The 72,089-nt window shown below is 45.8% G+C and overlaps 1 protein-coding gene across 1 annotated transcript; it reads left to right on the top strand.

The window, feature by feature from the left end:
- The first annotated feature begins 43,492 nt into the window (after window positions 1-43,492).
- LOC119277210 (protein ULTRAPETALA 1-like) lies at window positions 43,493-47,828 on the top strand. The gene is made up of 3 exons (XM_037558460.1): window positions 43,493-44,469; window positions 45,936-46,260; window positions 47,309-47,828. Exons 1-3 carry the CDS (start codon window positions 44,265-44,267, stop codon window positions 47,481-47,483), a joined length of 705 nt encoding a protein of 234 aa, XP_037414357.1. The 5' UTR covers window positions 43,493-44,264; the 3' UTR covers window positions 47,484-47,828.
- Window positions 47,829-72,089: the final 24,261 nt, after the last annotated feature.

Genomic DNA, 72,089 nt, shown 5'->3' with positions numbered 1-72,089 from the left:
ATACAAGATTGGATACAAGAGATGAACTAGGGTTTTGAGAGGAGATGGTGCTGGTGAAGATGTTGATGGAGATTGACCCCCTCCTGATGAGAGGATCGTTGGTGATGACGATGGTGATGATTTCCCCCTCCCGGAGGGAAGTTTCCCCGGCAGAACAGCTCCGCCGGAGCCCTAGATTGGTTCCGCCAAGGTTCCGCCTCGTGGCAGCGGAGTTTCGTCCCGTAAGCTGGCTTATGATTTTTTTTCCAGGGTAAAAGCCTTCATATAGCAGAAGATGGGCACCGGAGGGCCACCAGGGGGCCCAGGAGACAGGGGGCACGCCCAATAGGGGGGCGCCCCCGCCCTCCTGGCCAGGGTGTGGGCCCCCTCTGGTAATTTCTTTGCTCAATAATTATTAGTAATTCCAAAAATGACTTTCGTGGAGTTTCAGAACTTTTGGAGCTGTGTAGAATAGGTTTCCAATATTTGCTCCTTTTCCAGCCCAGAATCCCGGCTGCCGGCATTCTCCCTCTTCATGATAAACCTTGTAAAATAAGAGAGAATAGCCATAAGTATTGTGACATAACGTGTAATAACAGGCCATAATACAATAAATATCGATATAAAAGCATGATGCAAAATGGACGTATCACTTAGCAAGCATTTTACGAAAAGCACCATGAATAAAATGTGAACCACCATCAGTCATTAGGTATCTAGGGACTCCAAACCTCGGAAAAACTTCTTTAAGCATCTTAATAGAGGTGCTATGATCAGAACTACTAGTTGGAATAGCTTCTACCCACTTAGTAACGTAATCAACAGCAACTAAAATATGTGTATACCCATTAGAGGAAGGAAACGGTCCCATATAATCAAAGCCCCAAACATCAAATGGTTCAATAACAAGTGAATAGTTCATAGGCATTTCTTGACGTCTACTAATATTACCAATTCTTTGGCATTCATCGCAAGACAAGACAAACTTACGGACATCCTTGAAGAGAGTAGGCCAATAAAAACCAGATTGCAATACCTTATGCGTAGTTCTATCTCGAGCGTGGTGTCCTCCATAAGCCTCGGAGTGACACTTGCGTAGGATCTGTTCCTGTTCATGCTCAGGTACACAACGTCTAATAACACCATCTACTCCTTTATAAAGGTGTGGGTCATCCCAGAAGTAATGTCTTAAATCATAGAAAAACTTTTTCTTTTGCTGGTACGTGAAACTAGGTGGTATAAATTTAGTAACAATGTAATTAGCATAATCAGCATACCATGGAGCAGTGCGAGCAGCATTTATGACATCCAATTGTTCGTCAGGAAAGCTATCATCAATAGGTACTGGGTCATCAAGAACATTCTCTAACATGGACAAGTTGTCTGCAACGGGGTTCTCAACTCCCTTTCTATCAATACTATGCAAATCAAATTCTTGTAGTAGGATTACCCATCTAATACGTATAGGTTTAGCATCTTTCTTTTCCATAAGATATTTAATAGCAGCATGATCAGTGTGAACAATCACTTTAGAGTCAACGATATAAGGTTTAAACTTATCACAAGGAAATACAACTGCTAAAAATTCTTTTTCACTAGTAGCATAATTTCTCTGGGCACTGTCTAGAGTTTTACTAGCATATTGAATAACATTTAGTTTCTTATCAACTCTTTGTCCTAGAACAGGACCTACGGCATAATCACTAGCATCGCACATAATTTCAAAGGGTAAATTCCAATCAGGGGGCTGAACAATAGGTGCAGAAATCAAAGCTTTCTTAAGTATTTCAAATGCTTCCACACAATCATCATCGAAGGCAAAAGGAATATCTTTTTGTAAGAGATTAGTCAGAGGCCTAGAAATTTTAGAGAAGTCCTTGATAAACCTCCTATAAAAACCGGCATGACCAAGGAAACTTCTTATACCTTTAATGTCTTTAGGACACGACATCTTTTCAATAGCATCAACTTTGGCTTTATCAACTTCAATACCTCTTTCAGAAATTTTATGCCCCAAGACAATGCCTTCATTAACCATAAAGTGGCATTTTTCCCAATTCAAGACAAGATTAGTTTCTTCACATCTTTGCAAAACTCGATCAAGGTTGCTCAAGCAATCATCAAAAGAAGATCCATAAACGGAGAAATCATCCATGAAAACCTCAACTATCTTTTCACAAAAGTCAGAGAATATAGCCATCATGCATCTTTGAAAGGTAGCGGGTGCATTACATAAACCAAAAGGCATACGTCTGTAAGCAAAGGTACCGAAAGGGCAAGTAAAAGTGGTCTTTTCTTGATCCACTTTTGACACAGGTATTTGAGAGAAACCAGAGTAACCATCTAGAAAGCAGAAATGTGTATGTTTGGACAATCTTTCTAGCATTTGATCTATAAAAGGCAAAGGGTAATGATCTTTTTTCGTAGGTTTATTTAATTTGCGGAAATCAATTACCATCATATAACCTTTAACAATTGTTTGCAAGATCAATTCGTATTTATCATTAGGAACGACAGTAATACCTCCCTTCTTAGGGACACAATGGACATGACTTACCCACTGACTATCAGCAACGGGATAAATTATACCTACCTCCAGGAGCTTTAGTATTTCTTTTCTTACCACTTCTTTCATCTTAGGATTTAACCGTCGTTGGTGATCAACAACTGGTTTGGCATCTTTCTCCAATTTTATTTTGTGTTGGCATAGAGTGGGACTAATGCCCTTAAGATCATCAAGAGTATATCCAATAGCAGCACGGTGCTTCTTCAGAGTTTTCAATAATTTCTTCTCTTCCTGCTCTGAAAGGTTAGCACTAATAATAACAAGATATATCTTATTTTCATCAAGATAAGCATATTTAAGAGTATCAGGTAGTGGTTTAAGCTCAAACACGGGATCAACCTTGGGTGGTGGAGGATCCCCTAGAATTTCAACAGGCAAGTTGTGTTTCAAAATAGGTCCCTGTTTAAAGAATACTTCATCTATCTCCCTTCTTTCATTCATAAACATATCATTTTCATGGTCTGGCAAATATTGTTCTAAAGGATCATTAGGAGGCATGGCAAATAGAAGCAAGACCAATAATTTCATCCTTACTAGGCAATTCTTTATCATGGGTTGTCTACGAAATTTAGCAAAATTAAAGTCATGAGACATATCCCCTAAACCAATCGTAACAATATCCTTTTCGCAATCTATCCTAGCATTAACAGTATTCAAGAAGGGTCTACCAAATATAATGGAACAAAAGTCATCTTGTGGGGAACCAAGAACAATAAAATCAGAAGGATATTTAACTTTCCCACACAAGACTTCAACATCTCTAACAATCCCAACTGGTGATATAGTATCTCTATTGGCAAGCTTAATTGTAACATCAATTTCTTCTATCTCAGCAGGTGCAATATCATGCATAATTTCTTTGTATAAGGAATGAGGTATTGCACTTGCACTAGCACCCGTATCACATAAGACATGATAACAATGATCTCCTATTTTAATAGAAATAACAGGCATGCCTACAACAGGTCTATGTATATTCTTAGTATCTGGTCTAGCAATTCTAGCAGCTTCATCACATAAGTAAATAACATGCCCATCAATATTATCAGCCAAGAGATCTTTAACCATAGCAATACTAGGTTCAACTTTAATTTTCTCAGGTGGTGTAGGTGTTCTAGTATTACTCTTACGAACCACAGTTGAAGCTTTAGCATGATCCTTTATCCTAACAGGGAAAGGTGGTTTCTCAATATAGGTAGTAGGAAGAATAGGATCATTATAAGTGATAGTCTTTTCTTCAACTTTAGTAGGTGCAACTACTTTTACTTCAATGGGAGGATTATATTTAAAACACTTCTCCTTAGGGAGGTCAACATGAGTAGCAAAAGATTCACAGAAAGAAGCTACTATCTCTGAGTCAAGTCCATATTTAGTGCTAAATTCATGAAAAGCATTGGTATCCATAAAAGATTTAACACAATCAAACTTAGGTGTTATACCTGACTCCTTACCTTCGTCGAGATCCCAATCTTTAGAGTTGCATTTAATTCTTTCCAATAAATCTCATCTGAATTCAATAGTCTTCATCATAAAAGAACCAGTACAAGAAGTATCGAGCATGGAGCGATTGTTGAGAGAAAGCCAAGCATAAATTTTTTGAATAATAATTTCTCTTGAGAGCTCATGATTGGGGCATGAATATAACATTGACTTAAGCTTCCACCAAACTTGAGCGATGCTTTCTCCTTCGCGAGGCCAAAAATTATATATATAATTACGATCCCGATGAACCAGATGCATAGGATAAATGAAATTCCAATTTCAACCGGTTGTAGTTCCATGATCCCGTATCATCACATATCCTAAACCATGTCAATGCGTTTCCCTTCAAAGATAAAGGGAAGACCTTCTTCTTGATAACATCCTCAGGCATACCTGCAAGCTTAAATAATCCACAAACTTCATCCACATAGATTAGGTGCAAATCGGGATGCAATGTTCCATCGCCTATAAAAGGATTAGCTAGCAGTTTCTCTATCATACTCGAAGGAATTTCAAAGTAAACATTTTCAGTAGGTTCAGTAGGTTGAGGAGCAACTCTTTGCTCTACTGGTCGGGGTGAAGATACCCCACACAAACCCCTCAAAGGGTTACTTTCCATAGTAACAAGTGACAGTAAATTTCAGCACACTATACAAAATTTTCCTTACCAAAGGCGCTTCACTCCCTAGCAACGGCGCTAGGAAAGAGTCTTGATGACCCACAAGTGTAGGGGATCTATCTTAGTCCTTTCTATAAGTAAGAGTGTCGAACCCAGGGAGGAGCAGAAAGAAATGACAAGCGGTTTTCAGTAAGGTATTCTCTGCAAGCACTGAAATTATCGGTAACAGATAGTTTTGTGATAAGGTAATTCGTAACGGGTAACAAGTAACAAAAGTAAATAAGGTGCATCAAGGTGGCCCAATCCTTTTTATAGCAAAGGACAAGCCTGGATAAATTCTTATATGAAGGAAAACGCTCCCGAGGACACATGGGAATTATCGTCAAGCTAGTTTTCATCACACTCATATGATTCGCGTTCGTTACTTTGATAATTTGATATGTGGGTGGACCAGTGCTTGGGTACTGCCCTTTCTTAGACAAGCATCCCACTTATGATTAACCCCTATTGCAAGCATCCGCAACTACAAAAAAAGTATTAAGGTAAACCTAACCATAGCATGAAACATGTGGATCCAAATCAGCCCCTTACGAAGCAACTCATAAACTAGGGTTTAAGATTTTGTCACTCTAGCAACCCATCATCTACTTATTACTTTCCAATGCCTTCCTCTAGGCCCAAACTATGGTCAAGTGTCATGTAGTCGATGTTCACATAACACCATTAGAGGAAAAACAACATACATCTCATCAAAATATCGAACGAATACCAAATTCACATGACTACTTATAGAAAGACTTCTCCCATGTCCTTAGGAACAAACGTAACTACTCACAAATCATATTCATGTTCATAATCAGAGGGGTATTAATATGCATAAAGGACCTGAACATATGATCTTCCACTAAATAAACCAACTAGCATCAACTACAAGGAGTAATCAACACTACTAGCAACCCACAGGTACCAATCTGAGGTTTTGGGACAAAGATTGGATACAAGAGATGAACTAGGGTTTTAGGGGAGATGGTGCTGGTGAATATGTTGATGGAGATTGAGCCCCTCCTGATGAGAGGATCGTTGGTGATGACGATGGTGATGATTTCCCCCTCCCGGAGGGGTGTTTCCCCGGCAGAACAGCTCCGCCGGAGCCCTAGATTGGTTCCGCCAAGGTTCCCGCCTCGTGGCGGCGGTGTTCCATCCCGAAAGCTTGCTTGTGATTTTTTCCAGGGTAAAAGACTTCATATAGCAGAAGATGGGCACCGGAGGCCTGCCAGGGGGCCCACGAGGCACGGGGGTGCGCCCCCACCCTCGTGGATGGTGGGTGGTTCCCCTCTGGTATTTTCTTCGCTCAATATTTTTTATTAATTCCAAAAATAACTTCCGTGGAGTTTCTGGACTTTTGGAGTTGTGCAGAATAGGTCTCTAATATTTGCTCCTTTTCCAGCCCAGAATTCTTTTGGGGAACGTTGCAGAAAATAAAAAAAAATCGACGATTCACCAAGATCAATCTATGGAGTCATCTAGCAACGAGAGAGGGGAGTGCATCTACATACCCTTGTAGATCGCGCACGAAAACATTCAAGAGAACGCGGTTGAGGGAGTCGTACTCGTCGTGATCCAAATCACCAGAGATCCTAGCACCGAACGGACGGCACCTCCGCGTTCAACACACGTACGGTTGGGAATACGTCTCCTCCTTCTTGATCCAGCAAGGGGGAAGGAGAGGTTGATGGAGATCTAGCAGCACGACGGCGTGGTGGTGGATGCAGCAGCGATCTCGGCAGGGCTTCGACAAGCTTCAGCGAGAGGGAGAGGTGGTGAGTGGGGAGAGGGAGGCGCCAGGGACTTGGATGCGGCTGCCCTCCCTCCCCCCTCTTTATATAGGGCCCCCAGGGGGGGCACCGGCCCTAGGAGATCCAATCTCCAAGGGGGGCGGCGGCCAAGGGGGGTGGCTTGCCCCCCCCCCCCCAAGCCATGTGGGGGCACCCCCACCCCTAGGGTTTCCAACCCTAGGCGCAGGGGGGCCAAGGGGGGAGCACCAGCCCACCAGGGGCTGGTTCCCCTCCCACTTCAGCCCATGGGGCCCTCCGGGATAGGTGGCCCCACCCGGTGGACCCCCGGGACCCTTCCGGTGGTCCCAGTACAATACCGGTGACCCCCGAAACTTTCCCGATAGCCGAAACTGGACTTCCTATATATAATTCTTCACCTCCAGACCATTCCGGAACTCCTCGTGACGTCTGGGATCTCATCCGGGACTCCGAACAACTTTCGGGTTACTGCATGCTTATATCTCTACAACCCTAGCATCACCGAACCTTAAGCGTGTAGACCCTACGGGTTCGGGAGACATGCAGACATGACCGAGATGCCTCTCCAGTCAATAACCAATAGTGGGATCTGGATACTCATGTTGGCTCCCACATGCTCCTCGATGATCTCATCGGATGATCCATGATGTAGAGGATTCAATCAATCCCGTATTCAATTCCCTTTGTCAATCGGTACGTTACTTGCCCGAGATTCGATCGTCGGTATCCCAATACCTCGTTTAATCTCGTTACCGGCAAGTCACTTTACTTGTACCGTAATGCATGATCCCGTGACCAGACACTTGGTCACATTGAGCTCATTATGATGATGCATTACCGAGTGGGCCCAGAGATACCTCTCCGTCATACGGAGTGACAAATCCCAGTCTCGATTCGTGCCAACCCAACAGACACTTTCGGAGATACCTGTAGTGCACCTTTATAGTCACCCAGTTATGTTGTGACGCTTGGCACACCCAAAGCACTCCTACGGTATCCGGGAGTTGCACAATCTCATGGTCTAAGGAAATGATACTTGACATTTGGAAAAGCTCTAGCAAAACGAACTACACGATCTTTGTGCTATGCTTAGGATTGGGTCTTGTCCATCACATCATTCTCCTAATGATGTGATCCTGTTATCAATGACATCCAATGTCCATAGTCAGGAAACCATGACTATCTGTTGATCAACGAGCTAGTCAACTAGAGGCTCACTAGGGACGTGTTGTGGTCTATATATTCACACATGTATTACGATTTCCGGATAACACAATTATAGCATGAACAATAGACAATTATCATGAACAAGGAAATATAATAATAACCATTTTATTATTGCCTCTAGGGCATATTTCCAACAGTCTCCCACTTGCACTAGAGTCAATAATCTAGTTACATTGTGATGAATCGAACACCCATAGAGTTCTGGTGTTGATCATGTTTTGCTCTAGGGAGAGGTTTAGTCAACGGATCTGCTACATTCAGGTCCGTATGTACTTTACAAATATCTATGTCTCCATCTTGAACATTTTCACGAATGGAGTTGAAGCGACGCTTGATGTGCCTGGTTTTCTTGTGAAACCTGGGCTCCTTGGCAAGTGCAATAGCTCCAGTGTTGTCAGAGAAGAGTGTGATCGGCCCCGACGCATTGGGTATGACTCCTAGGTCGGTGATGAACTCCTTCACCCAGATAGCTTCATGCGCTGCCTCCGAGGCTGCCATGTACTCTGCTTCACATGTAGATCCCGCCACGACGCTTTGCTTGCAACTACACCAGCTTACTGCCCCACCATTCAAAATATACACGTATCCGGTTTGTGACTTAGAGTCATCCAGATCTGTGTCGAAGCTAGTGTCGACGTAACCCTTTACGACGAGCTCTTCATCACCTCCATAAACAAGAAACATATCCTTAATCCTTTCAGGTACTTTAGGATGTTCTTGACCGCTGTCCAGTGTTCCATGCCGGGATTACTTTGGTACCTTCCTACCAAACTTACGGCAAGGTTTACATCAGGTCTGGTACACAGCATGGCATACATAATAGACCCTATAGCTGACGCATAGGGGATGACACTCATCTTTTCTCTATCTTCTGTCGTGGTCGGGCATTGAGCTGAGCTCAATTTCACACCTTGCAACACAGGCAAGAACCCCTTCTTGGACTGATCCATAGTGAACTTCTTCAATATCTTATCAAGGTATGTGCTTTGTGAAAGACCTATGAGGCGTCTCGATCTATCCCTATAGATCTTGATGCCTAATATGTAAGCATCTTCTCCAAGGTCCTTCATTGAAAAACACTTATTCAAGTAGGCCTTAATGCTGTCCAAAAGTTCTATATCATTTCCCATCAAAAGTATGTCATCTACATATAATATGAGAAATGCTACAGAGCTCCCACTCACTTTCTTGTAAACGCAGGCTTCTCCATAATTCTGCATAAACCCAAACACTTTGATCATCTCATCAAAGCGAATGTTCCAACTCCGAGATGCTTGCACCAGCCCATAAATGGATCGCTGGAGTTTGCATACCTTGTTAGCATTCTTAGGGTCGACAAAACCTTCTGGCTGCATCATATACAGTTCTTCCTTAAGATAGCCGTTAAGGAATGCCGTTTTGACGTCCATTTGCCATATCTCATAATCATAGTATGCGGCAATTGCTAACGTGATTCGGACGGACTTCAGCTTCGCTACGGGAGAGAAAGTCTCATCGTAGTCAACCCCTTGAACTTGTCGATAACCCTTAGCGACAAGTCGAGCTTTATAGATGGTAACATTACCATCCGCGTCCGTCTTCTTCTTAAAGATCCATTTGTTTTCTATCGCTCGCCGATCATCGGGCAAGTCTGTCAAAGTCCATACTTCATTTTCATACATGGATCCAATCTCGGATTGCATGGCTTCAAGCCATTTGTTGGAATCTGGGCCCGCCATCGCTTCTTCATAGTTTGAAGGTTCACCGTTGTCTAACAACATGATTTCCAGGACAGGGTTGCCATACCACTCTGGTGTGGAACGTGTCCTTGTGGACCTACGAAGTTCAGTAGTAACTTGATCCGAAGTACCTTGATCATCATCATTAACTTCCTCTCTAGTCGGTGCAGGCACCACAGGAACATCTTCCTGAGCTGCGCTACTTTCCGGCTCAAGAGGTAGTACTTCATCAAGTTCCACCTTCCTCCCACTTACTTCTTTCGAGAGAAACTCTTTCTCCAGAAAGGACCCGTTCTTGGCAACAAAGATCTTGCCTTCGGATCTTAGATAGAAGGTATACCCAATGGTTTCCTTAGGGTATCCTATGAAGACGCATTTTTCCGACTTGGGTTCGAGCTTTTCAGGTTGAAGTTTCTTGACATAAGCATCGCATCCCCAAACTTTTAGAAACGACAGCTTAGGTTTCTACCCAAACCATAATTCATACGGTGTCGTCTCAACGGATTTAGACGGTGCCCTATTTAAAGTGAATGCAGCTGTCTCTAGAGCGTATCCCCAAAATGATAGTGGTAAAACGGTAAGAGACATCATAGATCGCACCATATCTAATAAAGTGAGATTACGACGTTCGGACACACCATTATGCTGAGGTGTTCCAGGCGGCGTGAGTTGTGAAACGATTCCACATTTCCTTAAGTGCGTACCAAATTCGTGACTTAAATATTCTCCTCCACGATCTGATCGTAAGAACTTTATCTTTCGGTCACGTTGATTCTCTACCTCATTCTGAAATTCCTTGAACTTTTCAAAGGTCTCTGACTTGTGTTTCATCAAGTAGACATACCCATATCTACTCAAGTCGTCAGTGAGAGTGAGAACATAACGATATCCTCCGCGAGCCTCAACAGTCATTGGACCGCACACATCAGTATGTATGATTTCCAATAAGTTGGTTGCTCGCTCCATTGTTCTGGAGAACGGAGTCTTGGTCATTTTACCCATGAGGCATGGTTCACATGTGTCAAATGATTCATAAGGAGAGACTCTAAAAGTCCATCGGCATGGAGCTTCTTCATGCGCTTGACACCAATGTGACCAAGGCGGCAGTGCGACAAGTATGTGGGACTATCGTTATCAACTTTACATCTTTTGGTATTCCCACTATGAATATGTGTAACATCACGTTCGAGATTCATTAAGAATAAACCATTGACCATTGGGGCATGACCATAAAACATATCTCTCATATAAATAGAACAACCATTATTCTCGGATTTAAATGAGTAGCCATCTCGTATTAAACGAGATACAGATACAATGTTCATGCTCAAAGCTGGCACTAAATAACAATTATTGAGGTTTAAAACTAATCCCGTAGGTAAATGTAGAGGTAGCGTGCCGATGGCGATCACATCGACCTTGGAACCATTCCCGACGCGCATCATCACCTCGTCCTTCACCAGTCTCCGCTTATTCTGCAGCTCCTGCTTTGAGTTACAAATATGAGCAACCGCACCGGTATCAAATACCTAGGAGCTACTACGAGTGCTGGTAAGGTACACATCAATAACATGTATATCACATATACCTTTGGTGTTGCCGGCCTTCTTGTCCGCTAAGTACTTGGGGAAGTTCCGCTTCCAGTGACCACTTCCCTTGCAATAAAAGCACTCAGTCTCAGGCTTGGGTCCATTCCTTGGCTTCTTCCCGGCAACTGGCTTACCGGGCGCGGCAACTCCCTTGCCGTCCTTCTTGAAGTTCTTCTTACCCTTGCCTTTCTTAAACTTAGTGGTTTTATTCACCATCAACACTTGATGTTCCTTTTTGATCTCTACCTCCGCTGATTTCAGCATTGAATATACCTCACGAATGGTCTTTTCCATCCCCTGCATATTGAAGTTCATCACAAAGCTCTTGTAGCTCGGTGGAAGCGACTGATGGATTCTGTCAATAACCGCGTCATCCGGGAGATTAACTCCCAGCTGAGTCAAGCGGTTGTGCAACCCAGACATTTTGAGTATGTGCTCACTAACAGAACTATTTTCCTCCATCTTACAACTGAAGAACTTGTCGGAGACTTCATATCTCTCGACCCGGGCATGAGCTTGGAAAACTATTTTCAGCTCTTCGAACATCTCATATGCTCCGTGTTGCTCAAAACGCTTTTGGAGCCCCGGTTCTAAGATGTAAAGCATGCCGCACTCAACGAGGGAGTAATCATCAGCACGAGACTGCCAAGCGTTCATAACGTCTTGGTTCTCTAGGATGGGTGCTTCACCTAGCGTTGCTTCTAAGACATAATCTTTCTTTGCAGCTATGAGGATGATCTTCAGGTTTCGGACCCAGTCCGTATAGTTGCTGCCATCATCTTTCAGCTTGGTTTTCTCTAGGAACGCGTTGAAGTTGAGGGCAACATTAGCGTGGGCCATTTGATCTACAAGACATATTGTAAAGATTTTAGACTAAGTTCATGATAATTGAGTTCATCTAATCAAATTATTTAATGAACTCCGACTCAGATTAGACATCCCTCTAGTCATCTAAGTGATACATGATCCGACTCAACTAGACCGTGTCCGATCATCACGTGAGACGGACTAGTCATCATCGGTGAACATATCTATGTTGATCGTATCTTCCATACGACTCATGTTCGACCTTTCGGTCTCTTGTGTTCCGAGGCCATATCTGTACATGCTAGGCTCGTCAAGTCAACCTAAGTGTTTTTGTGTGTGTAAATCTGTCTTACACCCGTTGTATGTGAATGTTAGAATCTATCACATCCGATCATCACGTGGTGCTTCCAAACAATGAACTTTTGCTATGGCGCACAGTTAGGGGGAACACTTTCTTGAAATTATTATGAGGGATCATTTTATTTACTACCGTCGTTCTAAGCAAATAAGATGCAAAAACATGATAAACATCACATGCAATCAAATAGTGACATGATATGGCCATTATCATATTGCTCCTTTGATCTCCATTTCGGGGCGCCATGATCATCTTCGTCACCGGCAAGACACCATGATCTCCATCATCGTGTCTCCATGAAGTTGTTCGCCAACTATTACTTCTACTACTATGGCTAACGGTTTAGCAAAAAAGTAAAGTAATTACAAGCGTTTATTCATTGACACGCAGGTCATACAATAATTAAGACAACTCCAATGGCTCCTGCCGGTTGTCATACTCATCAACATGCAAGTCGTGATTCCTATTACAAGAACATGATCTCATACATCACATATATATCATTCATCACAACTTTTGGCCATATCACGTCACAAAGCACATGCTGCAAAAACAAGTTAGACGTCCTCTAATTGTTGTTGCATGTTTTTACGTGGCTGCAATAGGGTTCTAGCAAGAACGTTTCTTACCTACGTAAAAGCCACAACATGATATGCCAATTTCTATTTACCCTTCATAAGGACCCTTTTCATCGAATCCGCTCCAACTAAAGTGGGAGAGACAGACACCCGCTAGCCACCTTATGCAACTAGTGCATGTCAGTCGGTGGAACCTGTCTCACGTAAGCGCACGTGTAAGGTTGGTCTGGGCCGCTTCATCCCACGATACCACCAAAGCAAGATAAGACTAGTAGTGGCAAGAAAATTGACAACATCTACGCCCACAACAAATTTGTGTTCTACTCGTGCATAGAAACTACGCATAGACCTAGCTCATGATGCCACTGTTGGGGAACGTTACAGAAAATAAAAAAATTCTACGCTTCACCAAGATCTATCTATGTAGTCATCTAGCAACGAGAGAGAGGAGTGCATCTACATACCCTTGTAGATCGCGCGCGGAAACATTTAAGAGAATGGGGTTGAGGGAGTCGTACTCGTCGTGATCCAAGTCACCGGAGATCCTAGCACCGAACGGACGGCACCTCCGCGTTCAACACACGTACAGTTGGGAAGACGTCTCCTCCTTCTTGATCCAGCAAGGGGGAAGGAGAGGTTGATGGAGATCCAGCAGCACGACGGCGTGGTGGTGGATGCAGCAGCGATCTCGGCAGGGCTTCGCCAAGCTTCTGCGAGAGGGAGAGGTGGTGCGTGGGGAGAGGAAGGCGCCAGGGAGTTGGGTGTGGCTGCCCTCCCTTCCCCCTCTTTATATAGGGCCCCCAGGGGCGGCCCTAGGAGATCCAATCTCTAAGGGGGGCGGCGGTCAAGGGGGGTGGCTTGCCCCCCAAGCCATGTGGGGCGCCCCCACCCCTAGGGTTTCCAACCCTAGTCGCAGGGGGGGGGCAAGGGGGGCGCACCAGCCCACCAGGGGCTGGTTCCCCTCCCACTTCAGCCCATGGGGCCCTCCGGGATAGGTGGCCCCACCCGGTGGACCCCCGGGACCCTTCCGGTGGTCCCGGTACAATACCGGTGACCCCCGAAACTTTCCCGATAGCCGAAACTGGACTTCCTATATATAATTCTTCACCTCCAGACCATTCCAGAACTCCTCGTGACGTCCGGGACTCCGAACAACTTTCGTGTTACTGCATACTTATATCTCTACAACCCTAGCGTCACCGAACCTTAAGCGTGTAGACCCTACGGGTTCGGGAGACATGCATACATGACCGAGACGCCTCTCCGGTCAATAACCTACAGCGGGATCTGGATATCCATGTTGTCTCCCACATGCTCCTCGATGATCTCATCCGATGAACCACGATGTCGAGGATTCAATCAATCCCGTATTCGATTCCCTTTCTCAATCGGTACGTTACTTGCCCGAGATTCGATCGTTGGTATCCCAATACCTCGTTTAATCTCGTTACTGGCAAGTCACTTTACTCGTACCATAATGCATGATCCCGTGACCAGACACTTGGTCACATTGAGCTTATTATGATGATGCAATACCGAGTGGGTCCAGAGATACCTCTCTGTCATACGGAGTGACAAATCCCAGTCTCGATTCGTGCCAACCCAACAGACACTTTTGGAGATACCCGTAGTGCACCTTTATAGTCACCCAGTTACGTTCTGACGTTTGGCACACCCAAAGCACTCCTACGGTATCCAGGAGTTGCACAATCTCATGGTCTAAGGAAATGATACTTGACATTTGGAAAAGCTCTAGCAAAACGAACTACACGATCTTTGTGCTATGCTTAGGATTGGGTCTTGTCCATCACATCATTCTCCTAATGATGTGATCCCGTTATCAATGACATCCAATGTCCATAGTCAGGAAACCATGACTATTTGTTGATCAACGAGCTAGTCAACTAGAGGCTCACTAGGGACGTGTTGTTGTCTATATATTCACACATGTATTATGATTTCCGGATAACACAATTATAACATGAATAATAGACAATTATCATTAACAAGGAAATATAATAATAACCATTTTATTATTGCCTCTAGGGCATATTTCCAACAAATTCCAGCTGCCGGCATTCTCCCTCTTCGTGTAAACATTGTAAAATAAGAGAGAATAGATATAAGTATTGTAACATAACGTGTAATAACAGCCCATAATGCAATAAATATCGATATATAAGCATGATGCAAAATGGACGTATCATCGTAGTACGCATTAACTTCTCTTCCGTTGCATTTGGGGCGTGCCTACTTGTATGGAAGTGATCTTATTCTCCGGATTACCTCATGTGTGGCTTGATTTTCCACCTAAAGACATTTATTTTTGCAAGGAACAAAAAACCCACAAGGATATTTGCAAGCTTTTGCATTTATTAGTTCTCTAGTGGGCAAATCAAAGTGATATGAGAATATCCGATTAAAACACCGGTACAACATGACTATAAAATCTACTCATCATGCCATCTTCAAGACACCCAACTTAAATTCCTTGCTAAGGAGTTGGAAAACTAGCCACCCAAATTATTCCAGTCAGTTCCAGTTTTAAACCCGACCATTCACGTGTTGTGTGCACTTTGGTCACCAACGGTCATTTCAGTGCATGTGTGTATGTGCCGGCTATAAATAGCAACCGAGCTCCAACCATTTTGCGGTTAGCTTCTTCAAGTGAATCGAGACAAGTGTTGTCCAAGTAACCATCCTTACACCGATTTGAAACAAATCCTTAGTGAGGAAAAACAACGAGAACCAAAAGTGAACTGTGATTGAGCATCACCACAAAATCTGATCGAACCTATTCTGGACTTGATATTCTTGAGGACTTGGCATCCTATAGAGTTATTCAGAGTATCCTAAGTGTAGATTCGTCGAAAAATAAGTATGTATCGGTGTAGAGATCACCGCAAGATCTACTACGAGTGTTAGGCGGGCTATAGCGAACTTAGCTCAAGGAAAATAAAACAAAGACTTGTGTGTCTTCAGAGCTTTGGCTGAGCCTCTCCAACCAAGACGTGGAACTGTTGGCTACTGTTTGAACTTGGGTAAACAACCATCTATGTCTTCGTCAAGTAACGAGTTCTAATTCCTCACTCCTCCTTACTGCATTCTGCTGAGTTTAGGAGAATTTTTCTTTTCTCTTTCTATGTGTTTTTCTTAAATCCTTCCGATATATTCACCATTGATTGTTTGCGAAGACATTTCTAAGTACTTTCATTTTGTTTTGATGCTTAGATTTTGCCAAGTGTTGTACTCAGCTTAGTTTTAGAAGAAGACTTTGTTTCTGCTTAAAATGTTTTCTATTTCTGAATAATTAGTTAAAAACGTCCCCCACCCCCGCGCGTGAATACTTTGATCGTACAATACACAATAACCCGATGTGGTCTCCACACGATATATGTACAAGACAAAAACACGAAAATACACAATTTTTGGTTTATAGGCAGAACACAAATATCCAAAGTTTATCCTAACCAAACATCCCCATAGTAAGATCTGACATCAAGTTTGTTACGGAAATGTTGAAAATCTAACATCAAATTTTAACCGATTTTTTATACCAATGTTAGTGAACTTTACTTAATTTGCCATGCTAAAAAAATATGTCATTTGATTTGTAACGAAATTCCTTTTGTTAAATGTTGGCGTGCAGGATTTTTGAAAGCATGCTACATTGGGACATGGAGTATTTGATCCCGAGCTCATATGCTCCCGCATGAACAGTAAAATCAAAAAATAGTAAAAATTTCAGAAAAATCTGAATTTTTTTTATGATGAACATTGACAAAATTTCAAGCTGAAATGATATTCATGGAGGTCTGGGCAAAAAGAATAAAATCGATGCTCCAAAAAGACTATTGTTGGAAGCATTTTGGAGCATCAATTTTGTTATTTTTGCCTAGACCTCCACAAATGTCATTTCGATCTGAAATTTTATACGTAGTTAGAACATTCAACAATGTTTGTCATAAAAAAAACAGATTTTTTTAATTCTTTTTACTATTTTTTGATTTTACTATTCATGCAAGAGCATACGAGCTCGGGATCAAAAGAGCACTTTCGGCTACATTGTCGAATCTTTGGACACTGTTCAGCGCAACTACGTACGGGGGTCTTCTTTTCTCCCCGTTTTTGTCCGTGCAATGCTAGGAATACTGCTCAATCGTACACTGACAGCAGTCACGACTCACGAGTCAAGAGCTTTCACTGCTTTGTTCTTCTCCGTAGCAGCACGAGTTTCGACAGCTAACTAGGCAGAAAGCCATTCAGGCCCAGAAAAGCCTATTTGCATAGTGTACAGGCCTATAGAGGGATGGGTATAGTTGGACCGCTTTCACGCTTTGCCACCACAAGCCCATCCCTCACCAACAACAACCTGAAATGTCTAAAAACAAAAAACAACCTGAAAACCGTCAAACGTGTGTGGTTTTCAAGACATGCAGGGAACCTCGAACCTGAACGAGCTTCATCGCTAGTAGTGCAGCCGGTTTGATTCTCGCAGTCGGCAACTGACAGACTTCTCCTTTTCGTTTTTAGAGGAAAAGACTACGTTACAAGAAAAAATGATGTGCTTAGCAGGCTCTTGAAAAAAAAACGTTACAAACTCTTTTGGGCCTTTGGTCTGCTCATTAACTTCTTGTATGGTTGTTCGCTCAGGCAATATAAACATTTTTCAATTCAGTTAACCATTCGGTTTTTTATATATACTGAAAAAAAATCAAAAAACAAAATGTTAACAAAATTTCATACCGTGCCGAAACCAGAGACCATAAAAATCCTTCGTTGTCGTCCTCCTTCTCCAAGCGACGAGCGAGGAGGGCGATCTGTTGTCGCTCCTCAGTATCGGTGGTTGCGGGGCCAAAGCGCTCGCAGAGGCCATCTCTTCACGGCTACGGCCTTCGCTTTGACGGTGAAAAGTTTGAGCCCAGCCCATCCTGGGTCATCGGGCTTGGGCCCAGGCTAGGCCAAAACAGGGCAAGGGGGCAACATGGGTGACGGTGTCAATGGGGACAACGTGAGTGACATGGACGATGATACCTTGAGGCGCTAAATCCACCGCGACCGCCTTGACGGAGCTGTCTGATCCTCTGTGCTCGCCGTCTGCAAGGCGTGAGCCGTGACGGGAGGAGGATGTGACATATTTCGCGAGTAGTGCGCTCTGGGAGAGGTCGCACCGTTAGTGCACAAGGCCTACGATGGCAGATTGACGTTCACCGGGATGTTCAACAAGTATTGGGCATCCTGGCGCGACACCATTGTCAAGGCGAGGCGGCAGCTAGAGGGGGGAGGGGCTAAAGGCGATGGCTACTAGGGTAGGAAGAGGCAACTAGTTTAGTTTATGGGGACACCTCGCCGCCGAGTTCTACAGCTGTGAACGACAAGCGGCTTGGCGGCAGATGATACCCCGTGACGGCCATCCGACTGTTAGAGTTATATTTATGATGGCCTTTGGCCTTTTGCATTCTGGCCTTTGGCCTCCCTGTACATGTATATATGATGGCTTTTGCCTCGTGATAATACTAAGTTGCATATTCCTAACATGGTAGCAGAGCCTTAAGTTTTTTTTACGCACTCCGCAACTCGTGCTCGATCCTTTCTTCGTGTCGATGTTGTCTCTTTACCAGCCGCTGCTGCCCTCCCTACCCCGCCACGTTCATCGCTGCTCTGCTTATTGCTGTCCATGCGACGTCCCACCGCCGCGTCTCTGTCCTGTCGCGCGGCTCCCAATCCAATTTCCCACCCCAATCCGATCCCTCAGGGTCATGCCCTGTCAATCCTTCGTAGCTCCCGGCCGTGTTCCATGCTGTTTCTCCCGCTGGTCAACCTTCGTTGGCTAATCTGCTAGGAAATTCTGCACTCTACACACATCTGTCCCTATAGGTTCAGTTTCATGGGCTCCTGATTACATATCCTACGGGCTCAAGTCAAGACTCCCATGTGCTCATCGATCATGCCGTGAAGACTGCTGCTATTGCTCGCATCGTCGGCTACCTGTCTTTGCCGCATCTCGCCCAATACCACCGGATTCAGCCACTCCCGCTGGTCAAAGCCCGCTGCTTGATCCGCCAGTTGCTTCTTCCCGCTCGCTACTCCACCTGGTTGGCTGTTGTTGTCTCTGTTTCGATTGGATTGAGCGCTCACCTGGGTTCGCCCCTCTGGGTCGATCTGGTCCTCGTTTGGCTGGTCTCCTGTCAGGATTGATCTGCTGCTCCTCCTAACCGCCTAACTTTCCAGCACCAGCCGCTGTTCCACCGCTGCCGTCTGCTGCTCTTCCAAGCCGGCTACCCTTCTCAGGCTTGCGTGTGTTGACTGCGTGGTCAATCGATCCACTTGCTTGTGTGCGTGCGTGTTTCCTGCAAGGAATTGTTTGGGCTACTGGTGGGCGGCCCGGCTTTGTTTGGCTGTCTGGCTTGACGGCTTGAAGTTATATCATATTCCTAAAACAAAGAGAGAGAAAAAAAGAATAGGTACAATGCTTTCGTCGGTTATGCCTCCCCCTTGTTGCCCGGTGTTTTTCGACGGTGCTCGGTATATTGATCATGTCTCGCACATGCACCTTTCCTCGGTGCTTGGTGCCCACCCGCTTGGAGGTGGTGGTTGTCGCTCTACATCGACACCTTTTGCGACATCCACCGGTGCTGCTGGCCGCTCTGCATCGGCTTCTTCAGCAGCCGCACTGCCTCCTCTAGCCGCTTATCTGCATGGTGTTGGTCGTTCTTCATCGACTCTTCCCATGACTTCCGCACCTGGTGATTATTGCTCTATGCTGATGATAACCCACAAGTGTAGGGGATCGCAACAGCTTTCAAGGATAAAGTATTCAACCCAAATTTATTGATTCGACACAAGGAAGGCCAAAGAATATTCTTGAGTATTAGCAGTTGAGTTGTCAATTCAACCACACCTGGATAACTTAGTATCTGCAACAAAGTATTTAGTAGCAAAGTAGTATGATAATAAAAGTAACGATAGCAAAAGTAATGTTTTTGTGTTTTGTAATAGTTGTAACAGTAACAACGGAAAAGTAAATAAGCGAAGAACAATATGTGAAAAGCTCGTAGGCAATGGATCAGTGATGGATAATTATGTCGGATGCGATTCCTCATGTAATAGCTATAACATAGGGTGACACAGAACTAGCTCCAGTTCATCAATGTAATGTAGGCATGTATTCCGTAAATAGTCCTACGTGCTTATGGAAAAGAACTTGCCTGACATTTTTTGTCCTACCCTCCCATGGCAGCGAGGTCCTAGCAGAAACTAAGGGATATTAAGGCCTCCTTTTAATAGAGAACCGGAACAAAGCATTAGCACATAGTGAATACATGAACTCCTCAAACTACGGTCATCACCGAGAAGTATCCCGATTATTGTCACTTCGGGGTTGTCGGATCATAACACGTAACAGGTGACTATAAACTTACACGATAGGATCAAGAACACACATATATTCATGAAAACATAATAGGTTCAGATCTGAAATCATGGCACTCGAGCCCTAGTGACAAGCACTAAGCATAGCAAAGTCATAGCAACATCAATCTCAGAACATATTGGATACTAGGGATCAAACCCTAACAAAACTAACTTGATTACATGGTAAATCTCATCCAACCCATCACCGTCCACCAAGCCTACAATGGAATTACTCACGCATGGTGGTGAGCATCATGAAATTGGTGATGGAGGATGGTTGATGATGACGACGGCGACGAATCCCCCTCTCCGGAGCCCCGAACGGACTCCAGATCAGCCCTCCCGAGAGAGATTAGGGCTTGGCGGCGGCTTTGTATCATAAAACGTGATGAAACTTTCTCTCTGAATTTTTTCTCCGCGAGACGGAATATATGGAGTTGGAGTTGAGGTCGGCGGAGCCTCAGGGGGCCCACGAGACAGGGGGGCGCATCCAGGGGGAGGGCGCGCCCCCACCCTCATGGACAGGGTGTGGGCCCCCTGGTCTTGATTCTTTTTCTAGTATTTTTTATATTCTCCAAAAAGTGCCTCCGTGAATTTTCAGGACATTCCGAGAACTTTTGTTTTCTACACATGAAACAACATCATGGCAATTCTACTGAAAACAGCGTCAGTCCAGGTTAGTTTCGTTCAAATCATGCAAGTTAGAGTCCAAAACAAGGGCAAAAGGGTCTGGAAAAGTAGATACGTTGGAGATGTATCAGCTGACTCCTCTCGCGGCTTCCATGCGCGGCGGTGATCGCTCTATGTCGACCCTCCCAGTTCCTTCGACATGCGGCTCTACGGGTGGTGGCGACTGCTCATCGTCGGCAAGTGTTTCTACCTCGACCTCTTCGGCCATGTCGTTGTCTGCGTATGAGATTGCACAAATGTGATGCCTGCTTGATGCTTGGGATTCTTCATCGACAGTTTCTGCAGGTTCCGTGACTGACTCTTCTGGCAATGAGAAATCACCTTCATGTACATCCCCATGCATGGATTCTTATACTGGAGAATCTTTTCATATGACTTATGATTCTTCCACTTTGACATCCGTTCGACCTGTCGAGTCTCCTATTCGTGTTCTTACAACTGATGGCACTCCCCTCCCTGTAGCTAGTCGAGGCACTCTTAGCTCTTCTTCATTTCATGTTCCCTCTGTAGCTCATGTTCCTCCACTTACCATGCAACTCATATATGGTGGTCAGATTGTTGACTCTTGTTGTAGGGTCATTCTCGATTTGATTCATGTTCTGTTCAGGACCATCGCACAGGCGCTCTGCTTGGTGCTGGCCCTCGATGCTCTGATGGTCTCTGGGAGCTTGACTGGCTTCGTCTTCCCTCTGCTGCCACCGCCGCCAGTCTCACAACCCATGTTGATGCATCTACCAGCTCTTTCCAGCAGTGGCATCATCGTCTTGTTCATTTATGTGGTTCTCGTCTCTTGTCTTTGGTTCATTGCGGTGTTCTGGGGTCTGTCTCCGGTAACGCTTCGTTGGATTGTCTAGGTTGTAGGCTTGGCAAACAGATTCAGCTACCCTATCCTCATAGTGAGTCAGTGTCCGAGCGTCCTTTTGATCTCATTCACTCTGATGTTTGGGGTCCGGCTCCCTTCGCTTCTAAAGGAGGTCATCGCTACTATATTATCTTTATAGACGATTTTTCTCGGTACACTTGGATCTATTTCATGTCTTCTCGTAGTGAGTCTTATCAATATACAAAAATTTTGCTGGCATGGTTCATACCTAGTTTTCCACTCCTGTTCGTTTTTTTCGTGCAGATTCAGCTGGTGAGTATATCTCCCATGCACTGCGAGGATTCCTTGCTGAGTAGGGTACTCTTGCTCAATTCTCTTGTCCTGGTGCTCATGCTCAGAATGGTGTGGCTGAGCACAAGCATCGTCACCTTGAGACGCGCGTGTGATGATGATTGCCGCCTCCCTTCTGCCTCACTTTTGGGCTAAGGCTATTACCACTTCCACCTATCTCATCAACATTCAACCATCTGCTGCTCTACAGGATGATATTCCTCTTGAGCCTCTTTCTCGTCATTCTCCTGATTATTCGGCGTTTCATTTGTTTGGTTGTGTTTGCTATGTTTTTCTTGCCCCTCATGAACGCATCAAACTGACCGCTTAATCTGTTGAGTGTGTCTTTCTTGGATATAGTGATGAGCATAAGGGCTATTGGTGTTGAGATCCTGTCGGTCGCCGGATGCGTATTTCTCGAGATGTCACCTTTGATGAGTCTCGTCACTACTACCCGCGTCCTTCCTCTTCGACCTTTTCCACAGAGGACATCTCTCTTCTTACGTTTCCGGATACACCTCCCTTTGTGCCCAATATTCCTACTCCTCGTCCTGTTGTTGCAGATGTGATGTCGTCCTCTCCTATGGTTTCTTCTCCCCCCTCATCGCATGACTCTCCACCTTCATCATCGATACCTTCCTCTTCTCCACCTTCATCACCGACACATTCCCCATCTCCACCCCGAGTGATTTCACCTCTCCCCTCCTTTCCTTTCCATTATACTCGTCGTCGACGTGTTGTGGATGAGTCTACTGATGTGCCTTCTACTTCTGATGTGTCGTCTTCATCCTCTCAGCCAACTTGTGGTCTTTGTTCTCGGCATTGTCCACCCCCTGATCGATATTCTCTTTCTCACTATGGTCTTTCTACCATTGTTGAGCCGACTTCATATCCAGATGTTGTTATTCATCCTGAATGGCAGTTTTCCCTGGCAGAGGAGATTGCTTACCTTGAGCACACCGGCACGTGGGATCTAATTTCTCCTCGTCCTCATGTTCATCCCATCACTTGTAAGTGGGTCTATAAAATTAAGACTCGCTCTGATGGTTCTCTTGAGCGTTATAAAGCTCGTCTTGTGGCTCGTGGCTTTCAGCAGGAGCATGGTCGTGATTACGATGAGACATTTGCTCTTGTGGCCCATATGACCACTGTTCGCACACTTCTCGTCGTGGTCTTTGTTCGCCACTGGTCTGTGTCTCAGCTTGATGTTAAAAATGCCTTTCTTAACGGTGAGTTGTGTGAGGAAGTTTATATGCAGCCACCACGTGGGTATTCAGTTCCTGATGGCATGGTTTGCCGTCTTCGTCGCTCTCTCTATGGACTTAAGCAAGACCCCCGCGCTTGGTTTGAGCGTTTTGCCTCGGTGATCACTGCAGCTAGTTTTTCACCTAGTGTTCATGATCCAGCGTTGTTTGTCGACCTTTCTGCTCGTGGTCGCACTCTCCTTCTTCTATATGTTGATGTCATGATCATCACCGACGATGATCTTGAGTACATTGCCTTTGTCAAGGCCCGGCTTAGTGAGCAGTTTTCTATGTCTTGTCTTGGTCCACTTCGTCACTTTCTTGGGATTGAGATTTCCTCCACCACTGATGCTTTTTTTATTTCTCAAGAAAAGTATATCCAGGATCTTCTTGCTCGTGTAGCTCTTAGTGATGAGTGCACTATTGAGACTCCTATGGAGCTTAATGTTCACCTTCGTGCTTCTGATGGTGAGCCCTTGTCTGATCCGACTCGTTATCGTCATCTTGTTGGGAGTCTTGTCTATCTCGCTGTCACTCGTGCGGATATCTCCTATCCTGTCCATATCCCGAGTCGGTTTGTTTCTTCTCCCACTTCGATTCACTATAGTCACCTTCTTCGCGTTCTAAGATATCTTCGCGGCACTATCTCTCGAGGTCTATCCGTTCCTCGTTCCAGCTCGTTACAGCTCCAAGCCTATTCGGATGCTACCTGGGCTAGTGAACCTTCGGATCGTCGTTCACTTTCTGCTTACTTTGTCTTTCTTGGTGGTTCTCTCATTGCCTGGAAGACGAAGAAACAGATTGCAGTTTCCCGTTCGAGTGCAGAGGCTGAGTTGAGAGGTATGGCTCTTCTCACGGCAGAGGTGACCTGGTTACGCTGGTTACTTGAGGATTTTGGTGTCACTGTTACTACACCTACTACACTCTTGTCAGACAGTATAGGTGCTATCAGTATTGCGCGAGACCCAGCGAAGCATGAGCTTACCAAGTATATTGGTGTTGATGCTTTCTTTGTGCGCGCTGGTGTGCAGGACCATGTTATTGCTCTTCAGTATGTGCCTTCCGAGTTACGCCTGGCGGACTTCTTCACGAAGGCCCATACTAGAGCACAATATGAATTTTATCTCTCCAAACTCGGTGTTGTGGATCCACCATGAGTTAGGGGAGGGGGGGGGGGTGTTAGAGTTATATTTATGGTGGCCTTTGGCCTTTTGCATTTTTGCCTTTGGCCTTCCTGGACATGTATATATGATGGCTTTTGCCTCCTGATAATACTAAGTTGCATATTCCTAACACCGACGAGCCGCTTTGGGTATCCGAGGAAGCGGGCACACGATTAATGGAGTAGGCGTTTGGTGGTCATGTCGCCCCTTTCTGATGATTCTTGATGCATGCATGGTGGCGCATGTTCGGGTGGTAGGAAGCTTCAGAACCCGACCGCGATGTGAGCACAAAGAAGATGAAAACCCCGTGCATGCGGTTAGAAAGGAGCGCGCTGCCTCAACAATCTTCATATTTGAAGGTTACAAACCGGATTTTGAAGCGAGCTTCATAAATTATGACGATCGCGAGGCATATGATAGACTCTACTAGAGGGACTTTTTATGTGCTACACTAGCGGTTGCTAGGACTGATTATTACGACGATCGACAATATACGCGGCGAGCGGGATATGTCCGACGGACACGAGACATCGCAATCAGGAAATGTTGGGATGGCAGGAGGGATTTGGCAATGATGATGCGATTAATAAACGTCACTAGGCTGCCACGGCACTGAAGTCTGAATGGAGAGAGCGTAGATTAACAAATTGACATAGACGGTACGCACTAGCTCCTGGGAAGCTTGAAGACTTGTTTATCATTCAGACGATAGGGCATGGATAGGCCGTTTTTTGTTTAAGCATGATACCAAAAGGGCTCCGAGCCATTAATAACTTGTTTATGGAGAATATGTCTTGGCGAAAGGTCAATTCATCGTGTCATCTACATACCGACTGAAATTGAGTGAATATAAAACGTGTCTATGTACATCCGGTTCGAAAAAACTGAGAACATCTTGTATTTGTGACAGAGTGAGTAGCAAAGAAAGAGTTAATCAGCTATCTTTCATTTAAGGGCAAAAAAAATATGTTCCATCATCTGGTAGTTTTGGTGTATCTCCCCACATCCAGTCGGAATAGTTATTGCTTGGGTGTGACAAGGTCCCTAAAATATATTTTTACCAGTAATTTATGTTAGAGTCTACCTATGAAAATCCTATAAAAGTTATATATTTTAAAGGGAAAAGCTACGCGTCGGCCGGGATCCGCCGCATCGCGAGCCATTGGATTCAATGTAAGATGGCCGTCAGATTCAATTTTCAGCTTTGCAACAAGGATGATGTTGCGCTCGGACGTTTGCAATAAAATTTATGTGTTAGAACTTATGCGACAGAGTTAATGTTGCAGTTTTTTTTTGCAACAAAGCTATTGTTGCAGGGGTTTTTTTGTCTTCACTTTACCTTTTATATAGGTGTTTACGGAAGAAAGTTTTGCAGCATTAGTGATGTTGCAGAATCTTTCTTGCATCAGAGGATGTTGCAAGAAAAAAAATCACCGCCGGTCGTTTGCCGCGAGCTCCCATTGAATGGTGGTGAGGGAGGAGCGGCGCCGCTCGTGATGAAGTCATGTACCTAGGGTAGGGTCATGAACCTGTCCAAAGTACCCTCCTCAAGGATATCTTCAGAAGAAGCGGCCTTCCAGTCGACCAAGAGGGATTCCACTCGACGAACTCGAAGGCACTCGACCACGAAGACTCACTCGACCACCAGAAGATTGAGAGTCACTCCGTATCCAAACGGTCTGTAATTAAGTAGTCTTTATGGTCATAATGGCACTTTATAGGGCGTTATCAGTAACGCCCATCCTTTATGTACTTTAAACCCTGCATAACTGAGGGCGGAGGGGTCTGGCAGACACTATATAAGCCACCCCCCCTCCTCAGTGTAAAGGGTTCGCACTCATGTAACTCATACGCATATAATCAAGTCGACCGCCTCCGGGCTCCGAAACGTAGGGCTGTTACTTCTTCCGAGAAGGGCCTGAACTCGTAAATCTCTTGCGTGTACAACTACTCCATAGCTAGGATCTTGCCTCTCCATACCTACCCCCCATTCTACTGTCAGACTTAGAACCACGACAGTTGGCGCCCACCTTGGGGCTGGCGTCTTAGCGACTTTTTGGAGAAGTTGCAGTTTTTCCGATTGCCTTCATCATGGTTTTCGGCGGAGTTCTGGTCGAGGGCCGCGAGATACGTCTCGGTGCGCTCACTTTCATTGCCGACGACTCCGCTTGGCTCCAGGAGGCTCCACTCGACGTCGATGCGGTCCCCGTCCGCGGTGCGACGCATTTTCAGGCGTGTGTCCGCGGCGTCCTACTGCGGCAACTGTCGACTCCATATCGGTCGACTCCCGTGCCGTCCTCCCTCCCTGTCTCCCGCCAGCGCAAGCGCTCTGGTCGGTCGAGGCTTCAGCGGTGGGTGAGACACGCGGTAGCTCGCCAATCAGCCCGCGGCAATTGAGCCCGACGAATCTCTCTACGGCCTGTTCGACCCGTCGACTGGCTCCGTAGAGACTGCATCCGAGTGCGACAGCAGTGATCCAGCGGTGGAGGTCCTGATGGTCAATGGGCCTCGTAGCCCTCCCGGCTTCCCCCGCGGCGACGGGATGGACGGTGGAGGCGACCCCGCTCAGGCCCATGAGGAATATCAACCCGAGCCACTCACTTCTCTGCAAAGGGAAGAACTTCGCCGCCGGAACATGGATGCCCTGCATACTCCCATCGCAGGAGAAACTCCTGAGGCTCGTGCCTTGGAAGAGGCGCATTTGGCCAACTTGGCTGAATGCACTCGACTGGAGAACCTCAAGCGGGCACTCGACGAGCGTGCGCGGCAACGAGTGCCCGACTCCAGTCGACGTCAGCTCTTTCCGCAACCAACTCTGGTATATCGAACCCCGATTCAAAATTTAGCAGCTGCAACCCGTATAGCAGAGTCAATTCAGCCCTCTCAGTCGGAGGCTGGCAGAGGCTTGATGCAGATCAGGGATTTGCTCTGAGCCGCAGGAGATCAGAATTCAGCTGTGTCACAGTCGCGCAACAGGATTCACAGTCGATCCGTCCCTGCGAATACAGTTCAGTCGGCTCATAGCCCAAGATCGCCTCCGCGGCGCGAAGGACGTGAAGGTCGGCGTGACCAGTATGATGACTGATTCGATCGGGACGATAGGCGTCGAGTGCCCACTCCTCCCCCAAGGAGTGGGTCTTACGCCCGTCGGCAGCAAGATGACAGGCGCCAGCTCAGTGTCGGGCGAAGAGCTCCGGTCGACCCCAGGGAACCAGGCTTTGACGCGAGATCCATCATCGTGCAAGGTTTGGTCGATCGGAACAGAGCTCATCGAGGTGGCCATGACAGAGATGCGCCCACCAGCAGCCGACTCCATGTTTCAGGTCCAGAATGTTTTAGCAGAGCCATCCGAGCCGCAGTGATACCCCCCAACTTCAGGTTGGCGACTGGGGTAAGTAAGTTCACTGGTGAGTCCAAGCCTGAAACTTGGCTTGAGGACTACCGAGTGGCGGTACAGATTGGCGGCGGTAATGACGAGGTGGCCATGAAGCACTTACCACTCATGTTGGAGGGTTCGGCCAGGGTGTGGTTGAATCAGTTAGCTCCGAGCAGCATTTACACTTGGGAAGATCTTTCCCGAGTGTTCGTCAGGACGTTCGAGGGAACTTGCAAGCTACCAGCCGGATTGACAGAACTGCAAGTCTGCGTGCAAAAGTCGAATGAAACCCTGAGGGATTACATCCAGAGATGGATCACTTTGCATCATACCGTGGAGAATGTGTCTGATCATCAAGCGGTCTGTGCCTTCAAGGATGGTGTCAAGAACAGAGAGTTAAGTCTGAAGTTTGGTCGAACTGGGGATATGACCCTGAGTCGAATGATGGAGATAGCCACCAAATACGCTAACGGTGAAGAAGAGGACAGACTCCGGAGTGGCAGGTATAAGCCGAGTCAGTCGGAAAAGGGAAACTCCAATCGGAAGCAGAAGTGGAAAGCCGAGCCAGCTGCTTCTGGAGAGGCTTTGGCCGTGACTCGGGGCAAATTCAAAGGGAAGCCCAAAGGATCTTGGAACCCCAAGAAGGTTAAGGATAAAGAAGGAAATGACGTGATGGATCTGTCGTGTCACGTCCACACGAAGAAAGACAAAGAGGGTAACTTCATCTACCCGAAACATACCACTCGCCAGTGTCGGCTCTTAATCCAGCAGTTTCAAGGAAAACAGCCCAAGGACAAGGAAAAGGAGTCGGACAAGGCTGAGGACAAGGAGGACAGTGATGGAGGGTATCCTCATGTCAATTCCACTCTGATGATTTTTGCCGATGTGGAGAGCAAAAGTCGATTGAAAGTTATCAACCGTGAGGTTAATATGGTCGCCCCGGCGACACCAAGCTATCTAAGATGGTCTCAAACTCCCATTATATTCGACCAGTCCGATCACCCGACTCACATAGCCACCCCTGGGAGGCAAGCTTTGGTGGTCGACCCAGTCGTCGGAGGCACTCGACTGACGAAGGTGCTAATGGATGGTGGAAGTGGATTGAATATATTGTATGCGGAGACGCTAAAGGGAATGGGCATTCTGATGTCCAGACTCAGTTCCAGCAACATGAGTTTTCACGGAGTCATTCCTGGAAAGAAAGCCAAGTCACTCAGCCAAATAGCTCTAGATGTGGTGTTCGGCGACTCGAAGCATTTCCGTAAAGAGAGGCTGACATTTGAAGTCATGGATTTCCAGAGTGCTTACCACACTATTTTGGGGAGACCAGCTTATGCACGGTTCATGGCTCGACCATGTTATGTGTACCTCAAATTAAACATGCCTGGCCCCAAAGGTGTGATCGCTATCACTGGCAACCGGAAGAAGGCAGAAGAGTGTTTTCAGAAAGGCTCGAAGATTGCGGATGCCCAGATAACAATGGTAGAGTTGGAGGGATACAAGAAAAATGCAGATCCGAGTGATTTGTTGCGGGCCAAGAAGCTCGCCACGGAGTCATCGTTCCAGTCGTCTGGTGAGACGAAGCCCGTTCATATTCACCCGACTGACCCCAGCGCAGCTCCGACCCATATTTCCACAATACTCGACTCCAAATAGGAAGAAGCGCTCATCCAGTTCCTCCGTGAGAACTGGGACATCTTTGCATGGAAGCCTGCTAACATGCCGGGTGTTCCCAGGGGGCTGGCTGAGCATCGTCTTAGAGTCGACTCAAAAGCAAAACCTGTCAAAGAACATCTTCGACGGTCCGCCGTTCAGAAGAGAAAAGCCATTGGCGAGGAGGTGGCTTGGCTCCTTGCAGCAGAGTTTGTCCGAGAGGTATACCACTCCGAGTGGCTCGCCAATGTCGTCATGGTCCCCAAGAAGGATAAGTCACTTCGCATGTGCATCGATTTCAAACATATCAATCGGGCCTGCCCGAAGGATCATTTTCCTCTCCCTCGCATCGACCAAATTGTCGACTCGACTGCGGGATGTGAGAGATTGTCTTTTTTAGACGCATATTCCGGGTACCATCAGATCCGTCTGTATGGACCCGACGAGATCAAAACAGTTTTCATCACTCCATTTGGGTGCTTCTGCTATGTCACCATGTCGTTCGGTCTCAAGAATGCCGGAGCCACGTTCATGAGGATGATTCAAAAGTGTTTACTCACTCAAATCAGTCGGAATGTGGAAGCGTACATGGATGATATCGTGGTCAAGTCATGAAAGGGTTCCGACCTGTTGACTGACCTCGCTGAAACATTTGCCAATCTCAGGAGGTATGATATCAAGCTGAATCCATCAAAGTGCACATTCGGAGTTCCTGGTGGAAAATTACTCGGTTTTCTCATTTCAGAACGAGGAATCGACGCTAACCCAGAAAAAGTTGGCACCATACTCCGAATGAAACGCCCTGTGCGTGTGCACGATGTCCAGAAGCTTACTGGATGCTTGGCCGCATTAAGTCGATTCATCTCTCGCCTCGGTGAAAAGGCATTGCCTCTTTACCGACTGATGAAGAAGGCAAACAAGTTCGAGTGGACTCCAGAAGCTGATGCAGCGTTTGCTGAGCTAAAAGCTCTGCTCTCCACCCAGCCGGTGCTTGCTGCTCCAATCAGCAAAGAGCCTCTGTTGCTTTACATTGCAGCCACAGGACAAGTCGTCAGTATAGTACTTACGGTCGAGCGGGAAGAAGAAGGGAAAGCCTTCAAAGTTCAGCGCCCAGTGTATTATCTCTCTGAAGTTTTGACTCCATCGAAGCAAAGATATCCTCATTATCAGAAGCTTGTGTATGGGATCTACATGACCACGAAGAAGGTTGCTCATTATTTCTCTGATCATTCCATTACAGTCGTCAGCGACGCCCCACTATCAGAGATTTTGCACAATAGAGATGCAACTGGTCGAGTGGCTAAATGGGCGATTGAACTCCTTCCCCTTGATATCAAGTTTGAGGCAAAGAAAGCCATTAAGTCCCAGGTGATAGCAGATTTCCTTGCTGAGTGGATTGAGCAACAGCAGCCGACTCAAGTTCACTCGGAGCATTGGACCATGTTCTTTGATGGCTCTAAGATGTTAAATGGATCCGGTGCTGGGGTAGTTCTGGTTTCCCCCGAGGAGATAAGCTCAGATATTTGCTCCAGATTCACTTTGATTCCTCCAATAATGAAGCAGAATATGAAGCCCTTTTGTATGGGTTGCGCATGGCCATTTCACTCGGCGTCCGTCGCCTTATGGTTTATGGCGACTCAGATCTGGTGGTCAATCAGGTGATGAAGGAGTGGGACGTTAGAAGCCCAGCCATGACTAGATACTGCAATGCAGTGAGGAAGCTTGAAAAGAAATTCGAAGGGTTAGAGCTCCACCATATACCCCGACTGAAGAATCAAGCGGCTGATGATTTGGCGAAGATAGGTTCCAAGAGGGAAGCCATTCCCAGTGATGTGTTCTTGGAGCATATCCATACTCCGTCAGTCAAAGAAGATCCTTTTACCGAAGAAGCTCCGCAGCCTAAGAGTATCACAGATCCGACTGAAGTTGAGGTTCCAGCAGTGGTCGACCTGATCATGGAAGCATTGGTGATCACTCCCGATTGGACAGTACCGTATATCACATATATCTTAAGGAAAGAGCTCCCGGAGGACGAAGAAGAGGCTCGACAAATCGTCCGTCGATCTAAAGCCTTTACCGTGATAAAGGGGCAGCTGTACAGAGAAAGCGTGACTGGAGTTGGTCAGAAATGCATAACGCCAGAAGAAGGTCGAATAATCCTTGACGACATCCACTCGGGGACCTGTGGCCATCATGCGTCCTCTCGGACCATCGTGGCCAAAGCATACTGAGCCAGATTTTACTGGCCAAGAGCGAATGAAATGGCAAAGGAGATAGTCGACAAGTGTGAAGGATGTCAATTTTACTCCAATATGTCACACAAGCCCGCCTCAACTTTAAAGACCATACCACTCGTCTGGCCCTTCGCAGTATGGGGGTTGGATATGGTTGGCCCCTTGAGAACAGGCAGAAGCGGTTTCACCCATGTGCTGGTAGCAGTCGACAAGTTCACCAAGTGGATTGAGGCTAAACCCATCAAGAACCTTGATGCTGGTACTGCTGTCAGCTTCATCAGAGAATTGATATTCAGATATGGAGTACCGCACAACATCATCACTGACAACGGGTCAAACTTCGATTCCGAAGAATTCAGAGCTTTCTGCACATCTCAAGGCACACGAGTCGACTATGCTTCAGTCGCTCATCCTCAGTCGAATGGACAGGAAGAACGAGCAAATGGCTTGATCCTCAAAGGGTTGAAACCCCGATTGATGCGTGATCTCAAGCATGCAGCTGGTGCATGGGTCGACGAGCTTCCGTCAATACTTTGGGGGTTAAGGACCACGCCTAACCGGTCGACTGGGAGGACTCCATTCTTCTTAGTCTATGGAGCTGAAGCGGTTTTGCCGAGTGACCTGCTTCACAACGCTCCCCGAGTCGAGCTCTACACTGAATCTGAAGCAGAACAAGCCCGGCAGGATGCAGTCGACCTTCTAGAGGAAGAAAGGGAGATGGCCTTGATCCGATCGACCATTTACCAACAGGACTTGCGTCGCTTCCATGCCAAAAACATGAGGAGTCGAGCCTTCCAGGAAGGAGATTTGGTCCTCCGAGTGGATCAGCAGAAACCACACAAGCTCACTCCTTGGGAAGGCCCCTTCATCGTCACCAAGGTTCTCCACAATGGAGCATACCATCTCTACAATGTCGAGCATCAGATCGACGAGCCCCGAGCTTGGAACGCGGAGTTGCTCCGCCCTTTTTATACTTAAGTATTCACTCGGATGAGTTGTAATAAGAGTACTTCTATAGTTTATTTATCAAAGACAAGAGCTTTATAATTTTCCCAGTGATTGTTCTTATTTTTGTCCGCATAAAGCAGTCCCCCAGTGGGTGGCTTAGCTGCGAATCCGTTTCGCCTAAGTCTGTAAAAAAAATCTTTACCGAGTGGTGAGCCAGCCTCCCACTCGGGGGTTTAGCTGCGAATCCGTTTCGCCTAAGTTAAACAAAATCCTACCAAGTGGTAAGCCAGCCTTCCACTTGGAGGCTTAGCTGCAGTCCAAGTACACGCCTAAGTTAAACAAAATCCTACCGAGTGGTAAGCCAGCCTTCCACTCGGAGGCTTAGCTGCAGTCCAAGCACTCGCCTAAGTTTAACAAAATCCTACCGAGTGGTAAGCCAGCCTTCCACTCGGAGGCTTAGCTGCAGTCCAAGCACTCGCCTAAGTTCAAATACAACGTGCGCTCCGCAAGGAGGACGAGGTGCAGGTCGACTGCTACCCTCTCCTTCCGAGCTACGCCACAAATACAGCATGCGCTCTGCAAGGAGGACGAGGTGCAGGTCGACTACTATCCTCTCCTTCCGAGCTACGCCACAAATACAACGTGCGCTTCGCAAGGAGGACGAGGCGCAGGTCGACTGCTACCCTCTCCTTCCGAGCTACGCCACAAATACAACGTGCGCTCCGCAAGAAGGACGAGGTGCAGGTCGACTGCTACCCTCTCCTTCCGAGCTACGCCACAAATACAACGTGCGCTCCGCAAGGAGGACAAGGCGCAGGTCGACTGCTACCATCTCCTTCCGAGCTTCGCCACAAATACAACGTGCGCTCCGCAAGGAGGACAAGGTGCAGGTCGACTGTTACCTTTTTCTTCAGAGGTACGCCACGGAAATCCTACCGAGTGGAGAGCAGACCTCCCACTCGGGAGCTTAGCTGCAGCCCAGTGCTCGCCTAAGTTTTGAAAATCCTACCGAGTGGAGAGCGGACCTCCCACTCGGGGGTTTAGATGCGGCCCAGTGCTCGCCTAAGTTTTTTGAAAATCCTACTGAGTGGAGAGCAGACCTCCCACTCGGGGGCTTAGCTACAGCCCAGTGCTCGCCTAAGTTTTGAAAATCCTACCGAGTGGAGAGTGGACCTCCCACTCGGGGGCTTAGCCGCGGCCCAGTGCTCGCCTAAGTTTTTTGAAAATCCTACCGAGTGGAGAGCAGACCTCCCACTCGGGGGCTTAGCTGCAGCCCAGTGCTCGCCTAAGTTTTTGAAAATCCTACCGAGTGGAGAGCAGACCTCCCACTCGGGGGCTTAGCTGCAGCCCAGTGCTCGCCTAAGTATGTTGAGGAACAAGTCGATTGCAACAAGCGCTTCGCCCTAGCCTGCAAAAGACACCTCAAACCAAATGCAAACATATTTGACGTCGAATCCAAGTTCAGGTAACATCCAACGGAACCGAAAGTGCTCGGGCGCTAAGCCCGTTAAGGTTTATCGGTTACAAAAACCACTCGGCATACCGAGGAAAATTTAAAGTATCAAGCACAGAAGTTTTTTACCCCTCCTGCGGAGGGCTGAAAGGTGCAACAAACTCATCCAGGTTGATTCCATCTGCAATCCGAGTGGCAGCGGCGATGAAGGTCTCCATGAAAAATCGGAAATCATGCTTCTTGGTATTAGCCACCTTAAGGGCCGCCAGCTTGTCCTCTCGCGCCTCCTTGCAGTGAACGCGGGCCAGAGACAGAGCAACATCCGCGCCGGACCTGGCAGAAGACTTCTTCCACTCTTGCACTCGACTTGGGACCTCGTTCAGTCGAGTCATCAGAGACTCGAGGTCGTTCTGAAGCGTCTCTCTTGGCCAGAGTGTTGTGTCGATGCGGGAAGTCGCGACCTTCAGCCTTGCGAGATAGTCGACAACAGCAGCAACACGAGATTCGAGTCGGAGCACATTCATGGCGACTTCATCTTTCACAGGAGAGTTAATGGGATCCAGGTTTGTTTCCAGTCGACCAGTCTCCTCATCAAAGTTCTGGCAGAACTCTGCAAGCACAACCCCAGAGTCAAGACAACAGTCGGATGGAGAGATCATAGTTAAAATGTTTATCTGACACAAAATATTACCTTCAAGCATGAGGAATAGCTTCTTTGCGAGTCCTCCCAGATAAGCCTCCAGATCATTCTTCTTTCCCACCAACTCACTGGCCTTGTCACTCAAGGCAATCTTGTCACTCTTCAGTCGACTGACTTCCTTGTTGGCCACATCAAGAGCAGCTTTCAGATTGGTATTTTCCTCTTCAAGCTTGGTGATCGAAGCCAGCTTCTCATCTGTGAGCTTGGTCTTCTCTAAAGCCGCTTTCTGCATCTCAGCCAAGTCAAGGTCTTTCTTCTTCAGAGCATCCCTCAGTTTGTCTGCAAAAGTCACAGTGAGATCAGACTCTGAAACGGACGAGAGGCAAAGGCAGTCGTCGAGGTTCACACCAAACATACCTTTTGCTTCCTCCTTCGACTTCGTGAAGTTCTCCTGGACCAGCTTCAGATCGAGCTCGACCTGGATTTGCTTTTTCTCCAATTCAATGTAACGAGCCGCAAGCTCACAAGATTTCTGCAAAGAACCAATTGACAGATGTCAAAGACAGTTCACTTCCGAGTGGTTAAGAAAAAATCATAGCATCTCTAAGACTACAGCCGAATATAAACATTCGACCATAGTCTCGGGGACTACACCCAGTGGGTGCACTCAGCGTGCCCCCACTAGTTCTATCAGTTAGAGTCGATCAGTCGACCAACAAATAGCCCAAAAAAAAGAGAGGTTATCTTCAGACTGTAGTCGACTGCCAGCAGTCAACCACAGTCTCGGGGACTACACCCAGTGGGTGCACTCAGCATGCCCCCACCGATCCATCAATTCATTTGACCTGATCGAGTAAAGGAAAAAGCTTAAGACATAAAGACTATGGTCGACTGCCAGCAGTCGACCATAGCCTTGGAGACTACACTCAGTGGGTGCACTCAGCGTGCCCCCACTATCCCGGAATTTTAATCAACACACCCAGTGGGTGTACGACAGATACTACAATGTTCAGAAAGAAGGATTTTAAGGTATCATATCCTAACAGAACAGGCGGTGGTCGACTGACCTGAACATTGCTCTGAAGAGCTGAACTGGCGTCATAAGCCGCCTGACTGGCGTCTCGGATTGCCTTCACTTGCTCCATCATGATCCCTGCCTGGCGTATTGCTTCTTTAGCAGCACTGGCTCGGTCTTTTGGGACGTGGTGCGTCGAGAAAAGTGAAAGCTGAGCAGCACTCGACGATGAAGGGTGAGCACTCGTCAGCGGCACCGCAAAAGATACGGTAGGCCGAGTGACGTTGTCCCCCTCTACGACCAACGTCTCGGGTGCTGGCACGTCCTGAGTCTCCTTACCAGCAGACGCTTTCCTGTTCCTTCTTTGCCTTAGTGGTTCCTCGTCATCATCGTCGGGAAGGTCTATAACGACGTTAGATGGAGCTGCAGAGAAGAGTCGAAATTAATGAAAAAGAGCCAACCGACTGAAGACGGAATTACAAAAGTCATACCGGGTTTTGAAGTGACAGCATCTTCCATCTCATGATCTTCAGCCCTGGTCGAGGTATCAGAAGTAGCAGCTCTACAGCTCCAGAAGTCAGTCGGTCAGTTCACGAATCGGTCAAGAATAAATTCATGTGAAACGAGGAAACTCAAGTTACATTCTTACCCTGAGATAGTGGGGATCACCATCTTCATCTTCGGCAAAACCTTCGTCGGCTTCGACGGCGCCACTCGAGATTGCTTCAGAGCTTTCTCAGTCGGTACCGGAGAGGTCGCTCGAGGACGCTTGGTCGACTGAACAACAGGTGCAGTCCCCTTGCCGCGTTCGACTGCAGGGTCATGGGCAAGCTTGGATCTTCTTTCAGAACGGGGAGGCACGACTTCCTCCTCCTCATCCTCCTCCTCTTCCTCGTCAGAATCACCACCTTCATCACCTTCATCACCGTCCGATTCCCACTCCTCTTGACTTTCACCTCCGCTCCCTTCCTCCTCCTCAGTCGTCGCTTGTGCCCCATTGGGCATCGAGTACAACTCAGTGGTGGCCTGACAGAAAACAAAACAAGACAAAGGTCAATCGACCAACTTACAATGAAGCAGAATGAATAAAGCAAGATCACAATCGGGGATAAGTGGTCATACCGTGTCCGGTGTGTAGGTATGGTCGAGTGGTGGGATCCTCCTAGCCCCTCGAGGGTTATCCTTATTCCCTGTGATGGCAGCCATCCACCTCTCCAGTGTGGCGTCACTGACCGCCTTTGGATGGACCCGAGTGGTATCTTCGGTGCCGCAGTACACCCACATCGTGTGGCCTCGGTATTGGAGCGGTTGGATACACCGTCGAAGGAAAACCTCCAGGAGGTCCATACCAGTCACTCCGTCTCGAATGAGCTGGACTACACGCTCCATCAACATTTTTACCCGAGCCTTCTCCTCCGGGAGCACCTTCAGAGAAGACGGCTTGTTCACTCGGTCCATGGAGAACGGAGGGAGACCAGTCGACTGCCCCGGCATCGACTCATCTTGGCAGTAGAACCAGGTCGACTGCCACCCTCTAACCGACTCGGGAAGGGTCATGGCTGGAAAAGCGCTCTTACTCCTCACTTGGATTCCGAGTCCCCCGCACATCTGGATTACTTTAGTCCTATCATCATCCGGACTCGCCTTTTTCACTGTCTGGGAGCGACAAGTGAATATGTGCTTAAAGAGACCCCAATGCGGTCGGCAACCCAGGAAGTTTTCGCACAGAGACACAAAGGCAGCGAGGTAGGCAATGGAATTGGGAGTGAAATGGTGGAGTTGCGCCCCAAAGAAATTCAGAAACCCTCGGAAGAAAAGACTCGGTGGCAGGGACAATCCACGATCTACGTGAGTGGCTAGGAGAACGCACTCACCCTCCAGTGGCTGCGGTTGCCACTCGGTTCCCGGAAGCCTTGCTGACCCATGAGAGATCAGTCCCTCGATGGCCAGGTCGTCGAGATCCGCCTGGGTGATGGTCGAGCGGATCCAATCCCCTTGGACCCAACCTTGCGGCAAGCGGGACCTCGACGAAGATCCACCTCGACTGGTCGCTCTCCCCTTCGCTTTCGCCGTCGCCGTCGCCTTCTTCGCTCGCTCCAAGGCCGCCGTCTTCTCCTTCACCATCGTCACCGGTGAAGCGCGTGAAGAGTGGGTGGGCGGAGGCAGAAGCGGGCGCAGTAGGCGGGGGTGAAGGAGGCAGAAAGGGGAATAGAGAGGCACTGTTCAAAAACCCTCGCCCGACGCCTTATATAAGGACGCTTTCGAGTGGCTGACAAGTAGGCCCGGGCGGACCTGTCAAATCCCGAAACAGTCGCGCGCGCACGATACGTGGCAAAAAAGGCGGCGCGGAAATCGAGGCGTCTACGCCTTATCCCATCCGAGTACCGCGGTCCTCCCCGCTTCACGCGCTTCCCAAAATTCGGATCCCACAAAATCCGCTAACAGCAGATCAACTTATCAGACGGTAGATTTCCTGCGATCCGTCGTTCGGAAGTTCACCAAGTTCAAAAGTTCACTCGACAGAAGAAAAGAATGGATCAAGGCGACTGAAAGAAAAGTTGATGCCATCATAAAAAAGAAAAGTCATTGATCCAGGATGAGACATGCTCAGAACACAAAAACAGGTCGGAAAGATTATCAACTCCTTCCTCACTCAAAGCTCGATCCATTCGGGGGCTAATGATGAAGTCATGTACCTAGGGTAGGGTCATGAACCTGTCCAAAGTACCCTCCCCAAGGATATCTTCAGAAGAAGCGGCCTTCCAGTCGACCAAGAGGGATTCCACTCGACGAACTCGAAGGCACTCGACCACGAAGACTCACTCGACCACCAGAAGATTGAGAGTCACTCCGTATCCAAATGGTCTATAATTAAGTAGTCTTTATGGTCATGATGGCACTTTATGTAGGGCGTTATCAGTAACGCCCATCCTTTATGTACTTTAAACCCTGCATAACTGAGGGCCGGAGGGGTCTGGCAGACACTATATAAGCCACCCCCCTCCTCAGTGTAAAGGGTTCGCACTCCTGTAACTCATATGCATATAATCCAGTCGACCGCCTCCGGGCTTCGAGACGTAGGGCTGTTACTTCTTCCGAGAAGGGCCTGAACTCGCAAATCTCTTGCGTGTACAACTACTCCATAGCTAGGATCTTGCCTCTCCATACCTATCCCCCATTCTACTGTCAGACTTAGAACCACGACAGCCCGTCCTCGCAGCCGGCGAGCGCTGGATCTCCGACCAGGTCGCTCGCTGCATCCTCCTCTCTGGCAAGGTGGGCACACCGCCCTCTGCCGAGAGTCTTGGTGGAGGCGGGCGGCAACGACGACCAGTGCGCCCGACCCCGGCTTCAACCTCGCCACCCCATTATCCTCTACGACGAGGTGGGCGGTTGTCCGCGTCGGCGCCGAAGCGTCAGGCAACGCACGTCTTTCATTAGGCTCTGTAGGATCTGCATGTCGCTGACTCGCCTTCATCAGTCTGCAACTGACCATTTGTTGCGATTGTAAGCTTGCAACAACAGACCAGTTGCAAATCTAATGGTGGTGGTCCGTGGGGCACATGGCGTGCAAGGAAGGTGGCAAACGTGGGAGCTGCAATCCGTCAGGTGATTAGAAGTTTTTCCCTATTTCAAAAGTACTTGAATTTTTTGTATTGAACCTATGTTATATTCGAAAATGTTTATGGTTGCAAGTATATTTGTCTTAACATCCGGAGAAAAACTATTCCTACAACACAAAGAACAGGAGTGTAGACACAACAAGCGAGTGACGGCGAGTGGGGGAGAAGGGCTTCCGCGTACGCAGCCCGATCAGGTTAACGCCAGTTCAACGGATCTCCGCGACGGTCGTTTCATGCGGGTGTGAAATGAGGGCGACATGCGCGTATCCATTGTGTAGAATAGTGGTTTAGGAATTCTCAAAAAAAAAAAATGGTTTAGGATGATTGTTGGACTGCACGGTGCCTCAGTTGTGTATTCACAAATACATATACGCCGAGCAATGTACAGAGAGACGTGGCTGATTTACAGGGAGAAGGTGGCCACGATAAAGAACGTCTAGACTCTAGAGGAGCAGCTGGCAGGCACGGTTAGAGCATGGGCTAGCTGCCTAGATGGGCATGTGCATGTACAACTTGACACGTTGAGCGTCGTGCAACACCGCGTGCGCGGCGGCTGCTCGCCGGTGCCCGAACGTACGCTACTACTACCCGTCAACACGAACACGGGGATTCACTTCGACGTCTCTATACATTTATTCTTTACCACATTGGCACATTGCCCCTCTTGTCAACCCTTTCCGTCCCGTGCTTGCCTTGTACTACTAGTATAGAAGATGCGATAGCGTGTACAGTGTGTTCCTTGTGAAACATTTGGCACATTATCGTCTCGCCGGAATCAAGAGTACGGGCGCTTGCTTTGTTAAGACTAGCCACGGTGGGAGTAACTTCAGTAGTAAAATCGAGTCCAACTCAGCAAATTTGCTTATGTGACAATGAGTTAATGATGAGAGATGTAGTACTAGTAACTTAGCTACTCCCTCCTTCCATCTATATAGGGCCTAATGCGTTTTTCGAGGCTAACTTTGACCAAATATTAGAGCAATAATATATGACATGCAACTTACACAAAACACACCGTTAAATTCGTGTGTGAAAGGAGCTTTCAATGATATAATTTTCACATTGTGCATGTCATGTACTATTAATCTTGTCAATAGTCAAAGGCGGTCTTAAAAAATGCATTAGGCTCTATATAGATGGAAGGAGGGAGTAGTTACTGTAACATCACATGTCCCAATGCAATATGAGTCTATAACCTAATAAATAAAGTTTTGCATGTTACCACATTTATGTTACTATCCATTGTTGAAGTAGTAACATAGTCTAGGATACGTGTATGTTACTAGAATATGTTACTCTTTATTGTGACTAGTCTAAACATTGCAGTACGCTCGGCAACGATAGTCTCGATTTGTCTTGCGCCCTCTTTATATTAGCCTGATGATAACAGTGATACTCGCCGTACGAAGGCACTCTTTTGGTATCCTGCCCACGAAGGTGTCTTTCTTTCTCGTCTTGTTAAAAAAAAGCCTACTACGTACTCGCCAGAGCACTAACCAAGGACTGCTCACACATCGATGCGATTATTTCATCATGGATGCATCTAGATTTGGCACTCCATGTCGCCTCGTGAGACCACACAATCTTTCCTTTTTGTGTCGGCCCTGTCTCCAAACGCGCGCCCAGTGCGCAGCGGGTAGACTCTTGCGCCAGCCAGGGATACAAGACCGCGACAGCGCCACCAACATGGCCTCGCACGCAAAGCACGCGCGCCAAACCCACCGTCGTAGCGAAGCGGCGATGCTCTACCGTTCTACGCGGCCACGCCCCGTGCGCGGTGCACGTCGGCCCGCATGGGTATGGCCAGGATCCACCGACGCGCACGTCCGCGAGAACGCGGCGAGGAACCAAAGAAGAGTACTCGTACGTAGCCCGGCGACCGAGGAGGAGCGGAGCGGAGGAAGACCAGCACGGGACGCAACGGGGACGGGCAGCCAGTGGCAGCACTCCAGGAGCAGGAGCCCTGCCTGGGCCGTGATGTCATGCGCGCCGTGCATCATAAAAAAATAAATGAATTCGTAATCTCCACGCCGGGCGCCAGCCAGCCAGCTGACCGCCTCCGCGTCACCGTTTCCCGCCTCGGGAGTCGGGGAGTGCGGGTCCCGCGTCTGCCCTTTCCCGCAGCCGAGCCTCGTCCCCCAGTCCCCGCCGTATCAGCGTTCAGCGCAGTGGCTTTCCCTGCCCAGGGGCCCCGCCGCCGCCTACTCGCTACGCTACGGCCGCTGCCTCGTGGGGCCGCGCCCGCCGGGGCGGGGCCCTTTTGGGTTTTGCGATGCGAGTGGAGGATCCGGCGATCGGATTTCGCAATGGCCACGCGCCCCGTCCCTCCTCTTTGTTTTCTGGACAATCCGCCACGCCCTCCTCTCTCCTCCATACGATGATGATGCCTGCGTATCAAGTGACACGTCCACTTGATTTTTCAAAATTGTCACAAGTAGAGTATATAACACATTAGCCTTTTTCCCCTTCAAACAGAATGTAAAAACGCTCTTATCTTCCTTTTTTTCAAACAGAATGTGTACGAAAAACAAAAGGATCTATATGTTAATAGATATACAATTGATGAATCAGAAAAGGATTTATGCTTTTATATACATGCCACATCGATCAACTTGTGTTTTTGTGAATTCCCGAACAATGATGAATAAAACAAATCAAGGTTTTATGTTGCTATTTGGTTAGACTTCGACGGAAGTACTCACATAACTACTCACGTTATGTTTCTATATTGAATATTCCTACAAAGCAACGGGTTGCAACTTTCACCGGAGTTAGCCCAAGTCGTGTCACAACACAAGATCTGAGTGCCACACTGAGGATGCAAGTCAAAATTATGACCGAAAGTGCATTTCACTATGAACCTCACCATCGAACATGCAGCTTCTAACTTTTCCACTCTACATAGTAGTTTCACATAGTAGGTTTAGAGCAGTCGGCCTCAAGATGGAGTGCATACAACGCAACCGAGCTAGGCGTCATATGCGATCCAACAAACTTGAGAGGACCGACGTTGCCCTAGGTCATGTGGGGTGCCTCACCATCGAACATGTGGCTTTTACCTTTTCTATTCTACATATAGTTCTGAATAGTCAACTTAGAGTAGTGAGCCTCCTAATGACCGCATACAATACAACCAAGCTAGGTCCCATATGCGAGCCCAGCAAACCCGAGAGGACCCACGTTGCCCTAGGTCATGCGGGGCGCCTCACTGCCGAACATGCGACTTTTACCTTTTCTATTCTACATTGTAGTTTTGAATAATCAGTTTAGAGTAGTGAGTTTCCTAATGGACCGCATACAACACAACCAAGCTGGGGCCCATATGCGAGCCCAACAAACCCGAGAGGACCGACGTTGCCCTAGGTCATGCAGGGTGCCTCACCGCTGAACATGCAACTTTTACCTTTTCTATTCTACATTGTAGTTTTGAATAGTCAACTTAGAGTAGTGAAACTCCTAATGGACCGCATACAACACAACCAAGCTATGTCTCATATGCGAGGCTGGCAAATCCAAGAGGACCGATGTTTCCCTAGGTCATGCAGGGTGCCTCACCGCTGAACATGCAACTTTTACCTTTTCTATTCTACATTGTAGTTTTGAATAGTCAACTTAGAGTAGTGAGCCTCCTAATGGACCGCATACAACACAAACAAGCTAGGTCTCATATGCGAGGCCGGCAAATCCGAGAGGACCGATGTTTCCCTAGGTCATGTGGGGCGCCTCATCGCTGAACATGCGGCTTTACCTTTTATATTGTACATTGTAGTTTTGAATATCAGCTCAAAGTAGTGAGCCTCCTAATGGACCGCATACAACACGACCAAGCTATGTCGTACATGCGGGCCCAGCAAAACCGAGAGGACCGACCTTTGCCCTAGGTCATGCTGGATAACCCTAGATTCCGTATGCAGGCCTAGTGAGTTGTGGGCCTACAGGACGGTCCCATACGTGGGCCCAGAGAGTAATGTGCCTCCTCATGGACCGCATACAACATAACCGAGCTAGCCCAATATGCGGGCCCAGCAAAGCCGAGAGGGCCGACCTTTGCCCTAGGTCATCTTGGTAACTCTAGGGTTCCGCCGACCCGCCGCCGCCGCAGCCCCCCTCCTCTCGCAGTTACTAGTTAACCATGTCGTCCCTAAATTGTTCTAGCACACAGTGAATTTCTTCTGGCTATTCTGGAATCCAAATTAGTAGAATAAACAGCTCTAACTAGCAATAATGGAAACAGTGGAAGCACACTTGATCTAACATGGGAGTGCCTGTGGAGAAGAGAGGAACGCAGATATCCTCCCATCCGTCCATAGGTTAAAAGCCCGGCACCCGCACAACACCGAGCTCCATCTCCTATCCTCCTCCACCTCGCCCTCTCTCCACCTCTTCCCTCGCCCTCCCCTCCCTCTCCAAACCCCCGGCAGCCATAGCTACCGGGAGGGCTGGAGCTGGGGAAGGAGGCATTCCTTGGAGCCTGCGCGCCCCCTACCCAGATCCGCTTTTTCGGGTAGTCTTGGGCGATCTGGACTCTCCCCCAAATCGTTCGTTGCAGAGACAAGAAGTTGCCCTCGCCTCTGCTCGTTGTTCTTCGTAGCCTCGGATCAAAAGCAGCCGCCTTTGCATTCATTCTTCGTCGGCCCCTTCGGAGACCGCCCTCGTCAAGATTTGGTGGGAACCCAATTCGCAGGGGTTCCTCGTGGAAAGGCGCCGCTTCGATTCTTGTTTCTCCACCGTTTTCCACCCCCCTATATATCTCCACCTCCTGTCCACCTACTCGCCTAACTTCCTTTTACTTTGATCCGCCCCGTCTCGGTATTCGATCGCTGTCCGTCCGGCAGTTTCTTGATTTGACGCAGGCCAGATCGCTTTCTGGTGTTTTCTTTTCCCCGGAGTGGTTGAGGCGGTCCCCGTCCTCGGTCGGAGCCATGGCGGCGGCGAACGGAGGCGGCGCGGCGCTGTTCAGCGACGAGGAACTCCGGGATGTGAGCGGGCTGCGCCTGCGCGAGGGCTTCGTGGAGATGATGTGCGGATGCACCAGCCGCCGCTACGGCGACGCCGTAGGCCGCCTCCTAATCTACCCGTCCGGCGAGCTGGAGATTAGCTGCGACTGCACGCCCGGCTGCCGCGAAGGTCAGTGGCCCACCACCATACACCCACGTCCGGTCACTTTTTTTTCCTTTTCTTTTCTTGATTTCATGTCCGTGCATCGATGCTATGCACGGACGGTGTTTGGTCTTTTGGTCAAGCTGCTTCTTAATTCGATCTGCATGCAATGCCGGTACATGCGCCCCGGAGCCGCTCGCGCCCGGCGTCGCCTTCCTGCCAGTACTACTACTACCACTAGGTGTACCCATGCTGCCGCCGCCGCCCATGCATTGTCATTGTTGCTCTGGCCAATGTCAGGATATCTCCAGCGCGTCCGAGTCGCTGGTCTCTGGGATTAATATCGCCTGCATCATTCCTTCGGTTTATACATGCGAACCTTCGTGCCGCAGGTCCTAGCGCATGTAACATGGGAGCGTTTCTTCCGTGGTACTGTACTTGCCTAATGCACGTAGTTTGCCTCGTGTACTCTCTGCATGCTGGCGATGATCGGATTGCCTCTCTGTTCACGCAGTTCAGACAGGCCACACGTTCTTGCTCTCTCTGTTTGTGTTGAGGTCTTTCTCTTGCATGTAGTATCAGGTTGCGCTTTCTTAAGCCATGCCCTTCCGTGTCTATCCTTTGGGTGCTTGTTGTTTGCATTGGATAGGATATGGGAGGCCTGCTCCTGTCTCTGTTCTACCTGATCGCTTTGACGTTTATTTCTGACATATCTTGATGATGCCTTTGGTTTTCCATATCTGTATTTCAGTGTATCCGTACCGAACTTAGTAGACTATGATTGTGGTACCACTGAGGGTTTTACTGTACTCTGCACTGTAGGTCATCTTGCATTATCTGTACATTCGTATGAGTTCAGAGTCTGCATACGTAGTTCAGTGTCTTCAACTGAAAAAGTATCTAGCTGAAAATGTCTCTATGGCAGTTCAACGCGTTAAGCAACCATTCTCTTGTCCTTACATCAAATTTAGGTCTTTATTTGATCTAGCCTGGTCCTTAATTTTAAAGGAAGAAATGTGTGAAATAACATCAGAAAAAGATGGCATCACTTACGAGTTCCGACTTGCCGTATCCTATTTGATGTACATCTGCACCTTCCAGTTTTTAAGGGTTTGTTTATGAAACCTAGATTGATGTGTGATTTAACAAAGGTGAAAGGCTCTGCATTCAAAATATGCAGTTCCTTATGCCAATAAGTTATGACGGCGGCCTTCAGTAAGTTGTTTACTGATCTGGGTACATACAGCGGGGGTGCTTCTTGCTAAAACAACACCCAACCTCTTAGGAAATTACTTGTGTTAACTTGATAAGTGCTATCTTTGCTGGAGTGACATCACAGATGACCATACACTGTAATTTTTCTGTTTAGTGTTTCATCGCAGAAAACCGTCGTACAGGTTGTTATTGTGCTTTTTGTACAATAGTTTTGAACTTCTGTTATCATAATTATTCAGGATAATTGTCATTTGAGTTTTTTTTTACCTTGAATTCAGAAAAGCTGACTCCTTCAGCGTTTGAGAAGCACTCTGGAAGGGAGACTGCAGGAAAGTGGAGGAACACCGTGTGGGTCATGATTGATGGAGAAAAGGTTCCACTGGGAAAGACGGAATTTCTCAAATACTACAACCTGTCAAACAAGTCTGTTAATGGTTCGAACAGAAGTCGTAGTGGACGTCCATTGCACCGTGATGAGTTCATTCGCTGCACAAGATGTGACAAGGAGAGGAGGTTCCGTCTTCGGACCAAAGAAGAGTGCCGTATTTACCATGATGCTCTTGCAAAACCTAACCGGACATGTGCAAATTTGACGGCTGACAGGTATGTGTTGCAACCAATTATGTTAATTGATAGTCTAGTTTAAAATATTGAGTTGTAGCGTACATTTATTTCCTCTGTGCCATCTTTCCGAATTCATGTTTGGCACTCTCAACAGAAATCCATCGTGCAACTAATAATATTAATTAGTTCATATCAATTTCACGCCCAAGAAATGTATATAAGATGATAGCAGCTATGAGAATGATCAGATAATCCTAACCAAAAAGTATTAGGTTTCACAGTATAATAAGCATTAAGAGCGCCGAAGCAATCAAGTTAACATAAAAAATTGTAGCCCTTGTTCTCCAGTAAGACTAACAACAAGAAACTGATGTGGAGTGCCAAACAAACTCCCAAATAGGTTGTTTTGTCTCTACCGGTAGAGTTACAAGGATAGTGATTCCTAGTTAATAATAATCCAAATAGCAGGTACATCACCCGTGGTATTATTGGCACTGTCTGCTGTCGCTGCAGGCCGCTGCAAGCTGATAAAATGTCATACTTGTGGTACCAAATATTTTTTGCAAGTTCTGACTACAGTACACATGAGTGGCAACAGAAATGAAATACAGTACTTTTTTCGAGAAGTAAAATCCAATACTTTCAGAATTGTACCGTAGGAACTAGGAAGGTGAAACCAGAAACTGCTGGCCTGTATTACATGCTGTGAAAGTATGGCCGTGTAAGTTTGTTGCCAGTATTGTCAGTTGTCTGCACACTCGTGTGGCCTGTAACTACAGTAGACCATCATTGATATTACTGTATCTCTTAACTTTGCCTGCTGGCATAATATCATCATATATGAAATTTTATCAGGGACGGTTGAAGGTGTTTGTAGCTCTTGTGTTTTTCTTTGCTTGTTTCACTTTAAAAAGAAAATCGAATTGAGCCATTGCTTTTGCCTAGTTTACTTTGACAACTCCTTTCTGTTTCGATAGGTGGTATATTAAATTTAAATTATAACCTTAGTCATGCTGTTCCATTATTTTCTCTGGCATCATTTCATAGCGCTTATCTGACTTGTGGCTTGCATTTGTGATTCCACCAGCGTCACCTGCGATGACGACGAGGAGCGAGGGAGCCGCAAGGTGATCAAGGGCTGCTCCCGCGCTGCGTCGTGCGCGGGCTGCGAGAAGTGCGTGTGCTTCGGGTGCGAGATGTGCCGCTTCACCGACTGCGGATGCCAGACCTGCGTCGACTTCTACCGCAACTCCAAGGAGTAGGATGATCCTCCCAGCCGCCATTCGTTCCATTGCATTCGTTAAGAACACCTAAAAAGGCTCCCCTCCCCCCTCGCCGAGGCTGTCGTCCATGGCGAACCGGAGGGAGGGGGCAGCCTCCTTAGCTATCTATCACCTGCCTCCCCGGCACATCACCGGGGAGGAGAGGGAGAGGGACCCTATTCCGATTCCGGAAACATTGTTCTGTTGTTTCGTTCGTCCGTGTCTTTGCTTTGCCTCCGTTTCCATAAGACCCACCTGGGGAGGCAAAGTCAGTTGTAGTACCTGTTGTTACCGCACACCGTTCACCAACTGTTTACATTGAAATGCACCTGTGTATTGTCGGTATAATCTCGTCGCTTTGGTTGGTGCATGCAACGTGTTTGTGCGGGCGCGTGTGGCAAGCAAGGCGCATGCCTATTGTGGAAAAATAGCTATGATATCCGTGGTGGCGACATGACAGGCTGGGCGTGCGGCGGCAACTGTTGGGCGGTCGGAGCCGGGCAGCGGCGCACAGTGCCGGGGGAGCCCCTGTGCGGTGCCCCGCCGCAGCAGTGCCTGCCCTGTTTGGCGCCCCGTCCGTGGTGTTTGGGAAGGCGACAGGCCGCGCGCCTGGCATGGCAGCGGCCTGAAGTTGGCTGTGGACGAGGAGCAGTGGCCGGTACGTGCAGCGGTGAAAGCGATGGGAGGTGGCATGCATTGCATTGCATGGGCGTGGTGGATCCAGCCAGAGATTCGCTCGCAGGGTGGAGGCGACAAAACTGACATGCATAGCCCAGCAAGCGTAGGATGGCGCCCGGTGATTGTTTGTTCGATAGGGTAGGAGTACTACGCGCTTTGCAGCCGAGGAAAGCGGGACGTAGCTAGCATGCAATATGGTGGCGAGCCGTGCTCGATCCGGCGCGGCGTCTTGCCATCTTTTGCACGTTGTATTTCCCGCAAGGCCCAGGCCGCCAGCTGCTTGATGCGGTGCGGCGGCTTGCCATCTTTTGCACGTTGTATTTGCGCAAGGTCCAGTCTGCCAGGCGCTTCATACGGTACCGCGCCACGCGCAGGCTATGCCACCCGATCGAGATCCTATCCACCTAGGTTCGCCGTGCATCACCAGCATGCATGCACGTGTTCCTTTGGTTTATACAATATGACAGTCATAGAAATGAGGTGACATGTACAGGAAAAAAATGTCGCTAGTTCACACGACATTAATTTTCCCATTAGGTCTGAGCTAATGTTTCTTTCTCGTTGAGATATGAAGGATAAGAACCAATCCTACATAGGAATAGAAACCCTGCATTGTTTTTCGCTTTAGAACAATATCCTATAAACCAAATGAGGGATGTATATATGATTAATTTTTCATTAAGTTTAAATCAAAAAATGATGTAGACAAATCATCAATGGCGGAGCTAGAACACAAAATACAAGTATTGGAGAGGCCAAAGTCTAAATCATGCTAAACATATTATACATGGCGTTGTATCTTATGCATCTAGCAACCCTTGTGCATTCCTGCAGCCAGTCATCATCATTCGTTCAATCGTAATCTTTGACCCTCCACCTGATGGCATTGTCTGGTTGCAGATTCGCGTGGGCGGCGAGTACATCCTAGGACCCTTTGTAGAGCAACGTCGACAATGTCTCTTAATTTTCCTTCTTGATTGATGTAGGCCTGTGATAATTGCAGGTTGACTTCCTGAATGTGGATTGTGAACTTGTACAATACAGTTGGGTGTGTACATATAGCTTCAGAGTTTAGAATGTGGAGGCCTATCGATGGTGATTATTGGATTACGAAAACAAATGAATGTAAGCTGATGTAAATGGAAATGACAGAAAAAATATATACAATTCATTTTATCTTTGTTCCTATTGGCAATTGAGGTGTTTCTCACATACTACATGATGTAATCTAACTCTAATGTTGCAGTCTAATTTATTTTGAAGGCTTCTTCACCTAATACATGCTAACAGTAGCTAGCATCCCAAAGAATCCATGGATTAAAAGCTACCTGCTCCATTGAAACCCAGTGCATGCGCACTAGTAGAAAAACGACCTTACGTTCACCTCATTAGTCCCGATTCGATTACAACCCGGTACAAATGGTACGATTAGTCCCGGTTCATTTGTGACTTATAGTCCCGGTTTGTTATCACAAACCGGGACTAAATGGGTGGTGGCAGGCTGGCGTCAGGCCGGGGCCCCACGAGCCCCTTTAGTCCCGGTTTATGACACAAACCGGGACTATAGGTTAGACCTTTAGTCCGGGTTGGAGCCACCAACCGGGACTAAACGGGTGGCTCCAACCCGGACTAAAGAGGTTCTGCAATTTTCAAACTCTACCCCCTCCCCTATTGCCTTTTCAGTTTTGAAAATAATAATAAAAGAAAATGATAAAAACTTAAAAAATTAAAATCCTTCGAGATGTAGTTATGTTACTACATCTACTAGTTAGGAAAATTTAAAAACAAAAATTTCTGACATGTTTTGCAAAAGAGTGTTATGAAAAATTAAAACGACTATAACTTTTGCATACGACGTCGAAAAAACCCGTATAATATATCAAAATGTTCAGCATGAAAAGCCGGTTCCAATTTCGACCGCCGTAGGCCATTTTGCAAATTTTTAGAATCCTCAAATTCTGAAAGGAAAAAAAATTATGCTCAAATTTCATTTTTTTTTGAATTTTGGTCAAACTATGGTCAAACTACTTATTCAAGAAATAGTAGTGTTAATAAATAATAACAATTTTTTATAATAATAGTTTCAAACTCAAACGGCGAAACGTGTGACTTCATGCTAAAGATAAAATCCTAAGGGTTAATAGGATTGACGACTTACTATTGTCAAGAAAACAACAAGTGTAGACTTGGAAACTAGGGGGAATAGAACCTGAAAGTTAAGCGTGCTCAGGATGGGTGACCGGCCGAGAAGTTAGACGATTTTGGAATGAGTGCTCGATACTTGAGCAGTGATGAGGGGTGATTAGAGATTGAATTGTCAAATAATTCAGAAATTTGAAAATCGAAAAAAAATTCAATTTTTTCCAAAATCAAAAAAATCAAAAAAATCCCTTTAGTCCCGGTTGGTGTTACCAACCGACCAACTGGGACTAAAGGTCCCCCAGCCCCCGACGCGGGCTCGTGCCACGTGGTGGGCCTTTGGTCCCAGGCCGTGTTGAACCGGGACTAAGGGCGGGGGGGGGGGGGCTTTAGGCCCCACAATTTAGTGTCGGTTGCAGAACCGGGACTAAAGATCCTTACGAACCGGGGCTAAAGCCCGATTCTGCACTAGTGGTGCATTCAAATTCATATTCATAAATAAGAAGAAAGTTCCAACCGTCATAAACTACTTGAAATCGCAACATCTATAAACCACTCGGAAGTAATTACGAACACATCAAATGTGATAGAAATAGGACAAACAATTGGAGAATAAACACAATTTCTCATCCATTACATAGATTGAAAATTAAATAAAACTAATGAAATGGTATTAATAAGCTTTGCCTTTCACAAGAGTTTCCTCTATGAAGCTGCACCATTTGGAAGCATGTCTTGCACATTCATGGCTTCTTTTCCTTGACCTTTTTTGGTTGGACAATTGTCACTATCATCAAACTCTATTAGGTTGCATGTCTTGCACAAGCGTGCGACCTTGTTTCCCCCATTCAATTCCCTTTCTCTCTTTATTCTTTTACATCTCCCTACCGAATGAGCATCATTTGGCGGTTGTATATCAATTTGAGTAGGAATGTTGCAACCAATAAATGCCTTTTATTCCTCTTGCCTAGTGTGTCTAACTGCATTAGGAACCATTTGGTTCAAAGGCCCCTTAATGCTCAACACACTTGATACTAAAAAGTCCATGCCTTCATCTGATTGTGTCGCTCTTTGAATTGGATCTTCCAACTTTTGTTGCGTACTTTTGAAATCTTGTTCCTCGCAGCTGCATCCAACGAGTTGGTGGGCTTCTCTTCTAGAAGGTTCCCTTGTTCATCAGGACTTGGAGTATTTGCACCCGAGGTCAAATGCTCCTCGTGAACAGTAAAATCAAAAAATAGTAAAAACAAAATAATAAAATTCTGTTTTTTCCGTGGCAACCTTTGACAAATTTTTTAAGTGCTTGCAAAAATTTATCATGAATGAACATTCCTAGAAGTCGTGCCAAAAAAACAAAAGTGATACTCCAACGTATGATTACTTGAACAAACAACATACTTATGCTTACTGATGCGTCTCCAACGTATCTATAATTTTTGTTTGTTTCATTCTATTGAAGGAAATATGCCATAGAGGTAATAATAAAGTTATTATTTATTTCCTCATATCATGATAAATGTTTATTATTCATGCTAGAATTGTATTGACCGGAAACATAATACATGTGTGAATACATAGACAAACATAGTGTCACTAGTGTGCCTCTACTTGACTAGCTCATTGATCAAAGATGGTTAAGTTTCCTAACCATAGATATGAGTTATCATTTGATCAGTGGGATCACATCATTAGAAGAATGATGTGATTGGCTTGACCCATTTCGTTAGCTTAGCACTTGATCGTTTAGTATGTTGCTATTGCTTTCTTCATGACTTATACATGTTCCAATGACTATGAGATTATGTAACTCCCGCTTACCGGAGGAACACTTTGTGTGCTACCAAACGTCACAACGTAACTGGGTGATTATAAAGGTGCTCTATAGGTGTCTCCGAAGGTACTTGTTGAGTTGACGTATTTCGAGATTAGGATTTGTCACTCTGATTGTCAGAGAGGTATCTCTGGGCCCTCTCGGTAATGCACATCACTATAAGCCTTGCAAGCAATGTAGCTAATGAGTTAGTTACAAGATGATGCATTACGTAACGAGTAAAGAGACTTGCCGGTAATGAGATTGAACTAGGTATTGAGATACCGACGATCGAATCTCGAGCAAGTAACATACCGATGACAAAGGGAACAATGTATGTTGTTATGTGGTTTGACCGATAAAGATCTTCGTAGAATATGTGGGAGCCAATATGAGCATCCAGGTTCCGCTATTGGTTATTGACCGGAGATGTGTCTCGGTCATGTCTACATAGTTCTCAAACCCGTAGGGTCCACACGCTTAAAGTTCGATGACGGTTATATTATGAATTTATGTGTTTTGATGTACCGAAGGTAGTTCGGAGTCCCGGATGTGATCACGGGCATGACGAGGAGTCTCTAAATGGTCGAGACATAAAGATCGATATATTGGACGACTATATTTGGACACCGGAATGGTTCCGCGTGAGATCGGAATAATACCGAAGCACCGGGAGGTTATCGGAACCCCCCGGGAGGTATATGGGCCTTAATGGGCTTTACTGGAAAGGAGGGGAAAGGAGCAAGGGAGGGGCGCCCCCCAAGCCCAATCCGAATTGGGAGGGGGACCGGCCCCCCCTTTCCTTCCTCCCTCCTCCCTCTTCCTTCCCTCTCCCTCTCCAAATAGGAAAAGGATGAGTCCTACTCCCGATGGGAGTAGGACTCCCCCCTTGGGCGTGCCTCCTCCTCCCCTCCTTTATATACGGAGGAGGGGGGCACCCCATAGACACAACAATTGATCCCTTGGATCTCTTAGCCGTGTGCGGTGCCCCCCTCCACCATAATTCACCTCGATAATATCGTAGCGGTGCTTAGGCGAAGACCTACGTCAGTAGAACATCATCATCGTCACCACGCCGTCGTGCTGACGGAACTCTCCCTCAAAGCTTGGCTGGATCGGAGTTCGAGGGACGTCATCGAGCTGAACGTGTGCTGAACTCAGAGGTGCCGTACATTCAGTACTTGGATCGGTCGGATCGTGAAGACGTACGACTATATCAACCGCGTTGTGCTAACGCTTCCGCTTTTGGTCTACGAGGGTACGTGGACAACACTCTCCCCTCTCGTTGCTATGCATCACCATGATCTTGCGTGTGCGTAGATTTTTTTTTGAAATTACTACGTTACCCAACAGTGGTATCAGAGCCTGGTTTTATGCGTAGATGTTATATGCACGAGTAGAACACAAGTGAGTTGTGGGCGATACAAGTCAAATTTCTTACCAGCATGCCATACTTTGGTTCAGAGGTATTGTTGGATGAAGCGGCCCGGATCGACATTACGTGTATGCTTATGCGAGACTGGTTCTACTGACGTGCTTTGCACACATGTGGCTGGCGGGTGTCTGTTTCTCCAACTTTAGTTAAACCGAGTGTGGCTACGCCGGTCCTTGAGAAGGTTAAAGCATCACTAACTTGATGAACTATCATTGTGGTTTTGATGTGTAGGTAAGAACGGTTCTTGCTCAGCCCGTAGCAGCCACATAAAACTTGCAACAACAAAGTAGAGGACATCTAACTTGTTTTTGCAGGACATGTTGTGATGTGATATGGTCAAGACGTGATGCTATATTGAAAGCACAACTGCTCCCTAGGTGGTTTTGGTAATTAGTGTCAACATATCTCTTGTTGGACTAACACTTTTATCTAGTATTTTTCGGACAAGTTCAACATTGGAGTGGCATGGACTAAAGGATGTGGGAACTCCTTCAAGATGCTAAGGACAAAGGATTGGCTCAAGCTTCAAGCTCAAGACTCTTCATCTTACATTTTAGTGATCCAAGATCACATTGAGTCTATAGGAAAAGCCAATACTATCAAGGAGGGATGAGGTGTTGCTTAATGAGCCTCTTGCTTCATGTGCTCAGTGATATGCTCCAAAACCCTCAGCTACTTTCTCACATCCACAAATGACCTAAACCCAAAGCCAAAGTCGGTCATATCGATTCTTTCTATCCGACGCCACCGACTTTGGATGTCTTATCCACTGCCACAAACCCTAGGCAAATCAGTCTTACCGATAGGGATCTCGGTCTCACCGAGATGGGATTGTAATCTCTCTGTGTATGTCCATTATCAAAATCGGTCTCACCGAGTTTGAGCAATCGGTACTACAGAGATTACAATGCAAACTCTTTGGTTAACTTATTACCAAAATCGGTCTCACCGAGTTTGAGTAATCGGTCCCACCGAGTTTGCCTGACCAACTCTCTGGTTAGCTAATTACCAAAATCGGTCTTACCGAGTTTGTGTAATCGGTCTCACCGAGATTACGTTATGCCCTAACCCTAACCATATCGGTCCTACCGAGTTGCATTTTCGGTCCCACCAAAAATCCTGACGGTCACTAGGTTTACTGAATCGGTCCGACCGAGTTTGTTGATTCGGTCCCACCAAGTTTGGTAAATTGTGTGTAACGGTTAGATTTTGTGTGGAGGCTATATATACTCCTCCACCTCCTCTTCATTTGTGGAGAGAGCCATCAGACTAAACCTACACTTCCAATTTACCATTTCTGAGAGAGAACCACCTACTCATGTGTTGAGACCAAGATATTCCATTCCTACCATATGAATCTTGATCTCTAGCCTTCCCCAAGTTGCTTTCCACTCAAATCTTCTTTCCACCAGATCCAAATCCTATGAGAGAGAGTTAAGTGTTGGGGAGACTATCATTTGAAGCACAAGAGCAAGGAGTTCATCATCAACGCACCATTTGTTACTTCTTGGAGAGTGGTGTCTCCTAGATTGGCTAGGTGTCACTTGAGAGCCTCCGACAAGATTGTGGAGTTGAACCAAGGAGTTTGTAAGCGCAAGGAGATCGCCTACTTCGTGAAGATCTACCGCTAGTGAGGCAAGTCCTTCGTGGGCGACGACCATGGTGGGATAGACAAGGTTGCTTCTTCGTGGACCCTTCGTGGGTGGAGCCCTCCGTGGACTCGCGCAACCGTTACCCTTCGTGGGTTGAAGTCTCCATCAACGTGGATGTATGATAGCACCACCTATCAGAACCACGCCAAAACATCCGTGTCTCCAATTGCATTTGAATCCTCCAAAACCCTTCCCTTTACATTCTTGCAAGTTGCATGCTTTACTTTCCGCTGCTCATATACTCTTTGCATGCTTGCTTGCTATGTGTTGTAAATGTTAAAATTGTGCCTTAACTCCACTTAAACTTAAAAGGGCTAAAAACTGCAACTTTAGTACTTAGTGTCTAATCACCCCCCTCTAGACACCTCTTCTCAAGTTCCTACAAGTGGTATCAGAGCATTGGTCTCCATTACCTTGGTTTAATCACCATTGGAGGAAGATGGATGAGTCTACTTTGGGGAGTCTTATACATAGAGTGCCTATTCTTGATGGAGAGTATTTTCATGAGTGGAAAAATGAGATGCTTGTAATTTTCAATCAATATCATTTGAACAAGTACATTGCTAGTCCTTGTGCACCTTGTGTTGATCCTATGCATCCTACCCTTGATGAGTCTATTGACATGATTAGGAATGTTAGAACTGTTAATCTTATCACTAGAGTCTTGCCTAGAAACTTGATTATAAAACTGCCTACTCTTGAGTGTGCCTACACTATATGGAAATTTCTTGAGGAACGATTTCCTGATTATTCTTTGAAAAACCTTGATGAAATTCTTCATAAGTCTATTGCCTTGAGTAAGATGAATACTAGTGATCCTATGTTTGGTGATCGTCTATTTGAGCTTACAAATCTTATGCGTGCCAAAGGAAATGTTGGTATTATTAGTGATATTATTTCCAAAGTTATAAAAATTCATAGAGAAGATCATTGTCAAAATCACTCTAACGAATCACCCTCTCTAGGATTTGATCCACCACATGACGATGTTGAACATGGATACTATGATGAGGATGATGATGATGACTTTGATCTTGATGATGCAATGAGACACTTTGGTCTTATGGCAAATCTTTGGGGATACATGTCAGGAGGAAAGGAATGGGTTCTTGATAGTGGATGTACCGATCACATGACCGGAGATAAAGACATGTTTCATGAGCTTGCTGATAATGATAGTCCTCGAAAGTATGCCACCTTCGGTGACAACTCAAAGGGTAAGGTAGTTGTCCTTGGTAAGGTGGCCATCTCACATGATAGCTCCATACAAAATGTCATGCTCGTTGAATCTCTTGGATACAACTTACTTTCAGTATCCAGACTTGCTGACTTTGGTTTCAATGTCTTATTTACTGAAGTTGATTGCCAAGTGTTTCATCGAGACAATCATAAAATGGTCTTTACCGGTATACGTAGAGGTGATCTATACATTTTTGATTTCACTAAAAAGACTCAACCTAAAACTTGCTTCATTGCTAAATCCTCAAAAGGTTGGTTATGGCATAGACGACTAGGTCACGTTGGCATGAGAAACCTTGACAAGCTTATTAAAGGAAATCATATCCTTGGTGTCAACGATGTCATATTTGATAAGGGTAGACTTTGCAGTGCTTGTCAAGCAGGTAAACAGGTTGGAGGAAGGCATCCCGTGAAGAACATTATGACCACAAGGAGGCCACTTGAGCTACTTCACATGGATCTCTTTGGTCCCAATTCTTACAAGAGTCTCGGTGGAAATTCTTTTGGTCTAGTTATAGTTGATGATGTTTCAATATTTACGTGGGTGTTCTTTCTCGATGATAAATCGCAGGTCCAAAAGATCTTCAAACACTTTGCTAGGAAGGCCCAAAATCAGTTTGAAGTGAAGATCAAGAAGGTTCGCAGCGACAACGGAAGGGAGTTCAAGAACGCAAATGTGGACACCTTTATTGACGAAGAAGGGATTTCACACGAGTTCTCAGCTACGTACACACCTCAACAAAATGGAGTTGTTGAGAGGAACAACTGGACGCTCATCGAAATGGCGAGAACGATGCTTGATGAGTACAAGACACCGAAGCACTTTTGGGCAGAAGCGGTTGAGACAGCTTGTCGTGCAACAAATCGCTTGTATCTTCACAAGCTACTCGGCAAGATGGCATACAAGCTCCTCACCGGTAACAAACCCCAAGTTGGACACTTTCGAGTATTCGGCTCAAAGTGCTACATTCTTGATAAGCATCGTCGTTCTAAATTCGCTCCTAAGTCTCATGAAGGTTTCCTACTAGGTTATGGCTCAAACTCTCACACTTATCGTGTCTACAACAATTTCACCCGAAAGGTTGAAGAGACGGTAGATGTGAAGTTTGATGAATCTAACGGCTCGCAAGTAGAGCAACTGCCAATTGATGTAGGAGACAAAGATCCTTCGGAAGCAATCCAAGACTTGTCTATTGGCAAGGTTCGTCCAACGGAGGTGAAGGAGAGTACCTCGGCCGTCCAAGTGGAAGCTTCTACTTCATGACAAGGTGAACCGAGAGTTGATACGGAAGCATCCACAAGTGGGACACACCAAGATGAAGAAAACGAGGAAGTGCATCGAGAACGTCAACAACCTCCTTCTCCACCACGACAAGAGAACGACAACGCCAACAATGAAGAAGAAGAAGAAGAAGATGTTCAACCAAGATCCAAGCAAAAGCTTTCACGAGTTCGAGCAAGAATTGCTAAAGACCATCCCATCGAGCAAATCTACAATGATATTCAAACCAGGAGAATCACTCGCTCTAAAACTCGTTTAGCTAACTTTTGTGAAAACTATTCTTTCATCTCTAGCATTGAACCTATGAAGGTTGAAAAAGCATTGGAAGATCCGGATTGGATAAACGCTATGCATGAAGAGCTACACAACTTTGAGAGGAACCAAGTTTGGACATTAGTTGAGAAGCCCGAAAACAACCACAACATCATCGGTACCAAATGGGTGTTTCGCAACAAGCAAGATGAAGATGGACAAGTAGTTCGCAACAAAGCACGTCTCGTCGCCCAAGGCTACACACAAGTCGAAGTGAGAAGTTTGGAAAGCTAATGTCGGAGAAGTTTGAGATGGCAATGATGAGTGAACTCAAATTCTTTCTTGGGTTGCAAATCAAGCAAACTAAGGAAGGCACTTTTGTCTCTCAAACGAAGTACACTAAGGACTTATTCAAGAAGTTCAATATGCAAGAATGCAAAGGTATGTCTACACCCATGCCTACTAGTGGACATCTTGATTTGACCAAAGATGGTGAACCGGTTGATCAAAAGGTTTATCGCTCTATGATTGGTTCATTGTTATACCTATGTGCTTCACGTCCCGATATTATGCTAAGCGTGTGCATGTGTGCAAGATATCAAGCTGCTCCTAAAGAATGTCATCTTAAGGCTGTGAAAAGGATAGTGAGATACTTAATACACACACCAAATTTTGGCATTTGGTATCCTAAGAGGGCCTCATTCGATCTTGTTGGCTACTCTGACTCAGATTATGCCGAAGACAAGGTTGACAGAAAGTCCACTTCGGGTACTTGTCAATTTCTTGGTAGATCCCTTGTGCCTTGGTCCTCCAAGAAACAAAACTCGGTATCCTTATCTACCTCCGAAGCAGAGTACATTGCCGCTGGTTCATGTTGTGCTCAATTACTTTGGATGACCCAAACTCTTAAAGATTATGGGATATATGTGAAACATGTTCCATTGCTTCGTGACAATGAAAGTGCTATCAAAATTGGTCATAATCCTGTGCAACATTCTCGAACTAAGCATATTGAAGTTCACCATCATTTCATTCGAGATCATGTTGCTAAGGGTGACATTGATCTTAAGCATGTTCGCACCGAAAAGCAATTAGCGGATATATTTACTAAACCTCTTGATGAGAAAGTGTTTTGTAGGTTAAGAGGAGAATTGAACATCATAGATGCTTCAAACTTGGAGTAGAAACTCCATTGGATACATGCAAGACATGAGCTTATGACTAATCCTTGATATTTCTCTTATGATGAAAATCTTATGTCTTGGATATATTTGCATCTTGCATGTTATCTAACCCATGTAGGTACTTGGTTGAATCAAATTCCAAGAGATTGTAACCTACTCACATCTTGAGCAATCTATACATCACCAAGTCCCTATACAAAGGTGGTTTAAGACAAGGAAGCACGAAACCATTCAAACACATCCTTTGACAAATTCTATGTTAAGCTTAATGATTGTCATTTTTTTTGGATACACAAGTGCTCTTCCTTGCAAGAACTAACCCATGTAGGAAGATGGATTCAAATTACAAGTGGTGCTCCCAACTCTTGAGGAGCTACATCAACCTTGAGCAACCCACACAAGTTTAACTACATGATTAACACCACCAACCAAGGTATGTTGTTCCATCTTAGAGAAGCTTTACTCCGAGACATGAGCTAAAGCAACTCGACAAGATGTGAATACATCAATATGCTTAAACAAAAAATGGTAACCCCATTTTGAGCTTAAACGATGAGTATGACCTATGATCAAGTGATCTCACTTGACTCCTAAGTCAATATACTCTAACATAGGTGACTTTGTCGCCGACTAATTCTAGATGAAGTTCTCTCGTGTTCTTTTCTGTGCTCTTGCATTTGTCTCATGCATATTTGTTTCCCCTTTCAAAAAAAAACTTCATCTAGATTTATTTCTTTTCTGTTTGCTCTGCATTTCCAGCATCAAATTCATTGCATATCATTCACTTAATTCCTTGCAAATCTTTGTGAGATCTTACTAGTCCAGTGAGCTGCGGTGACAAGTGTTTTCTTTCTGATGAACTCGGTTTCACCGATTAGTTATTTTCGGTCCAATCAAATTCTTTCGGTACAACCGAAGCATACAACTCAGTGCCACCGATTTCACCACAGGAAAAACAGTTTGCCACTTATTCTGAGTTTGTTCTGATCCAACTCCACTCAATGAATCTTGTCCTCTAACAAGCATCACATTTTTATCAAGTGCTTTATGTTGTGACTCAAGGATCAAACCCATTCACGATAAATTCCAAAGGGAGAGAGAAAGATCATCTTTATCAAGTCCTTCTTGGAAACAGATGTCAAAGGGGGAGAGAGAGATTACATCAAAGCTTATCATTTTAGAGAGAGTATCACCTTCTCAGGGGGAGAGAGACCCTTCAGGGAGAGGGAGAGAGATCTCTAGGGGGAGAGAATACTAGTAGAAAGTATTTCCCAAGGATCCCAGATGCTTGATGTTCAAGAGGAGAGATGCCACATGTCTTCTTAAGGGGAAAGATATGTTCATATGTGCTTGCTTGCATAAGTTTGCATTAGCTCTGTTCATTTATATATTTCAGCTCTGATTTTCTGTTTCCTATCTTCTCCCAGTATCCCATGCTAGATTCTGGGGGAGCAAGACATCTAAGGGAAAGAAATCATTTAAATTCATTGCATATCTTTACTCTTGGGGACATGTCTAATCAAATGTGGTACTTAGTACTCACTCTATACATGTCATCCCAGTCTTGGTATTCTTGTAGTTTCTTCTGTTTGCTTTGGCTAGTAGATGTACCTGTGTTATCTAACCTTGTTTGTGCAGGTTCATTCCATCCTAAGCCTACTCAGGACTACAAGGTAAGTATGTGCATCACAATTATGTGTATGAGGAATTCTTGCTGATGTACATACTCTTTGCAAGAAGGACTCATGAGCATGAAGGTATCTCCTTAAATACGTTTTGCTCTAATGCATATGGCCAAGATACATGTAACACATTGCCTGCTCTATCATGGTTATGCTCTCACATGCTTCTATATTTCATATTCACATGATTGCGTACATGTAGGGGGAGCCTATGCTTGTTACATGTCTTTCCAAAGCTTTACTTGCTATTCTTTATATCCTTATCTAAAGCTTTGATGTATGTTGTCATCAATTACCAAAAAGGGGGAGATTGAAAGCACAAGTGCTCCCTAGGTGGTTTTGGTAATTAATGTCAACATATCTCTTGTTGGACTAACACTTTTATCTAGTATTTTTTAGACAAGTTCAACATTGGAGTGGCATGGACTAAAGGATGTGGGAACTCCTTCAAGATGCTAAGGACAAAGGATTGGCTCAAGCTTCAAGCTCAATACTCTTCATCTTACATTTTAGTGATCCAAGATCACATTGAGTCTATAGGAAAAGCCAATACTATCAAGGAGGGATGAGGTGTTGCTTAATGAGCCTCTTGCTTCATGTGCTTAGTGATATGCTCCAAAACCCTCAGCTACTTTCTCACATCCACAAATGACCTAAACCCAAAGCCAAAATCGGACATACCGATTCTTTCTATTCGGCGCCACCGAGTTTGGATGTCTTAGACACTGCCACAAACCCTAGGCAAATCGGTCTTACCGATAGGGATCTCGGTCTCACTGAGATGGGATTGTAATCTCTCTGTGTATGTCCATTATCAAAATCGGTCTCACCAAGTTTGAGCAATCGGTACTACCGAGATTACAATGCAAACTCTTTGGTTAACTTATTACCAAAATCGGTCTCACCGAGTTTGCCTGACCAACTCTCTGGTTAGCTAATTACCAAAATTGGTCTTACCGAGTTTGTGTAATCGGTCTCACCGAGATTACGTTATGCCCTAACCCTAACCATATCGGTCCTACTGAGTTGCATTTTCGGTCCCACCAAAAATCCTAACGGTCACTAGGTTTACTGAATCAGTCCGATCGAGTTTGTTGATTCGGTCCCACCGAGTTTGGTAAATTGTGTGTAACTGTTAGATTTTGTGTGGAGGCTATATCTACCCCTCCATCTCCTCTTCATTCGTGGAGAGAGCCATCAAACTAAACCTACACTTCCAACTTACCATTTCTGAGAGAGAACCACCTACTCATGTGTTGAGACCAAGATATTCCATTCCTACCATATGAATCTTGATCTCTAGCCTTCCCCAAGTTGCTTTCCACTCAAATCTTCTTTCCACCAGATCCAAATACTATGAGAGAGAGTTGAGTGTTGGGGAGACTATCATTTGAAGCACAAGAGCAAGGAGTTCATCATCAATGCACCATTTGTTACTTCTTGGAGAGTGGTGTCTCCTAGATTGGCTAGGTGTCACTTGGGAGCCTCCGACAAGATTGTGGAGTTGAACCAAGGAGTTTGTAAGGGCAAGGAGATCGCCTACTTCGTGAAGATCTACCACTAGTGAGGCAAGTCCTTCGTGGGCGACGACCATGATGGGATAGACAAGGTTGCTTCTTCGTGGACCCTTTGTGGGTGGAGCCCTCCGTGGACTCGCGCAACCATTACCCTTCGTGGGTTGAAGTCTCCATCAACGTGGATGTACGATAGCACCACCTATCGGAACCACGCCAAAAACATCCGTGTCTCCAATTGCGTTTGAATCCTCCAAAACCCTTCCCTTTACATTCTTGCAAGTTGCATGCTTTACTTTCCGCTGCTCATATACTCTTTGCATGCTTGCTTGCTATGTGTTGTAAATGTTAAAATTGTGCCTTAACTCCACTTAAACTTAAAAGGGCTAAAAACTGCAACTTTATTACTTAGTGTCTAATCACCCCCCTCTAGACACCTCTTCTCAAGGTCCTACATATATTTTATTGTATGAGATGATCATGTTTTGTAACCGAGTTATCGGCAACTGGCAGGAGCCATATGGTTGTCGCTTTATTGTATGCAATGCAATCGCCCTGTAATTGCTTTACTTTATCTCTAAGCGTTAGCGATAGTCGTAGAAGCAATAGTTGGCGAGACGACAACGATTCTACGATGGAGATCAAGGTGTCGTGCCGGTGATGATGGTGATCATGACGGTGCTTTGGAGATGGAGATCACAAGCACAAGATGATGATGGCCATATCATATCACTTATATTGATTGCATGTGATGTTTATCTTTTATGCATCTTATCTTGCTTTGATTGACGGTAGCATTATAAGATGATCTCTCACTAAATTTCAAGATAAAAGTGTTCTGCCTGAGTATGCATCGTTGCCAAAGTTCGTCGTGCCTAGACACCACGTGATGATCGGGTGTGATAATCTCTACGTCCATCTACAACGGGTGCAAGCCAGTTTTGCACACGCAGAATACTCAGGTTAAACTTGACGAGCCTAGCATATGCAGATATGTCCTCGGAACACTGAGACCGAAAGATCAAGCGTGAGTCATATAGTAGATATGATCAACATAGTGATGTTCACCATTGAAAACTACTCCATTTCACGTGATGATCGGTTATGGTTTAGTTGATTTGGATCACATGATCACTTAGATGATTAGAGGGATGTCTATCTAAGTGGGAGTTCTTAAGTAATATGATTAAATTGAACTTAAATTTATCATGAACTTAGTACCTGATAGTATTTTTGCATGTCTATGTTATTGTAGATAGATGGCTCGTGCTGTTGTTCCGTTGAATTTTAATGTGTTCCTTGAGAAAGCAAAGTTGAAAGATGATGGTAGCAATTACACGGACTGGGTCCGTAACTTGAGGATTATCCTCATTGCTGCACAGAAGAGTTACGTCCTGGAAGCATCACTAGGTGTACCACCTGCGCCAGCTACTGCAGACATTGTGAATGCCTGTCAGTCTCATGTTGATGACTACTCTATAGTTCAGTGTGCCATGCTTTACGGCTTAGAACCGGGAGTTCAACAACGTTTTGAACATCGTGGAGCATATGAGATGTTCCAGGAGTTGAGGTTAATATTTCAAGCAAATGCCCAGATTGTGAGATATGAAGTCTCCAATAAGTTCTACAGCTGCAAGATGGAGGAGAATAGTTCTGTCAGTGAACATATACTCAAAATGTCTGGGTATTGCAATCACTTGATTCAACTGGGAATTAATCTTCCTGATGATAGTGTCATTGACAGAATTCTTCAATCACTGCCACCAAGCTACAAGAGCTTCCTGATGAACTATAATATGCAAGGGATGAACAAGACTATTCCCGAGCTCTTCGCAATGCTAAAGGCTGCAGAGGTAGAAATCAAGAAGGAGCATCAAGTGTTGATGGTCAACAAGACCACCAGTTTCAAGAAAAAGGGTAAAGGGAAGAAGAAGGGGAACTTCAAGAAGAACGACAAACAAGTTGCTTCTCAAGAGAAGAAACCCAAGTCTGGACCTAAGCCTGAGACTGAGTGCTTCTACTGCAAGCAGACTGGTCACTGGAAGCGGAACTGCCCCAAGTATTTGGCGGATAAGAAGGATGGCAAGGTGAACAACTGTATATGTGATATACATGTTATTGATGTGTACCTTACTAGAGCTCGCAGGAGCACCTGGGTATTTGATACTGGTTCTGTTGCTAATATTTGCAACTCAAAACAGGGACTACGGATTAAGCGAACACTGGCTAAGGATGAGGTGACGATGCACGTGGGAAATGGTTCCAAAGTCGATGTGATTGCCGTCGGCACGCTACCTCTACATTTACCTTCAGGATTAGTTTTAGACCTGAATAATTGTTATTTGGTGCCAGTTTTGAGCATGAACATTATATCTGGATCTTGTTTGATGCGAGACGGTTATTCATTTAAATATGAGAATAATGGTTGTTCTATTTATATGAGTAATATCTTTTATGGTCATGCACCCTTGAAGAGTGGTCTATTTTTGATGAATCTCGATAGTAGTGATACACATATTCATAATGTTGAAGCCAAAAGATGCAGAGTTGATAATGATAGTGCAACTTATTTGTGGCACTACCGTTTGGGTCATATTGGTGTAAAGCACATGAAGAAACTCCATACTGATGGACTTTTGGAATCACTTGATTATGAATCACTTGGTACTTGCGAACCATGCCTCATGGGCAAGATGACTAAAACGCCATTCTCCGGAACTATGGAGCGAGCAACTGATTTGTTGGAAATCATACATACTGTTGTATGTGGTCCAATGAATGTCGAGGCTTGCAGCGGGTATCATTATTTTCTCACCTTCACAGATGATTTAAGCAGATATGGGTATATCTACTTATTGAAACATAAGTCTGAAACATTTGTAAAGTTCAAAGAATTTCAGAGTGAAGTTGAAAATCATCATAACAAGAAAATAAAGTTTCTACGATCTGATCGTGGAGGATAATATTTGAGTTACGAGTTTGGTCTACATTTGAAACAATGCGGAATAGTTTCACAACTCACGCCACCCGGAACACCACAGCGTAATGGTGTGTCCGAACGTCGTAATCGTACTTTACTAGATATGGTGCGATCTATGATGTCTCTTACTGATTTACCGCTATCATTCTGGGGTTATGCTTTAGAGACGGATGCATTCACGTTAAATAGGGCACCATCAAAATCCGTTGAGATGACGCCTTATGAACTGTGGTTTGGCAAGAAACCAAAGTTGTCGTTTCTTAAAGTTTGGGGCTGCGATGCTTATGTGAAAAAGCTTCAATCTGGTAAGCTCGAACCCAAATCGGAGAAATGTGTCTTCATAGGATACCCAAAGGAAACTGTTGGGTACACCTTCTACCACAGATCCAAAGGCAAGACATTCTTTGCCAAGAATGGATCCTTTCTAGAGAAGGAGTTTCTCTCGAAAGAAGTGAGTGGGAGGAAAGTAGAACTCGATGAGGTAACTGTACCTGCTCCCTTATTGGAAAATAGTTCATCACAGAAACTGGTTCCTGTGACGACTACACCAATTAGTGAGGAAGCTAATGATATTGATCATGAAATTCAGATCAAGTTACTACCGAACCTCGTAGGTTAACCAGAGTAAGATCCGCACCATAGTGGTACGGTAATCCTATTCTGGAGGTCATGTTACTTGACCATGACGACCCTACGAACTATGAGGAAGCGATCATGAGCCCAGATTCTACAAAATGGCTTGAGGCCATGAAATCCGAGATGGGATCCATGTATGAGAACAAAGTATGGACTTTGGTTGACTTGCCCAATGATCGGCAAGCCATCGATAATAAATGGATCTTCAAGAAGAAGACTGACGCTGATGGTAATGTTACTGTCTACAAAGCTCGACTTGTTGAGAAAGGTTTTCGACAAGTTCAAGGGGTTGACTACGATGAGACTTTCTCACCCGTAGCGATGATTAAGTCTGTCCGAATCATGTTAGCAATTGCCGCATTTTATGATTATGAAATTTGGCAAATGGATGTCAAAACTGCATTCCTGAATGGATTTCTGGAAGAAGAGTTGTATATGATGCAACCAGAAGGTTTTGTCGATTCAAAAGGTGCTAACAAAGTTTGCAAGCTCTAGCGATGCATTTATGGACTGGTGCAAGCCTCTCGGAGTTGGAATAAACGCTTTGATAGTGTGATCAAAGGATATGGTTTTATACAGACTTTTGGAGAAGCCTGTATTTACAAGAAAGTGAGTGGGAGCTCTGTAGCATTTATAATATTATATGTGGACAACATATTGTTGATTGGAAATGATACAGAATTTCCGGATAGCATAAAAGGATACTTGAATAAAAGTTTTTCAATGAAAGACCTCGGTGAAGCTACTTATATATTGGGCATCAAGATCTATAGAGATAGATCAAGACGCTTAATTGGACTTTCACAAAGTACATACCTTGATAAAGTTTTGAAAAAGTTCAAAATGGATCAAGCAAAGAAAGGGTTCTTGCCTGTAATACAAGGTGTGAAATTGAGTCAGACTCAATGCCCGACCACTGCAGAAAATAGAGAGAAAATGAAAGATGTTCCCTATGCTTCAGCCATAGGCTCTATCATGTATGCAATGCTATGTACTAGACCTAATGTGTGCCTTGCTATTAGTTTAGCAGGGAGGTACCAAAGTAATCCAGGAGTGGATCACTGGGCAGCGGTCAAGAACATCCTGAAATACCTGAAAAGGACTAAGGATATGTTTCTCGTTTATGGAGGTGACAAAGAGCTAGTCGTAAATGGTTACGTCGATGCAAGCTTTGACACTGATCCGGATGATTCTAAATCGCAAACCGAATACGTGTTTATATTGAACGGTGGAGCTGTCAGTTGGTGTAATTCTAAACAAAGCATCGTGGTGGGATCTACATGTGAAGCGGAGTACATAGCTGCTTCGGAGGCAGCAAATGAAGGAGTCTGGATGAAGGAGTTCATATCCGATCTAGTTTTCATACCTGGTGCATCGGGTCCAATGAAAATCTTTTGTGACAATACTGGTGCAATTGCCTTGGCAAAGGAATCGAGATTTCACAAGAGAACCAAGCACATCAAGAGACGCTTCAATTCCATCTGGGACCAAGTCCAGGTGGGAGACATAGAGATTTGCAAGATACATACGGATCTGAATGTTGCAGACCCGTTGACTAAGCCTCTTCCACGAGCAAAACATGATCAACACCAAGGCTCCATGGGTGTTAGAATCATTACTGTGTAATCTAGATTATTGACTCTAGTGCAAGTGGGATACTGAAGGAAATATGCCCTAGAGACAATAATAAAGTTATTATTTATTTCCTCATATCATGATAAATGTTTATTATTCATGCTAGAATTGTATTAACGGAAACATAATACATGTGTGAATACATAGACAAACATAGTGTCACTAGTATGTCTCTACTTGACTAGCTCATTGATCAAAGATGGTTAAGTTTCCTAACCATAGATATGAGTTATCATTTGATCAGTGGGATCACATCATTAGAAGAATGATGTGATTGACTTGACCCATTTCGTTAGCTTAGCACTTGATTGTTTAGTATGTTGCTATTGCTTTCTTCATGACTTATACATGTTCCTATGACTATGAGACTATGTAACTCCCGCTTATCGGAGGAACACTTTGTGTGCTACCAAACATCACAATGTAACTGGGTGATTATAAAGGTGCTCTACAGGTGTCTCCGAAGGTACTTGTTGAGTTGACGTATTTCGAGATTAGGATTTGTCACTCCGATTGTCGGAGAGGTATCTCTGGGCCCTCTCGGTAATGCACATCACTATAAGCCTTGCAAGCAATGTAGCTAATGAGTTAGTTACGGGATGATGCATTAAGTAACGAGTAAAGAGACTTGCCGGTAACGAGATTGAACTAGGTATTGAGATACTGACGATCGAATCTCGGGCAAGTAACATACTGATGACAAAGGGAACAACGTATGTTGTTATGCGGTTTGACCAATAAAGATCTTCGTAGAATATGTGGGAGCCAATATGAGCATCCAGGTTCCGCTATTGATTATTGACTAGAGACGTGTCTCGGTCATGTCTACATAGTTCTCGAACCCGTAGGGTCTGCACGCTTAAAGTTCGATGACGGTTATATTATGAGTTTATGTGTTTTGATGTACCGAAGGTAGTTCAGAGTCCCGAATGTGATCACAGACATGACGAGGAGTCTCGAAATGGTCGAGACATAAAGATCGATATATTGGATGACTATATTTGGACACCGGAATGGTTCCGGGTGAGATCGGGATAATACCGGAGCACCGGGACGTTATCGGAACCCTGCGGGAGGTATATGGGCCTTAATGGGCTTTAGTGGAAAGGAGGGGAAAGGAGCAAGGGAGCCCCCCCCCCAAGCCTAATCCGAATTGGGAGGGGGGCCGGCCCCCCTTTCCTTCCTCCCTCCTTCCTCTTCCTTCCCTCTCCCTCTCCAAATAGGAAAAGGATGAGTCCTAGGACTCCCCCCTTGGACGCGCCTCCTCCTCCTGGTCGGCCCTCTCCTTCCCTCCTTTATATATGGAGGAGGGGGGCACCCCATAGATACAACAATTGATCCCTTGGATCTCTTAGCCGTGCGCGGTGCCCCCCTCCACCATAATCCACCTCGATAATATCGTATCGGTGCTTAGGCGAAGACCTGCGTCGGTAGAACATCATCATCGTCACCACGCCATCATGCTGACGGAACTCTCCGTCAAAGCTCGGCTGGATCGTAGTTCGAGGGACGTCATCAAGCTGAACGTGTGCTGAACTTGGAGGTGCCGTACGTTCGGTACTTGGATCGGTCGGATCGTGAAGACGTACGACTACATCAACCGTGTTGTGCTAACGCTTCCGCTTTCGGTCTACGAGGGTATGTGGACAACACTCTCCCCTCTCGTTGCTATGCATCACCATGATCTTGCATGTGCGTAGGATTTTTTTTAAATTACTACTTTACCCAACATCTATTATATTATAAATCTTGGATGCTTTATATGCTATTTTATATCATTTTTTGCGACTAACCTATTAACCCAGTGCCCAGTGCCAGTTCCTATTTTTTTGCTTATTTTTGGCTTTTCATAAAATCAGTACCAACGAAGTCCAAACATGATGAAACTTTACTGTTATTTTTTCTGGACGAGAAGGGACCCTAGATGCTTCAGGAGGAGGCCAGAAGAGTTATGAGAGAGCCACGAGCTCACAGGGCGCACCCCTAAGCTTGTGGACCCCACACAACTCCGTTTGACCTAATTCCAATCCTATAAATTCACAAATTTTCCCAAGCCAACAGAGGGCTACTCGAATCACTTTCCGTCGCCGCAAGCTTTTATTCATCTGCGATCCCATCTGGAGGCCTTTTTGGGTACTCTGTCGGAGGGGGAATCGGCCATGGAGGGCTTCTACATCATCCTCGCTGCCTTCCGATGATGCGTGAGTAGTTTACAATAGACATATGGGTCCATAGCTAGTAGCTAGCTGGCTTCTTCTCTCTGATCTTGAATACCATGTTTTCCTCGATCTTCTTGGAGTTCTATCTGATGTAAGCTTCTTTTGCGGTGTGTTTGTTGTGATCCGATGAATTATGGGTTGATGATCAGATTATTCATTGAAAGTAATTGAGCCTTTTCTGAACTTTATTATGCATGATTGTTATAGCTTTGTATTTCTCTCCGATCTATCCATTTATTTTGGACAACTAGATTGATTAATCTTCAGTTGGAGAGGTGCTTTGTGATGGGTTCAATCTTGCGGTGTCCTCACCTTATGATAGAAGGAGTAGTGAGGCACGTATTGTATTATCTCCATTAAGGGTAAAACGATTTGGTTTATTCATATTGATTGGGTTTACTTTGTCTACAGTATGTCATCTTGCTTAAAGCATTACTCCGTTTGTTATGAACTTAATACCATAGATGCATGTTGGATAGCGGTCGATTGGTGGAGTAATAGTACTAGATGTAGGCAGGAGTCGGTCTACTTGTCACAGACGTGATGCCTATATAAATGATCATTGCCATGATTAACATCATAATTATGCGCTTTTCTATCAATTGCCCAACAGTAATTTGTTTACCCACTATATGATATGTGTTCGAGAGAGAAGCCTCTAGTGAAAACTATGGCCCCGGGGTCTACCTTTATCATATTAATAAAACCAAAAATACCTTGTTTCAATTTATTTATTTTTGTTTTACATCTCTTTTTATCTATCTATCACTATCAGAATTAATCCTTGCAAGTAGCAAGTTCAAGGGGATTGACAACCCTCTTGCCCGTGTTGGGTGCAAGTATTTGCTTTTGTGTGTGTAGGTGTTGTCAAAGGGAATTTGCTTGGTTCTCCTATTGGTTCGATAACCTTGGTTCTCACTGAGGGAAACATTTATCTCTATTGTACCGCTTCTTGTTCGAAATATGCCCTAGAGGCAATAATATTGTATTATTATATTTCCGTTATTCATAACTAAGAGTTTATATTTCATACTATAACTGCTATGATCCTGGAATATGCGATTAGTGGAAACTCATATGCACATGTGAAATGATAAATGGTAAACACTAGGTTCCCGGTCTCGCCTCTAAGACTGGCTCAAGTGTTGTTGGTGATCAAGTTTTCCGGATCTTAGGATATCGTTAAGTGTAACTGTTGGAAAATGCAGCATGCAATTTCAAAAAAAAATCCTATGCTCATGCAAGATCTATCTAAGAGATGCAGTGCAATGACAGGGGGAGAGTGTGTCCACGTACCCTTGTAGACCAAAAGCGGAAGTGTTTGCTTAACACGGTTGATGTAGTAGAACGTCTTCTTGTTCCGACCGATCGAGTACCGAACGTACGGCACCTCCGAGTTCTACACACGTTCAATGCGATGACGTCCCTCGAGCTCTTTATCTAGCAGAGGGTCGAAGGAGTAGATGAGTTCCGTTAGCACGACGGCGTGGTGACGGTGATGGTGATTTGATCCGTGCAGGGCTTCGCCTAAGCACCACGAGAATATTACCGAAGGCGTAAACTGTGGAGGGGGGCGTCGCTCACGGCTTGGAGCAATTGGTGTGTCCTCTAGGGCCCCCCGTATATAAAGGAGGGAGGGAGAGGAGGCCGGCCTAGGCGCGCCCCAAGTGAGAAGGAGTCCCAGTTGGACTCCTAGTTGGATTCGACCCCCTTTCCTTTAACCGGAGGGGGAAAGGGGGGAGGAGAGGGAGAGGGAGAAGGAAAGGGGGGTGCCGCCCCCTTCTCTAGTCCAATTCGGCCTCCTCCCTTGTGGGGGGCGCGCCAGCCCCTTGTGGGCTGGTTAGCCTCCCTCCTATGGCCCAGATCTTTCCCCGGGGGGTTCCGATAACTCACACGTCTCCAACGCATCTATAATTTATGAAGTATTTGTGCTGTTATTTTATCATTCTTGGGTGTTTTACAATCATTTTATAGAAACTTTATACCATTTTTTGGGACTAATCTATTGACCAGTGCCCAGTGCCAGTTGCTGTTTTTTGCTTGTCTTTTACATGGCAGCAAATCAATATCAAACTGAGTCAAAACGCAACGAAACTTTACGGAGATTTTTTCTGGACCAAAAGGAACCCAATGGGCCTGAGCTGCACCTGGGGGGTGCCCCAGGGGGCACAACCCACCAGGGCATGCCAGGGCCCCCTGGCGCGCCCACCTCGTTGGCCTCCCGCACCCCCTCTTTTGCACTACAAATTCCCAAATATTCTGAAACCCT

The sequence above is a fragment of the Triticum dicoccoides genome, chromosome 3B (genome assembly GCF_002162155.2).
Source record: "Triticum dicoccoides isolate Atlit2015 ecotype Zavitan chromosome 3B, WEW_v2.0, whole genome shotgun sequence".
Taxonomy (NCBI): Eukaryota; Viridiplantae; Streptophyta; class Magnoliopsida; order Poales; family Poaceae; genus Triticum; species Triticum dicoccoides.
This window is presented reverse-complemented; position numbering and strand designations above follow the sequence as displayed.

Bases quoted from the DNA above. Each gene is read 5' to 3' on its own strand.
- LOC119277210 (XM_037558460.1), top strand. From the start codon at position 44,265: ATGGCGGCGGCGAACGGAGGCGGCGCGGCGCTGTTCAGCGACGAGGAA. The intron at 44,470-45,935 runs GTCAGTGGCCCA...CCTTGAATTCAG, and splicing joins CACGCCCGGCTGCCGCGAAG to AAAAGCTGACTCCTTCAGCG. The intron at 46,261-47,308 runs GTATGTGTTGCA...TGATTCCACCAG, and splicing joins GCAAATTTGACGGCTGACAG to CGTCACCTGCGATGACGACG.